Here is a 72,089-nt window from a genome sequence, read left to right as displayed (position 1 = left end):
AAAAATTAAGGTTTAACCATGGTAGGCTGGGCATTTTGCAAATGAACTTTTTTTTTTTTTTTTTCTGGGAGGTCAATGAGTATTTATTTTTATTGACATTATGTTATACTAATATTTATAGTTGTTTGTACTTGGAGAATAAAAAATATTATGGATCAAAAGTGCGCGAGCATTCAGAGTAAAACTTAATCCAAGAAATCTTTTTATGATTGATATTTTTTCCTGCTCTGAATCATATTTCAATCTTTAGATTGCTTGCGTCGATTGGACCTGCAAAATTTATTTCGATGCAACTTTTAGTAGATCAAGTGCTAGCACATCTTCGAGTGGAAAATATAGAAGATATTGTTGAGTTGTAGATGAACTGTAAATAGATTAGGAGATCAGTTGAAATCCCTTTAATTGAGGGATTCAGTTAGATAGATTGCATATATTAGGATTGAGTTAGTTTCCTGTTTTGAGTTAGTTTTCTATTTTTTCTCTTGTAATCTGTTATATAATATGGTGTATTGTCAATATGGAGAAGTATCCATTTTTCTCATTAATAATAATTCCTATTGTACTTCATGCTATCAGAGCCTTAGAATTTTTCCTAGGTTCCTTCTCTTTTTTTTCTAGCCTTCATCGTTGGGTTCCTTCTTTTACGTATTCCAACTTTCATTGCTGGCATTTCCCTTACTTTCCATGGATTTCTTTCCTTTACGATGGCAACTTTCATTTTTAGCAAACCTAACTCATCTGAAGAATCCAACTCGGTCCAGAAAATTGGAGAACTACAGAGGATCCAATGGAACCAACAATTAGGATCCAATCTTCGAAGCATGGGACGAGGAAGATTCTATGATTATGTCCTGGTTGTGGGACTCCATGGAACCAACAATTATTGACACTTGGATGTTTTTGACCACTGCAAAGGAAATTTGGGACTGCATTCATCGCACCTACTCAAAAGCTCGTAATGCCGCCTAAGTATATTAGATCAAAGTCAAAGCTAGATCCACTTAACAAGGAGACAAATCTATCACAGAATATGCAAATCTTTTGCAAAATCTGTGGTAAGAACTAGATTATTACCAAGTGATTAAGATGAAGCATCCTGAAGATGCTGTGATCTTAAATAACTTTATTGAAAAAGATCGTGTGTATGATTTTTTGGCTGGATTGAGCCTAAATTGGATCAGGTCAGGATTCAAATCATTGGCAAGAAATGTACACCATCTTTAGAAGAGAAAATTTCATTAATCCGAGCAGAAGAAAGTCGAAGAATTGCTATGCTCGAACCACAAACCATGGACGGGTCAACCCTAGCTGCAAAAACATATCAACAAGAGAAAGAAAAAAGTGATCTGCCTAAACACCAGGGTAGAGAGAACAAGGATAATCTCTGATTTAACAACTGCAAGAAACCGAGGTACACCAAGGAGATATGTTGGAATCTAAATGGTAAGTCAACAAGCCGAGAGTGGGGAAAAATGGTGGGGGTAGTAAAGATCTCAGGCACACATGACAGAACAGTCCAAAATTGAGGAAAATTCAGCAATAGGAGGGCTTAACAGTGAAGAAATTGACAAGCTGAGAGGCTTGCTGGGATCTCTTGACAAACCTTCTGGAGTGTTTTCATTGGCTCTCTCAGGTAAACCTTCACTTCTTTTTTGCATGAGTGCCTAAGACAAATTTTACAATAATTCATGGATAATAAACTTCGATGCCACAGACCGTATGACCCTCACATCTCAGTTTTTTCACACCTATAACCTAAGCCCAAGTAACAAGAAAATTGTAATGGCCAATGGCTTTTTAACTATTGTTGCAGGATTCGGAGACATACGCATAACACCTACCCTTATCCTTAAAAATGTCCTTTATGTACCAAAATTGTTAGCCAGCCTTGTTTCCATTCAAAAACATACTCATGACCTTCAATGTTATGCTATTTTTTTCTCATTCTTATATTGTTTTTCAGGATTAGGGCTCAGGGAGGAGGATTGGACTTGCTAAGGAAAGAAATGGCCTTTACTACCTTGATTCATCTCAGAAGATTAGGACGCCTTTATCTTTGTCTTTTCTCAACTCTTCAAATAAAGATACCATCTGGTTGTATCACCGACACCTTGGTCATCCATCTTTTAGGGTTTTAAAAGTCATGTTTCCTCATTTGTTCCAAGGATAAGATATTTTTGAGTTTCATTGTGATATTTGCGAATTGGCAAAGCATAACCATGTATCTTTTCCTATTAGTAATAAAAGAAGTTCTTATAATTCCATTTTATTCATAGTGACATATGGGGTCCTTCCACCATACCTAGTGTTTCTAGGGCTCATTGGTTTCTATCTTTAATTGATGATTACACTCGGGTTATATGGCTCTTTTTCTTTAAACAAAAATCTGATGTTAGCATTGTTATATCTAATTTCCATTCAATAATTAAAACCCAATTTGGGGTCAAAATGAAAAGCTTTCGAACAAACAATGCTAGAGATTACTTCAACCAAATTTTGTCCTCCTACTTTCAATCACAGGATATTATCCATGATTCATCATGTGTTAACATACCCCAACAAAATGGGGTAGCTGAAAGGAAAACTAGGCATTTACTCAATACCACTCGAGTTCTTCTTTTCCAAGGCAATGTTCCTAAGTCCTATTGCGGGGAAACTGTCCTTATTGCCACACACATGATAAATATACTTTCTTTACATGTATTAGACAACAAGAGTCCCATAGATCTTCTCAACAGTTTCTACCCTCGTTTCGGAACCTCAAATGGGCTCACTCCTAGAGTATTTTGGTGCATTGCCTTTGTCCATATCCACGGCCAACATAGGGGTAAGTTAGATCCTCGAGCCATCAAATGTGTTTTCCTATGCTACTCATCCACTTAAAAGGGGTACAAGTATTACAATCATTCATCCAGGAAGTTTTACATTTTTGTAGATGTCACCTTCTTTGAATATACACCATTTTTCTCCAAGTCTTCTCCTTCGAGAGAGATTTCAATGATGGAGGATAGCCTTTATGAGTCATTTGAACCACTTATAGCTCTTGACCTTCCTCATGTTCCAGTTCGTGCAGTTGAACCCGAATCACTTCTCATGTGTATTCAAGGAGAAAGGCCGTTCCAGAACTGATATAGGTCCAAGAATCTAACTTAGATCCTGGTAATAGGATTACGGTAAAATCTGACCCACCTTTACAATTAAGCGAAACATCCACTGACTCGATAGACAACCAAGATCTTCCCATTGCTGTTAAAAAAGGTACCAGGGAATATACAAAACGACCACTCTATCCACTATCTCAGTATGTCTCACTTAAACACTTATTACCAACCCACAAAAGATTCATTATAAGCCTAAACACCATCATTATCCCTAACACTGTGTCTGAGGCATTGTCAAAAAAAGAATGGAGGGATGCTATGAGGGAGGAAATGTATGTATTAGAAAAGAATAACATGTGGGAGATTGTTGATAAACCGAAGGGGAAGAACATTGTTGATTATAAGTGGATTTTCACACTGAAATAAAAAGCTAATGGATCTCTTGAGAGAAATAAAGGAAAATTGGTGCCAAAAGGATATACTCAGACTTATGGGGATGATTATCAGGAAACCTTTGCTCCAGTTGCAAAAATGAACACAGTGAGAGTCCTGCTGTCATTGGCTGCCCACTTAACTTGGCCACTCCTATAGTATGATGTTAAAAACGCATTTCTCCATGGGGATATAGATGAAGAAATTTACATGAACATTCCATCGGGATTTGTAGAGGACACAGGTAACAAAGTGTGTAAGTTAAGGAAGGCCCTTTATGGGTTAAAACAATCCCCTAGAGCATGGTTTGGAAGATTTACAAAAGTCATGAAGAAGTCTAGGTATAAACAAAGCCAGGGTGATCACACTCTCTTCAATAAGCATTCAACTGCAGGAAAGGTGATTGCTCTTCTAGTCTATGTAGATGACATCATAGTGACTGGAAATGATGAGAAAGAGAAGCATGAATTGAAGCAGAAACTAGTGGAGTTTGAAATAAAAGAACTAGGTAAACTGAAGTATTTCCTCGATACTGAGGAGCATATTCCACACAAGGAATCTTCATTTCTTCGCAAAAGTATGTGACTGATCTATTGATAAAAACATGGAAAATCGGTTATAAACCAGCATTTAACCCAATGGATCCAAATCACAAGCTAGGTGAAACTAAGGAAGAACCAGCTATTGACAAAAGAATGTACCAAAGGTTGGTTAGTAGACTCATATACCTTACTCATACTCGGGCAAACATAGCATACTCTGTGAGTGTGATCAGTCAATTCATGCATGATCCCAGAGAATCCCATCTTCAAGCTGTTTACAAGGTGCTACATTACTTGAAAGGCAATCCGGGAAAATGAATTCTATTCAGGAAGAACGATACTCTGGCTTTAGAAGCTTACACTGATTTTGACTATGTATGTTCCCTAGTGGATAGAAGATCAACTATAGGGTATTGTACTTTCCTTGGTGGAAATCTAGTGATGTGGAGGAGCAAGAAGCAAAATGTGGTGGCTAGGTCATCTACAGAATCAGAATTTAGGGCTATTGCTCAAGGATTATGTGAACTACTCTGGTTGAAGATTATTTTAGATGACTTAAAAGTCAAATGGGAATGTCCCATAAAGCTCTATTGTGACAACAAGTCAGCCATCAATATTGCTCATAATCCTATTCAACACAATAGGACAAAGCACATTGAAATTGATAGACATTTCATTAAAAAAAATTTGGAGGAAGGATTAGTGTGTATGTCCTATGCTCCTTTGAAACGTCAATTAGTTGATGTTTTAACAAAGGGGCTAACAGTTCAAGATTCCATGATCTCATATTCAAGCTGGGAATGGAAGACATCTATTCCTCAGCTTGAGAGGCAGTGTCGAGTTTTAGATGAGTTGTAAATAAATTAGGAGTTCAGTTGAAATCTCTTTAATTGAGGGATTCAGTTAGATAGATTTCATATATTTAGGATTGAGTTAGTTTCCTATTTTGAGTTAGTTTCCTATTTTTTCTCTTGTAATCTGTTATTAATATGGTGTATTGTCAATATGGAGAAGTATCCATTTTTCTCATTAATAATAATTCCTATTTTACTTCAGATATATATAAATTGCCAATAGTACTTGAGAAAACACATTACTAAAACAATTAAAAGGTATCATCATTTTTTGATTGTGTGAATGGTAGACTCATCTCTCTCTAAAAATTGGGGATCCCATTAAATTTTTGAGTAAGACTTTATATAATAAATTGGCACCATTTATTCAAAAAAATGCTTTATGGTTATAATTTCATTTTAATCATTCATATGATAGAATGCAATTTCATTGGTATATATTATCATTTTCTCTGTTATTATTATTATTGTTATTATGATATTTTGTTCTTGGACGGATTCTAAGTTGGTGCTCGTTAGTTTGAGTTGGCTTGGTGATTTAAGGAATAAATAACTTACATTGCAATATTCATGATAGATAAAAGCTAGGTGCATCTTAACAGGTATTGATAATTGCTAATTTTATATTTTATGAAATTTAAGATTTTGCAATTAATTGTCGTAGTAATTTTTTATTTTATTTTTATTGGTAGAGCAACAGAGGAATATATAAAAGTAGCATAAAATTTTGTCAAAATGGTTGAAAGTAATGCACCAAACCAAAAGAAGATGCTATGTCCTTGTAGGGATTGTTGAAACTTAAGTCATTATTATGGAGAGATTGTACATGAACATTTAGTTATTAAGAGAATGGATCCTACATATACTAATTGGTTTCACCATGGAGAAACAATTCATGATAGTGTTGAGGAAAAAAAAATGTTTGAAACATATAACTTATTTAAAGCTACACACATGAATGATAATGATTTTGCTGACCACATAGAAGATAAAATGGATGATAATCTCACTAAACTTTTGGAAGATGCAGAAACACCTTTATATCCAGGTTGTATAAAATATAATAAATTGTCTACCATTGTATCTTTCTTTAGGCTTTAAAGTTCAAATGGCTGGTCTAATAGGAGTTTCACCGGACTTCTAGAGATTTTACATAATATGTTACCAATTGATAATATAATTCCTAAGTCCACAAACTCAGCTAGGAAATTTCTTAAAACATTTGATTTCCAATATGAAAAAATTCATGCTTGCATCAATGATTGTTACTTATTTAGAAAGGATAAGAAACCTTCAAAACTGTCCAAAATGTGGCTTTTCAAGATGGATGATGGATAAACAAACAAAAAAATTTAAGAAAGGTGTGCCAGCTAAAGTTTTAAGATACTTTCATATAGAATTGAGGTTTGAGAGAATGTTTAAATTAGTAAAGAAGTCTGAACTTGTAAGATGACATTCAACTCATAAAAGTGTTGATGACAAAATGCGTCATCTAGTAAATTCTTTGTCTTGGGATCTAATTAATGAGAAATGACCAGATTTTGCAATGGATCCACGTAATTTGAGACTCAGTCTTACTACAGATGGTTTTAATCTTTTTAGTAATTTAAGCTCTATCTATAGATATTGACCAGTATTTCTTGTTACCTATAACTTGCCTCCATGATTATGTATGAAAAAAGAAAATATTTTGTTGACGCTATTAATTCTTGGACCTAAACAACTTGGTAATGATATTGATGTATATTTGCAACCTCTTGTAGAGGATTTGCGTGATTTGTTGAGCAATGGAGTTAGCATTTATGATGCATTCATTAATTCTACTTTTAATTTAAGAGACATTCTATTGTGGACAATTAATGATTTTCCTGCCTATGGAAATCTTGCTAGATGTACCATAAAAGGTAAAATAGCATATCCTATATGTGGTGAGAATACACATTCACAATGGTTAAAATTTAGTGAGAAGTTTGTATATATGGGTCATAGGCGCTTTTTGCCACCATTGCATTCTTTTCGAAAAAAGAAAACTTGGTTTAATGGAAATGAAGAAAAAAGGAGGAAACCTAGAATCCTTAGTGGTAGTAACATTGTATTGAGTCTTAAAGATTTGGCCAATAAATGGGAAAAATGTAACAAAAGGAAAAGGAAAGACGACAATGGAAGCATATAAATGTAGAAAAAAAGATTAATATTTTTTGCTTTATTATATTTGGAGGTAAATGCCACTAAACACTATTGTATTTAATATTTATTTATTTTTATTTATATTTTCTACAATAATAGCTTATATCATATTTTTGATACCATCATATATATATATATATATATGTATTTAGGTATCGCTGCTACGTTTGGATGCAATGCATGTTGAGAAAAAAGTTTGTGAAAGCATAATCAATATACTTTTGAATATTAATGGAAAATTAAAGGATGGACTAAATGCTCATATGGACTTAAAAGACATGAAAATTAGATCAGATTTATATCCTGAAGATCGAGGTAATAGAATATACATTCCTACAGCCCCCATACACTATTAAAGGTTGAAAAAAAGCATTTTACAAGAGGTTGTTTGACTTAAAGTTTCCAGACGGTTATAGTTCAAATGTTGGAAATTCTGTTTTTGTAGAGGAATGCAAAATTATAGGTCTTAAATCTCGTGATTACCATATCTTAATGCATATTTTAATGCAAAACAAGTGTTACATGTAGCATTGAATGGATTGTTACCTAAAAGTTTAAGGAATGCAATTTTTGGATTATGTTCATTCTTCAATAGATTATGTCAAAGAGTTATTGACAGAGAAAAATTGATTACTCTTGAAGATGAGATTGTTGAAATTTTATTTGTGTTTGAGAGATATTTCCCCCATCATTTTTTGAGATGTTCACTTCATAATTCATTTAGGAAGAGAAGCATGATTATGTGGACCAGTCCAATATCGATGGATGTATCCTTTTGAGAGGTGCATATTTATTTGTAACAATATTATTAACAATTTATCAAGTTTTTATTGAAGTTTCTAAGTTTTACAATTTATTAATTTGTTGATGCAGGTATATGAAAATTCTCAAATGGTATGTTAGAAATCATGCAAGACCTGAATGCTATATTGCAAAAGAATGCATGAATTTTTGTAATGAATTTGTGACACAAACACTTGAAATAAACCATCAAGAGTGTTGCAATCAAGATTATCTGAGTGATACGGTTATTGAAGGTTGGTCAATTTCAACAGGAACATCGATAATTTTCAATGATGAAATGTTAGAAACTGCACATTGTTTTGTGTTGTTCAATTCAGCCATAGTGGAATCTTTTCTTGAGTAAGTGATGTTATTATTAAAAATATATTTAATGACTTATGTTATGCAATTTCTTTTATTTTATTTTTCTCATTTATTTAGGATGCATGTGGAGGAGCTTAAAAAATCAGATCGATGTTTGGGAAAAAATTCAAGCCTACTTTCGACAAGGCATTCAAAAGAATTTGCTTCATGGTTAAAAGAAAATGTTAAATCTAATCATTTAACTTAGTTTATACTTTACACATGCAACATTTAATAGTTGCTAATTTATTTTTATTTGGACAAATTTGAATGGATTCTAGCAAAGAATCAAAAACATTATTTTGGCTTACAAATGGACCTAGAAAGAGTGCAATATCTTACAATGGATACATTATAGGTGGTCAACATTTCCATACGAAGGATGCTGAATAGTCCACACAAAGGAGTGGAGTTTTAGTCGAAGCATCAACATATGTAGATCAAGCGCAAAGGACAATACATAAGTTGTTGAGAAAATTACATATTATGGCGTTATTAAAAAGATAATTCTATTAGAATATTTTGCATTTCAACTTCTCGTGTTTAAGTGTGATTGGGCAAGTGTTCCAAATAGTATTAGGATTCAAGATGGTCTTACAAATGTTAATCTTCACCAAGGTCAAAATCAATTTGTGAGAGATCCTTTTATTTTGGCATCCCAAGCAAAATAGGTTTTTTATCCTAGAGAAAATGATACATTTAATTGGTATATTTTGTTAAAGGCTCCTCCGAGAGATTTCCATGATTTGGATATATATGATGAGAATATGAATACTCAGTTCATCCCATCAATCACTCTGAATGCAAATGATAATGACAATGAAATTGGTTTTCTAAAAGAGAATTGTGAAGAAGTTTTGGTGACAATGAAATTGGTTTTGTAAAAAAGAATTGTGAAGAAATTTTGGTATGATAGTTGATTGGTATGCTAATTTATTTACTGATTTTGTACTATTTGACTATCAAATTATTGTTGTGTTTAATAAAACAATATTTTGTTTTTAGTTTAAATTGTTTTCGTAAAGGTATATTCAAAATGTAATTAATAAAAACTGCTCTCAATTTGAATTTGAAAGCCATTTTAATAACATTTTTATTATAATGTCATTGATAATTTAAATTTAATACTATTTTTTATAAAATTACACCATATAATGACGTTATCTACAAGTGTCACTTAGTATTCCTATTACCTAAGTAAAATTCTAACATTATTTACAAATGTCACATATTTTTCTATTATATACGTAATTTAGTAAAACCTATCAAAAATGCCACTTAATTATTTTTAGCAATAGTGACATTAATTGTTTTAAAATAAAATATTACAAATCATTAACATATTTTAATATTATAATATCTCCAAATTAAATGTTGTTTATACAAGTGAAAAAGGTAATTTTATAATATCTACACATTAAATATTGACAACTGAATACACTTTAAAGAAGAAAAAACTATCAAATAGTTTTTCATTTTTATTGTTTATTCAAATTGCTAAGAATGACTCTTTAAAGAAAGGAAACAAAAATGGAGAGAGAGAGAGAGAGAGAGAGAGAGAGAGAGAGAATAATATATATTTGTAAATCATAATGTTATTATATAATAGATATTTAAATCTGTATATTTGAAATTTTAGTTATTAACAGAATTTATAATTATTTAATAGCATAATTACAAATAAAATATCTATATATATATAATATAATTCACAATTATTTGCATATAGCATCTTTTTTATTTGCTTATAATATAATCCATTATAACTTTACAATATATATTTTTTAGAAAATAAAAAAATAAAAAAAAACTTTCGAATAATATACATAAATCAATAAAGCAAATTAAAACCAAAATATAATTTCATAATCATAAAACCATATTTCCATTGTCAAATAATGTGAAACTTGTAAATAAAATGTTGGATCCTGCTCAACTACCATCATAAAGTAATCAAATATTAATAAGTACTTAATATATCTACTCAATTCTTGAAATGAAAATAACCTTAAACAATATTCAATTTTATATCAATAAACTAATATTTTCACATTACTTCACATATTCTTCAAGAACCTGCAACAAAACATAAAATGGTTATTTGAGTGAATATACATATACATGAATATTGTAAGTTTTGCTTTTTTATCTTTGGAACGGACATATATATTGCAAGTTATTTGAGTATATATTTAAACATAATATTTTTCTGATTGTATATTGCATTGAATTACTCATTTTAATTATATGAAAGTGGCTTTTTCATTTTCAAAGATACAAAGAACATTTTAAATGATATTAGCCTACAATATTAAAGTTAATGAAAATACAATTTCAGAAAATTAAATTTATAGGGCATTACCATTCTATTTACTCCATTATAGCTTTGTCCGCAGGCTAAGCTACTGTACTACCTATAGCATTTTCAATATTATTCATTTTTGATGTTGATCTCCATAAATATGGTTCAGGTTTCTTTGCCACATAAAGCTAAATTCTCATAACATTAGGGCCAAGAGAAATATGGTGAACAAAATCTGTAGGATTACTTGAAGATCAACGGCCTTCAGCAACAATTTCTTTTAAACCAACCCAATCTAGCAATTTGCATTTGTTCTTATTGGAGTTATTGTTCATACGCTTTAACCAACAAGGCACCAAAATAATGGAAATAAGTGCCACTTACAAAAACATATTATTAGCTATATATATATATATATATGTATATGTATACGAACAAAAAAAGAAAAAAAATTATCGAGGTAGAGGACATTTGAGCATTTAATGGTTCCTTAGTTGTTTGATTATGGCTTTACAAGTTTAATTATATATTCACAGAAACACTAACCACACAAATGGATTATTAAGAATAAAAAATATAGTTGACTTAATAGAATATGATATTACCTGATTTCTCATCAAATTATTAATTAAACTTTCCATATGAGCCACTTTCTCTTTTGGTGCTGCTTGCTTATCTTACATTTGATTGATATAATCATCTCTTTGTTGAAGTAATGATAACCTTGTAAGGGTAACTCCTTTACCAATCCCTCTTACTCTTCCTGGATTCTCTCGACCAAGACTTTTGTCAAAGCATCTTCTTGCAAATTTGATGGAGAACATTGTGATTTTTCCTCAACCTTTTTTAGCTTATCCTATAAAAAAAAATTAAAAAAAAAGATTTCATGAACATAAATATTTTTGCATTTGCTATATAATTACTTCTTAACACATTCACAAAATTAAATCTAATTCATGAGGAAAAAAATGCAAAACCAAAAAAGGAAATATATACATCTACTTCAACCTTATCCAAAATAGATATAAAATGGAAAAGACATAAAAATAAGTGTATGATACGAATCTAGGTCGATTCGTGCCTAAATCCGTATTATATTAGCCCGGATCTCAATTAAGTTCAAGTTCTTATGGAAAAACCTTAACCCTTAACCAACCTATGATTAGAAACTTTGGTATAATAAAGACGCCACAATAAGTTATGGAAGTCCTATTGATAAGTCAAAAATAAAACACTCAATCTCTAGTGGTGTTTTAGGTGTTCAAAGAGAATAAAGAGAATTCTACCTAACAATTAATTTTCTGAATAATATTGAAGGTGCATTCTCATTGAAAAATAACCTTTAATAGATTCAAGACATAAAACAATAAATCCTAGAAAGCTAGGACAAAACCGGCCATGCATGCTAGATTCCTAATGTGGCCGAAATTCCATTTATTTCCTAAACTAATTTTGATTAATTAATTTCTTTATTTTGAATTAGGAATTAATTAATTAACAAAGTGATAAAATAATAACTTTCCTAAGTTATTTTTTCTAGAAAAATAAAAAAATAAAAAATAAAATCAAAATAAAAGCTAGTTTCCTAAAACAAAAAGTCAAAATCAAATTAGAAAACTAGTTGACTAGTTTGACTACAAAGGTATCTTTGATCAATTTTCAACTTGTAAAGGCTCCAAATCAGCTCCCATATGCCATGTAGGATGAAAAATAGGATTAATGATGATTCCCACATGTTTTCCTTGATTGAAACAAAGAGAAAATGCCAAATCAGCAAAATACAGTAAAGCCAGCAACAAAAATAACAATTTCGGCCCAAAAATCCTTCCATGTGCAAATCACCATTTTAGTTGCTTTTGATTTTGCCTTGTCCTGATTCTATGACCTCTTAATGATACTAATTAAATTCAAGAAGTGTTGAACCCATTTCGTGCTGTCCAAAGTCCATAATTACACTAAAATAGTTACCTGGGTCCGTATCGGCCTTCACCACCTAGATGCATAAAACGGGTCGTGTATCTTTAGATATGGATAAATCCTTTTGAGAATTGATAAATCCCTATATGAATCCATCCAGGTTGTCTTTAAATCTCTTGTCATGTGCTCTAGTGATTGATGCAGTCTTCACCTATATTGGATCAGCACCCCAGCGAGTAGTTAATTGTGTGAGCACGGGCGGATTCTCATCAGTGTACAATATGATTTGTGCAAGAGATTAAAATAGAAGGGAAAGAAAGAATAAAAACATTATTTTGAGAGAGAGAGAGAGAGAGAGAGAGAGAGAGAGAGCAAAAAGAATAGTAATTGAATGACTAATTTGGTACTAGTAAAATGAATAAGACGATAAAGTAAAAAAACAATAGTAATAAATTATAAAAACAATAAAACTTACAATAACTTCGGCAGCTACAACATTTACAGGTTCTCGATTCTTAGTATATGCTTGTAACCAAACTGCAGTTCTACCAATTTTTTAGGGTTGTTTACTGCTTTTTCTGTACACAATTAAAAACATAACATATTGTTAAAATTTGCACAACATTGAATAAAAAACTAAACATAAATGAAATTAATTACCATATCATCAACTAATCGAGCAAATCCTTTGCGACTACAAGTGTGGGGGATCTATTTTTTTCTCATACCTCTGAATTTGTCACTTATAACCTAAAAAGATTTAAATATATAACATTTATATAATCATATGTCAAGGCTGATTCATAATTATTCAGCTAATTCTTTACTACATATCTTGAATTTCGCACTTGTTTTTTGTTTAATAAAGTTCTTCTAGTCATGGTCTGATGTGATATTATTGTGTTTCAACTTTAATCTTTCTTGTTCATTAGTTGCTTGCTTCAAATTGAGCAATAAATCTTGATTTTGATGCTCTCCATAGTTCACCCATTTGTTTGAAAAAATATTCCTTTTGCCACTGCTCATTGATCTTATACCTTTCCTAAAAGTTGAAATGTTAATGACATGTAAATAGAGTTTAAATGTTAAGTTGAAAAATAATATGTTTAAATAATAGTTATTATTGCTTTTAGAAAAGAAAGAGAAATATACCTGGATAGTTTCCCATAAAACTATTTCCATATTTTTGGGAACATTTCTCCAATCATTAACTGTAAAGGTACAATTTCACGCACTAAAGGTCCCAAAAATGAAGATAAGCCAACAAATTCAACACCAATAGCTTATTCATATTCATTAAATTTGACTTCAACTTTATAGTCCAAACTAATTTTCTTCGCTTTTGTTGGACCTCTCTTTTGTTTTACTTTACTTGGTTGTCCTGTTGAAGTTACAATATCATTTACTTGTTCTTGTGTGACTGAATGTACTTGATGAGCAATTTCAGTGTTCTCTTTAGGATTTTCGTCCATGTCTTCTTGCAGTGACATCATTTTCATGTTCATATGTTGAATCAACATTCGCTACATTAGTATCTTTGTGTGGCAAATTGCTTTTTAGATATTCATCACTTCCTACACATTTTGACCTTGACTTTCTTTTATAAGTAGTCGTTGAATCAATGAGTGATTGAGATTCTTTTACTGCATTCAATAGTGCTTCTTGTTGAGAAGCATTCCTTACACTTTTAGTTTGCGAGATGACTTTTGACTAGGCATTGATGAAAAAACAAATAAAACAACAATTAGTATGATTGTCATATTTTCAGAATCATTAAAACAAATACTAATATTGGTGTGCCTTGACTAAAGCTCTTAAATCCAAAATAAGCTCTAAATAAACTTTACCAAATGGGCACCTAAAAAAGTGAAGAGAAGTATATGAGGAGAGAGATATGTGCCATTACTTTTTTTTTTTTTTGGCTCTTTTGATAAACCGAGGTGGATTTTAACACCATGGAAGCAACTGACTACAGCAGCAAGCTAAAAAAAAATGACTCCACCAGACTTTGTTGAGAGAAAAGATTGACAGCAGAAAGTAAGCTTTCCCAACTAATGGTCATTTCCAATTGGCAAAAGAATAAAGAAAAAAAAAAAAAAGAGAGGATAATTGAATTCTTCGCTACTTAATATCAAAGTCCTCAACCTAAAGATAATATAATATAATACCTTAAAAGCCCCAATTAGAAGAATTAAAAAAAGAAAAAAGAAAAAAAAGAAGAAGTCAGATTTGAAGAAAACTAGTAACATGCATGTTTTTTTCTTTAACAAAAAAAAAAAAAAAATAGTGATATGTTTTTATTTGTTTTTATTGGAAAAGAACATAGTGTCTCACTTGTATCTGATCTACATTATGAAATACTGTTATCGTTTACAGGCCATATTGGACTCAATAGAGAATGGTACTATTTTATGTATTTATTTTATTGAAAAAATAAAACATATCATATAAAATTGTATTTTGATTAGTTTTTAATTTATGAATTTGTTAGATAATGATGTTCATAAAAAACTCATGGTCCCACACATATGCTTGATATTTGGAATGTGCATGATGGTGAAACATATGAAATTGTAAGTAATGAATATGGTCAACCAGATAATAAAATGGCAAACAAATTATCAAGTTTCATTGGGACAATAATAAGAGATGAAAAAAATGCTCCTCTTATATATAAGAATTGCCATGATGTACTAGGAACATACAAAAAAATATATATATATATATGGTACAAGATATAGGTAAATAAGGAGTACTTTATTTTAATTATATTCTTTCTTTCTTGTAATAGTTTTAAGTATTTAAAAAATTATTGGATACATAAAAAATTGTTTGTAATGTTATAAGAAAAGTTTATCATATCTGCTCATGCTAAAAGCTGGGTTATAAAGAAATATGGCAGAAAATTAAATACTTGGAAGGCTTATAATTAAGAAACAGTATTACAATGAGCACTTGAGCTTTGAACAATAAATGTTATATAAAAATAAAAAAGTATGTAATGATCAGTGGGAGCACTTAATCAAAGAATGGGCTAAGGAAAGCGCTAAGGTATTTATATATATATATATATATATGTATGTATGTATGTATGTTCCTTACACTAACCACAAGTTAGTAAATAATAATATGTTATAAAAAGATTGATATTAAATGTAGCTATTTTTTTTTTCTTTTTTTTTAAGGCAACAAGTGCTAGGAACAAATTGAGTTGTGGTAAGAAAAAATATAATCACACCATAGGAACAAAGAGCTTTGCACAATTTAGAGCATATAAGGTATGTATTATGTACAAATATGGTTTATAATTTATAAAACTTTTTATACACCCATTTATAAATTTGTAGAAGAAGGAGACAAGACGCTCCCTTGTGTGTTAATCTATTTCAAACTTGTTATACACGGAAGGATGGATCTTTTAACAATGATGGAACAAGAGAAATTTTGGTATGTTAACAAAATATGTTTTAATATAATTTGTGCTAACATTTGCAATGATGGAACTCTCTAAGTTGATATATAGATATCTCAAATTGTCATTTATTTTATTGCATGTAGCTGCAATTAAAAGATAAGGATGATCAAGATGCATTGCAAAAGACTACTCATAATGATGCATTTGCACAAGTTGTGAGATCCCACAAGGGTGTGGATACCTTTCCCTTTGATGGTAGAAAACCGTAAGAGATAGGATTGGGCTCACCACCTAGTTTTCAAAGCGGACAGTATCATAATTGGGCATGGGAGGACCGGGCCAGTGGGACTAGCAAGTGAAGGGGTGGGACCTCTAACCACTATGACGCATTTTAAACCCGTGCGGACGGGGCCCAAAGTGGACAATATCACATGCAGATAGACTGGACTGTTATAGTTGGTATCAGAGCCAGTATCCGGATCAGTGTGCCAGTGAGAATGCTGGGCCCCAGAGGGATGGATATTGAGATCCCACATCGGTTAGAAAGGGGAACGAAGCATGCCTTATAAGGGTGTGAATACCTTTCCCTTGTGACATGTAGAAAACCGTGAGGGGTAGGATTGGGCTCATCACCTAGCTTCCAAAGCAGACAGTATCATAGTTGGGCCTGGAAGGCCTGGGCCAATGGGACTGGCAGGTGAAGGGGTGGGATTTCTAACCACTGTGACACATTTTAAACCCATGCGGGCGGTGTCCAAAGCGGACAATATCACATGCGAGTGGATTGGGCTATTACACAAGTTATGGGAAAAGATAATAATGGTCGAGTTAGAATGTATGGGTTTGGTGTTTGCCTAACTGATGTATGGAAAGATACATCTAGCTCAAAATCATACCAAACTACCATTAGGGCATTACAAAATGAAGTAACTAATTTAAAATTTCAACTTCAAAATCTAAAGCGATTTGTTCACGTGGCGGTGCAAATGTTCCAAATGATTCTGCTAATAAATCTTTACCGATATTAATTTACTTTTATTTTATTTATGTAATAGTTTTTTATGTTTGATTCAAAAAATGTATATGTTAATTTGTATACTAAATTATTTAATTTTCATACAGGCTTCTAATGCTAAGATACTTCATACTTCATATGTCCTAACTATCACCATTAAATCATCTTTCTGCTGAGGTAATAATCAATATTATTTAAATTTGAGCAATAAATTTTCAATTGTTTTATGAAATTATATGATCTTTGATTGTAGATTGGTGATAAAGTATTGTTGAGAAATCTATTTAATGAAACAAAAAATGTTGCCATTAGAGTGCTAGCTAATAAGGATCCATCAACTTGCTACATTTCGTCTTTACATTCTATGACCATCCGATCTGCAATCTTCTTCATCTTCTTGCAATATGCATATGACAACTAGACCTGGCAATTTAGGTCATGACACGGTGACACGACTCGAAAATGACACGGAATAAATGGGTTTGGGTTTATTATAAATGGGTTCGGGTCATAATCGGGTCAACCCGTTTAACACGATTATTAATCGTGTCATTTTCGGGTTGACCTGTTCAACTCGAAATTGACCCGTTACGATCCATTTATTAAACGGGTCAGTTTCAACCCGACACGATTATACACCTATTACAACCCATTTAAATTTAATATTAAATTAATATTTTATTACTAATATAATATTTAATAATTAAAAAATATTAGAAATTAAAAATTTTATACAAATAATTTTCTACTATTAATTTTTTAAAAACAAAAAATATATTTTTAATAAAACAAAAAAAAAAAAAAATTCAGATCTAAAACTCAAAAGTCGAGAGTCAAGCCCTATTTTCAATTTTGCATCTTATTCTCCAGCACACAACGCAGCCACCACAGACCACACCAGCCAGCCCCATCTCCAATCTCCATCAGCCATCAAAGCCTCTTTCCTCTACCTCCTGCTTCTTCTCTAAGAACAAAGGAGAACAGTGAGTCGTTTGAGAGTTGAACTGTTGAAGCAACTGACAGTTGAAAGAACAAAGGAGAACGATTTGGGTTCGGCATTACAGGGTCTTTGAGAGTTCTCTGCAGATTCTTGACGAACGGTGAGTCGTGCTAAACTTTCAAATTTAGTTCTCTGCATATTCTCTTTTGTCACTTTCAATTCATTTTGTACTGATATATTTGGTTGTATCTGAATCTTGGTCGACGCTGCAACTGCTATCTCTTTTATTTGACAAAAATTCCATTCCTTCAGACATCCCCGGTATACAAGTTGTCAGAAACTTTATCTTTTCCCCACTAATGATTAAAAAGCATCTCAGCACATGACATTTAAAAGTAAAAATAACAAATTAAACATACATATATATATATATATATATAAATATATATATATATATATATATATATATATATATATATATATAAAAGAAAGAAAGACTCTTCCAATAGAATTTGCACATGCACCTGATGTGAAAAATAATGCCTAATACCACTACTACTCGTGCTACTCCATTCTTTATCTCTTTCTTTTCCCTCTTTCTTTTTGGGGTAGGAGATTAATTTGGTTTCTAGTTTTTCAAGAAATTATTTTACAGTGACCCACTTGGGGATGAAGAGTTTTAAGGATGTAAATTTTTTTTTGGCTGCTTTAACATGTGTATGAAAAGGGCAAAAAGAAAAGGGGTACCTATTTGGTTTGACCAATTACGTTCTTTTGGCTGAAAAAAAAAATGATTAATAAGAATTGGACAGCATGAAGCAATAATTAGATTGCCGCTAAAAAGGTAAATAATTACATCTTCTTCAATTAATTGGTATTAATCTTATAAATTTGCTCTATATATTTGTGGTTCTAAATGGACAGATATGGTTTTTAGATAATTTTCTTTTCCTTACTCTCCAATTAATTAATGTTACTTTTACATATTTATTCTTAATATTTGTGGTTATAAAATGAATGTAATATAATTTTTTTGGTCTTTTTATTTAATCTATCTCCTATATATGTAAATGCTTATGTTAGAGTTGGTATTTATCAAGAAACAATTTGTTAATGCTCTCGATCCTCTTCATTTTTGTGGTATTTCTCATTTTCTCTTGCTTCATTTTTATTTTGTAGTTTAGAATACATTTTATATTGTATTTTACTTCATATGCTTGAGTAGTGTATAGATTAAAAAGGAAAGAATTAGACAAATTTTAAATTTAAAAAATGTTGATGACTCAAATAAGAAATGACAATGCATATTAGCTAAATTGTCATTGTTGGAACTTGGAAGTACTAATTTGGAAGATTGCATAGATATTTAGCCATCTTGTACCTCTTATAGCTTGGGAAATGAAAAAAACTATATATGTGCATATGTGTGAATATATTTTGCTTTGTGATTTGGAAACAAAAAATTATATGCATGTTTATTATAAGGTTGTTATAATATTTTATTTTAATATATAATTTTTTTTGGTTTGAAAACATGTAGATAAACATGGATGGACTTCAAATAAATCTTGAATCAAGTAGCTTTGAAATGCCTATTAATTTAGAAGATGTTGCAAGTCCTATGGAGGGAGTCACAAGTGGGCATAAAGTGAAACCCAAGAGAAAACTCACTTCAAAGGTTTGGTCTTACTTTGATGTGCTTCCTTTGGATGTTGATGGTAAGCAAAAATGTAAATGTAAAGATTGTGGTACCATTTATCTTTGTGATAGTAAATATGGAACGGGAAATTTGGTGCGTCATTTGAAAAATTGTGTGAAAAGAGACACTCGTGATATTGGTCAATTATTGATATCTCAAGATAGAGGGACTATCTCATTGAATGCATCTAAATTTAACTTTGAGCATTTTCGAGAATTGGTAACTTCGGCCATAATCATGCATGATTTGCCTTTCCAATTTGTTGAGTATGAGGGAATTAGAACCATATTTCAATATTTACATCCTGATATACAACTTGTTTCTAGAAATACTGCTAAGTTGGATGTTCTTAAAATGCATTTGAAGGAAAAATGTAGGATAAAATGCATGTTGGATGCAACTCCTGGTAGAATTTGTTTGACTTCTGATTTATGGACTTCTGCAACTACTGATGGATATATATGTCTTACTTGCCATTTCATTGACAAAGAGTGGATCTTGCAAAAGAGAGTGTTAAATTTCTGTTATATGCCACCTCCACATACCGGTATAGCATTGGCAGAAAAACTATACTCTTTGTTGTGTGAATGGGGAATTGAGACAAAGTTATTTTCTTTAACTTTGGATAATGCTTCTGCCAATGATGTCTCTGTTGATATGTTAGTTACTCAATTGCAATTAAAGGGGGCTGTAGTTTGTGATGGTGATTTTTTTCATCTTAGATGTTGTGCTCATATCATTAATTTGGTAGTACAAGATGGGTTGAAAGATATTGATAATGTTGTTCATAAGATTCGGGAAAGTATTAAATATGTAAGAGGGTCACAAGTAAGAAAACAGAAGTTTTTAGAATGTGTTAAATTGTTGTCAATGGACTCTAAGAGAGGTTTGAGGCAAGATGTGCCTACTAGATGGAACTCTACATATTTAATGCTTGAAAGTGCATTGTACTATCGACGTGCCTTTTGTCATTTGGAGCTAACTGATTCAAATTATAAAAGTTGTCCTTCTAGTCATGAGTGGGAGAAGATTGAAAAGATAAGTAGATTCTTGGGTTTGTTTTATGATATCACTTGCATATTTTCGGGCACTAAATATCCTACTTCAAATTTGTACTTTTCCTCGGTTTTCTTTTGTTATGTTACATTGAAGGAAAATATTGAAAGTGAGGATGATTACTTGAGAACCATGGCTAATCAAATGCTTAAAAAATTTGAGAAGTATTGGTCATAATTTAGTTTGATATTAGCCATTGCAGTGGTTGTGGATCCTCGATATAAGCTTCAATTGGTAGATTGGTGTTATAGAAAAATTTATGGAGCAAGTGGTTCTAGTGAGTTTATACGTGTGAAGAGCAAATTATTTTCAATATTTAAGGAGTATGTTCAAAAAAGATCTTTGACATCTTCTACACATTCTTTGGAGAAAGAAAAGAGTAACACATCTTGTGGTGTTGGAGAAGATGTCATTTCTTTTAGAAAGACAGCTAGTTCCATTTTGAAAGTAAATAACTCTTAAATTTTTTATTAATTTTAATTGTTTGTATTTGTGTTATTTAGTGATTATTTATAATTTTTTGAAAAATAATCTTATTGAAATTTTTATTTTCTAACATTGTAGGAATTTAATATTTGTGAAATTGAAGAGTTAGGTGCCAATACACAAAAATCACAATTGGAGCTTTATTTAGAGGAGCCAAGGATGGCTACTGAAATTGAATTGAATGTGCTTGATTATTGGAAAGCAAATCAGTTTCGTTATCCTGAAGTTGCTTCAATGGCTCGTGATCTATTGAGTATCCTATATCCACCGTTGCTTCTGAATCTGCTTTTAGCATTGGTGGACGAGTATTAGATCAATTTCGTAGTTCATTAAAGCCTAGCACTGTTGAAGCGATAGTTTGTACAAGAGATTGGTTATTTGGGCAAAGAGGTAATTATTTTTATTAATGTTTTCTTTATTTCATTTGCATATATTAATAATTTTTTTGTTTCACTAATTTATTTTATTAATGATTTTTTTGTTTCACTAATTTATGGAATGCAAGAAAAATTTGAAGCACAACTTGAGGATCTTACTGAAGATGTTTTGAGCTGTGATATCAATAAAGAAGAATCTTCAAGTCAATGCTCTAATTATGCTAATACTCAAGCATAAGGTAATATCAATGTTAAAATTTATTTAATTTATTTTATTTTATTTTAACATTTTAACTTTTGTATTATATTTAATTGATTTTTTATTTATTTATTTTGATATTATGATCCCAGGCTGGATTGTTGAGCACCAAAAATCGACATATTTGGTTTGGAATTTGGACATCGATAAATAAATTTGGAGCATAATGATAGTTATGTCCTTTTTCCTTTGGTTTTATATGTATTATGATAACAATTTGATACCATTTATTTTATTTTGTATTGGTGTTTTACTATTATTAGGACATTAAATTTTATGTTGGTGTATTAAATTTGTCTTTTTTAGCACATATTAAGACTTATGTATTGTGAATTATAATTTTTGGCATTTTAAATAAGTTATTTTAATAAATAGGTTAGTTTTCGGGTTAATAGGTTAATTTTCGGGTTAACGGGTTAATCGATTAGTTTTCGGGTTAATAGGTCAATTTTCGAGTTAACGGGTTAATAGGTTAATTTTCGGGTTAATAGGTCAATTTCAGGTTAACGGGTTAATAGATCAACACGACCCGTTAAAATAATCGTGTTAAACGGGTCGTGTCGTGTTGACCTGTTTATAAACAGGTCGGGTTAGTGTTTTGGATACCTGACACGATTAATAAATGGGTCGTGTTCGGGTTAGGCATTTTTGACACGATTATTAAACGGGTTGACACGAACACGACCCACGAACCCGAATTGCCAGGTATAATGACAACCTCTCATTCTATTACTATTGTGAAGTAGCTAAGGATCCAATTTATAGGCTTACACGTTGAAATAAAAAATTGAAAATAATTGTATATCATGGTGAAACGTTATCATAACCATAATTAATACTTCAAGGGTAAATTTCACTTTAACCTTTTTTTCATTTAATTTAATTTTTTTTGCATAAATACATTTTTATTTTAGAGATTTTCATAATAACCCTTATTTTAATTTAACTCCTTTTGATAGTTAAATTTTAGTCGAGTGGTTCCAACTTTTTAATGATATTTTCATATGCCAATTTATCCATTAGTAAAAACTCAATAAAATTTTTAAATAAAATAAAAAAAAATTATACACTTCATTAGTAATGCCCTAATTTTGATAAAATTCAAGAAGGCGAAAAGCAAAGAAAAGCCTAATCAGAAAGGGAAAAGGAAACAAAACTTCAAATGGACTCTTAGCCCTTCTTCTACTGAATATATCATTATGTGCTCTTTTTATGCTCTTTCTATGGTGGATGTGATCGCTGACTACAAAATAATAATAATAATAATAAATAAATAAATAACTGTGCATGCCCTCCATATCCAACTTAAAAAAGTATCATTCATTAGGAATTTAGGATCATAAAGAAAAGAAAAAATAAATTTATAATAAAAAAAGAAACTAAAAGTAATTTTGGCTTTGGGACTAAAATTTGAAATACGATAGAAATAGTAAAAAGAAATTATATTTTTTGATCACCATGGCATGTAAATGCTTAGAGTTTGTAATTGTGATGCGAATTTTAATGAACATTGATGAATCCAACATCAAATCAAATGAACTTTCAGACGAATCATATGCGTTGATCCATAAGATCACCCATGATAAATGTGTAATTTATGCTGTAAATAATCTCAAAATCCCAAAACTCTGTAATTGGAATGAATCACATTCACTTGTCTTCCCATCCGCAATAAATCTGTGTATATAAATTTTTGGCTTATAATCTGCATGTAGAAAAATTGCTACAGATTGAGGAATCAGATCAAATCTACAATATATGCATATTATACAAATTGAAATATCATTCTATTACAATAATATTCTAATTTGATTAGAACCTATAACTTTAAAAATTCATCATCAATATAAATCAATGGATATGCTACTATAGAACAATACTACAGATATCAAATTTTTTTATTAAAATTTTAATAATTAATTATGTAGCAGTTTCTTAATTATATTAAATTGATATTATTCTATATTTATAAGAAGATAAACCACTTAAAATATATCAAATCATGAATAACAAAATTTGGTCGCTTCAGATTTATCCGCTAATATATGTATTTTACTACTAACATTTCTCTGCTTCATACATTAGGGAAATTGCATGTGCATGGAAGCCTATGTGCGACACCATGTACTGGAAGATTACTATTATCCTAAAAAATGCAGTGGAAGATTAGCAGCTATATAGTATTTCTTGGCCTTAAAAATGATGTTAGTACTTGATCTTGTAAAATGATATTGGCTAGGATTGTGATGGATTTGAACTCTCCATTAGGGTAATAGTCTCGAAGGATATATTTAACTTTAGCTCCTTCAGCAAATGGTAACAACCACGAATTAAAAAAAAAAAAGAAAAAAAAAAGAGTAGTTATGTCAATCGGTTCGGTTCTGTTGAAATTAAGTTTGCATAAGATTATGTGATTGCTATTTTTATTTTTATTTTGGGACGAAATGTGATTAATAATGTTGGATGAGATTGGTTTTTTCCTTTTTTTTTTTTCCCTCTAAAATGGTTGTGATCTATTAAATTGCATAAGAATATCTCCGTTTTATTGCAAATGTATATGTTGATTGGATGTAGAAGTATATTCTCAGCCCAAAAAAAGAAAAAAGGAAAAAAGATAAAGTATGTATAAAAAGATTAATTAGGATTTTACTAGATATATAAGAACCTGTTCTTTTTTTTATTATTATTATTTTATTTGGGATGAAAAAGATCCAAATGCATGATCATTTTGTGAGAAAATAGTAAGTTTGCTAAGTGTATATGGGATCCTGTTCGATTGATGGTAAAGTTTCGAAAGAAACGGTTTCCATATAAATTAGTTTTTCAAGATTTAATCGAAGAATCAATTTCCTTTTATACTGTATAGTTAGTGATTAAAAAAAAAATAACCAATTTAAATATAATTAAAAATATGTGTTAGAAATAAGGATAAAATTATTATAAAAAAAATAGATATATTAAAAATAATGCTGTATATATTAAAATATTTACTTTATCAAATAATAAGTATCAATATATTAATGGTTGATATATATATATATATAATCTTAATATTGATAAATAAATTATCAAATAAATAAAATAAATTAATTACTTAAATATTATTACTTTATCCACCGCATAAATTTAATAAATATTTTAATAATTTTGACCTTATTAATATATTAAACTAAATTTAATTTATAAATAGAAAATAGCTTTCTACTTCTAAAACCTGGTTTTGACTTTTGATTGCTGGTAAAATTTGATAAAAACCAAATAGACCCGGATCATATTCTATTTGAATAATATTTATCTTGAAAGATACGCCCTCTAGCTGTATAAATGTCCCCATAAATCACTGCTTCCAACGTATGTTTAATATGATAGGCCAAAACAGTACTATATATATGATTCTTTGTACGATATAAACGATTCCTATGTAAACGCATTTAAAATCGATATTTTTTGAATAAAAATATCGATTTTACTGTATACTGTACATATCAAAACTGACATTTTCATTCAAAAAATACCAATTTTAGTACGGACCATTCACACAATAAAATTCTCCCTATATATACATATACATATAATTGTATATATGAAACACTACCATCCAAAGCGGACCCTCAAAGCTTCCAAACTGAACCATAGTTTCGTTGATAAATCGCACCGTTTGAAGCTCCAAACAACGCTCATCATTCCTGTAAGTCCTTCAGGCTTTTTCCTTATTATTCACTCTGAACATGTTGAACACTTGTTTAAAATTGAATTTTTTTTATTTTTATTTTTATCATTTTAAATTTTTTTGTTGATAGAATGGTTTTAACTCATCCCTTGAATTGACAATCAACTATTGAGATTCAAAGTCGAGCGTAAACAAGTACGGAAAAGAAACAAGCAGAGGATTCATATTTTACAGTTCGAAGCTTCAAATAAAAAAAAATAAAAAAAAAATAATAATAAAAAAAGGAAAAGGTTGAAAGTCTTGCTAGATTAATCATCTAAAGTAAATAATATTACAAGGTTTTATCTAACTAACTTGAGACTGATAAAGGGGTAAGTTGGAAATTTTTCCTAAATAATGAGAGAAATTATCTTCTTTAACACCCCCAATCCCTATAATTGAGGAATTTTTTAAAGAGACCTTTTGCATATTTAAGTCCTGGGTTTCCATTCATACCAAGAATTAACACCATAGGACTTGATCAAAACAGCTGCCAAAAGCCAAGGACCTCTCAGCAGGCAGTTCTTACCAGAAAGCTTTGCCATTCACGCAAGTTACTAACAGGCACACTGTTTTGTTCCCTAATTAAAGGGTTTTGTTCCACAACCCTACCAAGATATATCAGCAGGTCATCAAATATAATTCAAATACCTCAATAAACTTCAGTTCTAAATCCATGTAAGATAGCTCCAACAAATGTTGCAGATTCTCTAGTAATTTTAACAAAATTTGTCAAGTACACCCCACAAAAGGAGGGAAGTTAAACATAAGATCATTGTTACAAACCAGCTTAACAGAGAAATCGGTGTCAAAAACCCATACCAAATGACTTGGATCGAGATTTGTTCTTGCTTTGCAACTTCATTAGGTTTGCATGTTCTTCCTCCTCTTCCAGCTTTTTCCTCCTTGCAGCCTCTTCTTTCTGTCTCTGGATCAACTCCAATTCTCGATGGCGTTCCTCCTCTTTCCTCTGCTGCTCTAAAGCTTCTCTTCTCTGAGCCTCTTCCACTCTCCTCCTATTCTCTTCTAGCATCTTATCAAGCTCTTCTCTCTCTTTTCGTGCTTGTTCCTAAGGACAATTATATGATTATATGAAATTTTAAGGGATGGGATGAGACGATATGCAGCCAAATAATAACCAAAAATTAATAATTGTGGCTAATTCAAATCACACATGAAAAGGGGGAGAAAATTTTTAAGAGAGATATCAATGACAAAGATAACCATGATGAAAGTGATAGTCCTTTACATGCTTGAGTCCTTGAAAGAGTCCTGCAAAAGTTTCATACAACAAACAATATTGGCATGCCTAATCACAAGTACTGCAGATTAGAAGGGTTTCAATTTAGTGATTGTCAACTTCAGTAGTCATAATATTTGACACCTTCCTGTCTTGATTGTGTTAGTTAATAAATTATTCACAAACTTTTTCTCTTTTAAGCAAGTCCAACGACCCCCCATAATAAGAACATAGGGCATGATAAACATGATTTTACCACGTTGAACCAATTTAATCTTTTATGTTACTCTTCCATCATAGGGCCCTGACACATTACCCATCAGATAGGTAGCCAACTAGCAACCAACAAATATTCCTTAAAACAGCACATTTTTTTCACTCATAGAGGAAAACCATTTCTTAATCAAAATGTTCCAAGTGCTGCAGCATATAGGAAAAGAGATAAAGAACTGGACTTATTTCAGGATGCTTACTTCTTTTTGTCTTGCTTCAATAAGGGCAGCTTCCTTTTCTTTCTCAAGTTGAGCAACAACATCATCAAACAATTTCTTTCTACCTTCTTCTATTCTCCTCTCTATTTCTATTTTAACTTCCTCAGAATTCAGCCTCTCCTCAACGTTTTTACGAATTGCTTCCTCTATTCTCATTGCAGTCTCTTCTTCTAGTCGTTTCAGTTCTGCCTCCTGTTGAGGCCTGATAGCAAGTGGAAAGTCAAGCAGGGGAATGACCATAGGGGATCAAGATTCTATAATTTCTCACATGTTTGTATACCGCGTTATATAGAACTTAAGCACATCATCACTTTCAAGACAAGTACTCTGATAGAACAAATACTTAATTGAAGTATGATAAAAATTACAACACTAATTGATTTCTTAATGGTCATAATAGCTGAAGTACAGGTCATGTCTTTGGCTAGTATAGCTATTTAATAATTCTCTCCAACTCCAATGCTTTACAGTCAGATACAACAATCTGTTGGGTTTTTAAAAAGGTTCTACTGAAAGGAAAGATACTTAAAAACACCAGAATTCAATATCTGCAAGAGACAATTTCTCAAAATAATAATCATTCATGAAGTGATGCACCATATGGGAACACAGGAGGCTCTTGCTTAAGGACCGAAATTTTATACATATGATTATGTTTCAATGTCCCAAAATTGTGATCCTCTACTTCTTTTTCTAGTTCCCTTATAACTCTAAGTTGTGGCTTCTATTTTTCTTATCATTGACATAAAAGAGTACTTTATTTTTCTTATATTCCCACGATTTTTTAATCATGTGTTCAGCTAGTGACTTCTTTTTTAGGTAGACTTGCATTTTAGTACTTGTTCAGTGATGTCCTCAGCTCTAAAGCTTTAGTGCTTCCAAATTCAGTGGACATATCCTATAAGAATAAGGATGTGGCTTTAAAAATCACTACTTTGCTTTCGGTTTTGGGATTTTCCAGTAAAGGGATTTAATTGAAAAGATAACGACCATCCAACCAGATACTATATATTGATTTTACCCCCAAACATGGAAAGAGGAAACTATATTATTGAAGCAGCTCAATTTCCATCTATAGTAAGTCGTGCAAAAGGCAAGAATACCTTGGATTACAACATATAACCAAAACAAATGCAAAAGTTAACATGTGAGATCTTAGGAAAACTTAGAAGTATTGATAAAGTCACCTCTTCTTCTCCTCCTCCTCCTCCTTCCGAACTTTATCGGTTGCATTTTTGCGTTCATTTAATGCTAGACTTGGACTACGTGATTTTGGTAATGAAGACTGTGAAGTACTCCTACTTCTTTGTCTTCTATGACGCCTAGGCGAGTGACTTCTACTTCGGCTTCGGCGCCGTCGTGGCGAACTAGAATGACTTCTTCGCCTGCATAATATACAAAGTTATTTTACATATAAGAAAATTCCTATTCCCAAATCTTTCAAAATGTGTTTCCTTCATGACCAGACTACTTACAAGGTATGTCACACATATCAACGCCTACTCATTTGTGAAATTGACATTCAAATAATTCTGCCAAATGGTAATGTTATGAGTAAAATAACTACAATATTTTAACCTTAAAAACCCAAAAAAATAGTAACATAAGTTGAAAAATCTAAGAAACCTATATATTTTGAATTGGGACAAAAGCAGGGAACACATTATAAGCAATCACAAGACACACCCAAAAGTCCAATCACCAAAACCATTTAAAAAAAGAAAACAAAAAATCAAAATGGACATTCAAAAACTACCCAGTAACACCCATATAAAGAAGCCAACTCAATAATAATATTCAAATTAAGTGAAAGCATGGAAATTCAAAGCTCCAATTAACAACCCAGAAAGCAATAATATCAAGGAAAATGGACAGAAAAACATAAATATAAAATATACATATATATATATATATATTGAAATTAGAAGCAAAAGGAAACCTGGAACGAGAAACAGTGTAGGGAGAGCGGCTTCGGCTCCGGTCCCTTCTGCTTCTTCTCCTACTTCTGCTGTAGGATGGCGAACGCGATACGCTTCGACCCATGTTTATGTTTCCCTTTCTGTAAATCAAAATAGAGAGAGAGAGAGAGAGAGAGAGAGAGCTCCAATTGATCTTAACCCATTTCAAAAATCCTATTATCTCCTCCGCCTAAACCATGCCATTAATTTCTTCTCCCTTCCTATTTCTGTTTCAGCTATGGAGAAGTGGGTTGGGTCTTGCTAGTTTTTTATTTTTATTTTTGATTCCATATATATCTATATGTATGAGAATTTTGATTGCCGTTCGCAATTTTTTTTTTAAGTGAAATTGTTGAGTCTTGAGCGTTTCAGAAACCCTATATCTTAGCGTGAGACTGACTAATAAAAAATTGAAATGGAGTTGGATACATTCTCAAATGTTTGATTAAAATTTAGGGTTAAATAAATTTCACTTTGGCCTCTTATATATTGAAATTTGTGCACAAATGCATTTCTATTTTTACAAAAAAAAATCAGCACAGTGTATTTATATTCCATTTTTGTTTTTTTAGCCTTTTACATTTCATTTTTATTCAACTCTAGTCTTTTTAATCGTCAATTTATTAGCCAACTAATAAATTTGAGTTTTTTTTTTTAATTTTTATTACAACTTATATATTTACTTTTTTATTTTTTATTTTTTTTTGGCAAAAGACTCACATATTTGAGTTGATATGACACTTTTAACATGTTTACTTATTTATATATACAAATAATCCTTTCATAATTCTATTATTCTATTTTTTTTTTATTTTAGTTTTCAAATAACAATTATAATTTTATTTTATAAGTTTTTTTAGACAAAATCAAAACATCTCATATAGCTACATCAAAACATAAACAAAATCTTAGAATATAAATGATATGTACAACACCAACCTTAAAATACAAATAATATGTACAAAACCAGTTAAGAGAAAGGTAGAAAAATGAAATAGGGATTTCATTCAACCCAATTGATATCCAAATGTTTTAATTTTGAGAGCCATTTTTGTGTATCTTGACATACATAAGGATTGGATTTGGTCCTACTTTTATCGTCTAGATCATGATGACTTGCTGCTAAATAATCGATTTTCTTCTCTCTGGACAGGTATGCTTGTCTATTTTGGCGCCTCAACTTGAGTGATAGAAGACGTGAAACTTCATGGAGGCCTCCCCATTTCTCCAATGCACGAGCAATGTCATACCGACCTGTAAAAGTTTCAAGTGAATTTTGCCGAGAAACTCAATACAAATCAAAGTCTTCATCATATTTAATGAAAAAGTTAGTTTCTCAGCTTACAAAGAACATATGCAAAAGCTTTCCACAATTATGGAAACAACGATAAGAAAAGTGGGAATGATGATGATATTCTTTACCTGCACGCTCAAATGACTTTCTACTGGGCATAAATGTTGGATCCATTCCCCAACTTCTTTGAAATCGACTTATCTATAACATAAAATGAAAATTTATTTAAGACAAAAAAAAATTAAACATATAAATAGAATAAGTAAATGCATAAGATAGATAACTTAGTCATTTGGCAATTTTTACTCTTGACTATTTGGGAGCTGAAAGAATGGAATGGGGATCTATATGAACTAACATTTAGCTACTTAATAATCTATTATTGGTGAACAAGGTCTTTAATGGTCCTTTTGCCCCATAAATGGGTACTGATTGGATTTGAACTCATGATAATGCCCCCGAGTTGCTTAAACCCACATCTAGAACCACTCTAGCAAGCAAACATACCTCTTCCTGCAAATTTTCAAGGCTGTCCCAGAATCCCTTTGGTTTACGGTGTTTATAAGCAAGGGAGAGGTTCATCAATGATGCAATCCTTCTGAATCCACCCATACGTGTAATTGCCTTCTCAATATCTACCCGTCCATGCAAACGGAGTTGCTTTCTCATGGGCATAAATCCTTCCTGTCCATGTTCTTCAATGAATTTCAAAAGCTCCGCTTTAAGAATTTCAATATCCCTTTGCAAGCCAGGCACCCTCGGCCTTTGTCTAAATGAACCTTTTCCATTAGTATCCGGAACCTGCTCAGCTGGTGTACCATAATCATCATCACACTCAATGTCAGATGAAGCAGTTTCTTGCTCTATGTATATTTTTTCATCATCTGCTCCCGAAGAGTGAGCTACCTCACTCTTTTCAACAAAGTCTCGAATTGCACACAAATTTGAAGGAAGATCTTCATATATAACCTGTAATCTCACAACGATATATCAATACTACTTAGGAGAATGCACCTTTTAGCAAACAAGAAAAAGAATTATGTTGTCGGCTTTATGGTAACCAAGGTAAAATCAACAAATGAATTTTACTTTGGTAACATAGGATTTAACTGCAAAATGAAGAATACAGAAACAATTTCCACCTATTACCAAAAAAGGAATAAAAAAAGAAAATTAAAAAAATAATAATAATAATAAAACCACATGGGAAATACATTTGAAAGATAGTCTAGAGGTTTGTTCAAAAATTGATGCATAAACCATGCTGACGACAAAAAACACTTTAGAAAAAGAACAGAAAGCTAGGGGTCCCAACAATTTTAGATACACCAACCTCTTCCATAATAGCTTCAGAGAGAAATGTATCCTTGTGCATTTTTGACTCTACAGTGTACTTTAACAGTGTGTGGTGACTTCCTAGCTGCTCTAGTATCCATTTTCCTTCAAAGGAGTCAAAGTCACCTTCAACCTGTTCAAAACTAATCTCCTGTTCAAGATGTTCACATAAGTCCAGGACAACACGAGCGTGTAGTACCATATAAAGCAGGCCCTTACATCCTTCCTGCAAGTAATTTAAAGACCAATAAAATTACATCCAATAAATAGAAATTATTGATGATCTTAACTTTTACATCATTCACCAGCATGGGCAGTTAAAAAAAGTGCATTAATTAGTGAAGGTTGCACATTGACTGGTGACTGTGGCAGAGCCTCAATAGTGCACATGTTACTTTTGATGGTTGTAGATGGTGATGCAGTTTAGTATAAACAGTGTCTCCCTCAAATGATGACATGAACCTCAAACATTCTATAACCATTTTTCTTAACTTCTACGGGAACCTTATTTCTTGTTCCCCGAATATAGATGTTTTCCTCCATTTTGATTAGTAATTTATAGAATGATTAATTTGATGCTCGTCCTGTACTCAATTATAACATTTTCAATTAAAAAGGCAGCATCACAGAGAAATATAATCAGAACCGAGAAAGTGCAACATAGTAATGATCTCAACTTATTTAAACTTCCACCTAGTGTGATGTTAAAGTCTATGAACTCAATAACCCAAATATTGCAGAAAAAAAATTTTGATGATACAAACTAGGCATTTTCATCATAATTTTCAGCTAGTAGCCCACAATATATAGCATTTGGCATATTTAAAAAAAATATAGAGGTTTAATTTAATTACAGCATTAAATTTGACATCATAACTGTTGTTAATACAGCCACTGATTCATTTATAGATTTAATGAACTTCTCTGCCACTGCTTACTAGTATTAGGCCTGCATGTCCGCAACAAAGTAATATTGATACATCTATCTCCTGATTGTTCTAGTAAATAAAATGGGTAAACCTTCCTGTTGCCATAAGGCCTTGGGAATACGGTTGGACGGAGATCATGAGAAGCTTATCGAATTACCATGCTTTATTTTAGAATTTCATGTTAATTTTATTTTTATTAGTTTTCCCTGTTGGTTTAAGTAGTTTTCTTGTTGTCATTGGTTAGTTATAATCTTACATTAAATTTAAAGGACCGTCGCCTAGAGTATGGTCAACGAGTATATCTAATGCATAAGGAAAGCAGATTTTGTTGATCTCAACTTACAGTTAGTGACATCGTGCTTGTACCTGAAGAATTCGAACTTTGTTGTTCTCCCTTGATAATACCCTACTGATTGCTAAGTTTGGAACTATCCTGCATAAGAAATTTTGCGAATTAACAAAAAAGTGAAAATAAATGAAGAGAGATAAAACTGATTTAAAAATTAACTAAAGCAAAACTTATTTTGTAGTCTTTCTTCTTTATGGTTTCAGTGGCGTGATGTGATTGACCATTATGCCGGTAAAACTTCTTATCTTTAAAGTTCTGCATGTTTCCATTAAGAAGTATCTAGGTGCTCTGCTTAACCAGCCTAAAAATCTACATGCCTTCTATCTTCCGGTTTCATATTTCACCAAGATGGACTTAAAGAATTTCAGTGAGTTTATATAAATAACAAGGAGTTGGCCAGTGTAGAGAATTGTGCAAGTAAGAAACATTTATAAAATGCTTTGAAAAAGAGTGCATATTACTTACTCAGGAAGACTTTCATAAGCAGTCAAAACGTTCCACACTTCACGGACAGGAGCTTTTACTGTTATGCTAGCTACAACACATCGATGAACACCTCCATTTTCCTTCAGTAAAATATATTACATCAATAATTGCTATGAAAATATTAGCTATCAGTGGAACTGGAAAGCTAGATTAGAACAGTTTAGGATCAATCTAGTTACCAATAAACCATCAAATCTACGAAGATGAACCTCATCCACCATGCATTGCTTATCAAGCCTGCAAACTTTGCCGTAAACTCCCCATTTACTGTTAAACCCACTAGAAGATGGGGTTAATGGACCAAAACTAGAGATAGCCGAACCCTCTTTGAACACTTCAGATGACACATCATCATGTTCGCTCAACGCTCCATCTGCATTTGTATGGACTGAATTATCAACAACCTTGGATCTTCTACCTAGGGAATTTTCTGTGAATTCTATTTCCTGTTTCCCTTCAAGAGACCTTTCGGCTCTACAAGCTACAGCTTGAAGATTCACAGGAAGATCTGATCTGATAATTCTTTCCAAGAAAATTGCAGGAAAGTTAAATCTCGGTATCACATTGACTTCGTATGATAAAATAGTTGATGATGACCTGCAATGACCAGAGATGAGAGAAATATTAGAAGATAAATTGAATTGCTTAAACTATGCAAGTTATGAGTGCATATTTTTATTGATATACATAGTTTTTGGTCCATTTCCTTAATTTTTTTGGGATTGACAGTTCTTTAGCATATATATTTACAACATTATTTGTGTCATAATAAAGTATTGACAACAAAAAGGGAAAACATATATAAAATGCATGCATGAGAATATTATCTTAACAATAAAAGTAACAGCTCTAATGTATTAGTTGAAGAATGAAATATAACTTAATTCACGTTTAACAGGTTATTGTGTTTTGCACACACAATTCAATATGACACTAAAGAATATTTAGCATTATTTCAAATTGCATTTTGCTCCTGCAGTACAAGACTAAAATGCCATATGTTTGTGGGGTTGTTCAGTATCAAGAAGGTCAAAGCTGAAGATAATTCACATGGAAACTAATACCAGACTACAAAATCTTTAATTATTCAAAAAGTTTGTAACATAACTTCCTGCAGTTTGAAGGGAGAGCCTATTATGCTATTCAATGAGTCTGCTTGATTGCAACCTTCAGATTCCTAGCATGTCCGAATTTGAGCTTAGATAATCATCTTGTAAGGAAAACCATATATAGCACGTCCCCATTTGAAAATTTACATTGCAAACAATTCAATCACAGTATATCCACTTTAAAGATAAATGAATTTGAAATTAAGCTCTCCAGAATCATGTAATCTGCGTTTAAAGCTCGAATAAACATCCTACCTTGTCCCGCATTTTGTGGACCATTTCCCTTCAAATTTTTTAAAGTCTCCATCAACCATTGAAAACCGGAGTTCACGATCATAAGCCTGAAAATATACATGAAAAATTAAAGCAAGAAAACCACAAAAAAAAAAAAAAAGAACAATTCACTTTGAAAGCTGAAATTCAAAGTGAGAAACTTGGATTTGCATATCATAAATGCCAAAAAGAAAAAAAGAAAAAAAAAACAACTTGGCTACAAGAAATTAATCCTGATTTGCATCAACAAGCGGAGCAAAACAATAAAAAATAGATAATAACTTGAAAAAAAAATAAAAAAATTCTAAGATGATTACAGAATTGATAAATTGATGAAGGTCCAACACAACCCGAGCTTCAATATGCCAATACAATGCCCTCTGGAACCCTCTCTGCTCCAACCATATCCTTCCAGGATGCGGACATGGAATTCTCTTACTATCAATTTCCACACCAAATTAAAAATAAATAAATAAATAAATAAATTTCACCATTAGCCAACCACTAAATATACAAATTACAACATATACATTACCATAGAAAATAGGCTTTTTTTATTTTTATTATTGTTTTTATTTTTTAATTACCTGGAAACAAGATTAGGAACGAAATCTGCAAGCCTCTCGTAATCCGTGAGAGCGTTCCAAACCGATTCGATATCGGCATCCACCAACATTTCGGCCCTGATTCTTCGTTCCCTCCACGAAATCACCTCCACTTCGCAATGTACTTTTCCATCATCATCTTCTCCTTCTTCTTCTTCTTCTTCTTCTTCTTCTTCATCTTCTACTCGCTCTCTCTCTTTCTGGAAGAAACCGCTTTTACTTTCATATCCATTCGGAGATAAATGCTTGTCGTCGCGGTTCCATTTGGGTCCATCCACAGACGAAGAAAACACCATGCATTTGTAGTTTCGCGAAGCATGGCCTGTTTTGGTAATTTCTAAACCTCCATTAGGGTTTCTTGTGGACGTGAAGTTGGGAAAGAGAGTTCCGAAGTTGAAGTTGGAAGGTTTGCAGGTGATCATGGTGGTTTTGGGGAGAGAGACAGAGAGTATGTGTGTGTATTTTTGATGACTCTGTGAAATGACTGAGTCGGATGTGTTTTAAAAGGCTCAGTGGAAAGCGAGTGGACTCGGTCGTTAATTGGTGACCACAGGTTTTGAAATTTTGTCGTTTTAGGAGTAAAACGGGGATGGGTTCCAACGTCCAAACTGTCGTTTTGGGAGTTTGGGGTGTTTTGGTCATTTTATTTCGACAAATTTATGGTGGTGAGTGAGGACTTGCTTATAGAGGCTGTCAAGTGCGAACTCCACCACATACAATGTCTTGTTTTTCTTTTTTTTTTGGGTCAGAAAACTTGTAAAATCACATAAAAATAAAAAATCTCATTCTTTTTTGTTTTTTTTTTTTGTTTAAATATCCTTCATGCAAATATATGCGATTGTGATTTGAGTTTTAGAAAAAGAAAACAATAATCAAATGTTTTATGCAAATGTTTCAATGAGAAGAAGAACAATTTCTTATTGTCCACTCTTAACATCTAAACATGGAATAATTTTATGCAAATATATTTTTATTTATTTTTTTATTTATTTATTTTTAACAGGTTCAATGATTCAAATTCAGGATCTTTTTATATCTTTTTTTGTTTTTTTCAATTAAATAGAAGTCAAAATCGTCGCCATACGAAAGAAAGCTACTAGGCTGTCTTCAGCAACTATAAGATTTAGTAAGTTGAACAAATGAGTTTTTTTTTTTTTTTTTAAAGGAAAAACAAAAGATATTTTTGAGTGTATTTTTATTTTTTTTGATGGAATATGTTTATCCAAGTTATCGTCCTTACGTGCTTCTTAAGGATAATGTTTATTTAGCCAAGGAGTGGCTGGTTATTAATTTAGTTAGGAATTACTCCCAATAGATTTTCTTTTTTTCATTGGGTGTTCGCTCCTCATGAAGAGTGGTTTGTGTGTTCTCTTCTCATAGTAGCTCAATATTATATATATATATATATATATATAGAAATTATATAATGAGGACCGTAGTATTAGTGATGGTTTTTTATAGTATTAATGATGATTTTTTAGAAAATTATCACCCATACTATAAAAAACTATCACCAATACTATGGTTCTCATGAGGACCATCCGCACTATAAATAAACTGTATATATATATATATATATATAATATTTTTAGACAATAATGTTATGTGCATATTGTTTAGCAATTGATATGGTATAATTTTTTCCAGGGAAAAAAAGAAGAAGATGTGGTACAATTTAAGTTAATATCATGTTATTTGTTTCTAATTGCATCGTGTTTATGATCATTTTAAACCTTTATATAAATATTAACAGAAAAAAAGTTCATTAATTTTAAAAAAAAAATTTAATTAATAAAATATTCTCACATCATTTTAACATATTAATTAGTGAATTGAACATCAATCTCAAACTTTTGGTCAAACTGTGAGAACATGTTATTCAGTCTACATGACAGTCTAGTAGCATTAAGTCTATTATTTTCTCTTTAGACTTCCAAGTTCTAGTAATTTTTTTTTTTTTCAAGATGTTCTAAGAAACACAATTAATAAAAAGAGATAGGTTATTTGGTATTTCTATTTCTTTTTTTTTTTATGTTAAAATTACAATATATATATATAGCTTAAGTTTTTTTTTTTTTTTTTTGGAATATATATAGCTTAAGTTTGCTCTCGGAAGATTTTTTTTTTTCTTTGTGTTTCTGGTCTATTTCAATTTTGTTAAAAATAATATTTCCATAAAAAAAAAAATTGTTATGGAATTCTTCCTTACAAATGAAAAAAAAAAAAACTCAAAGAATAGATTTTAAAAATAAAACAGGTGTCTTAAATTTTATTTTTTTATTTTTGGGTAAAAGGTGTCTATAAAAAAAAAAAAATTAAAAAACAGAAACAAAATCAAAAACAAAAAATCGCTGAATAATGTCAGGATTCAGAACTCGGAAGCAGCCAATCCATACTGATGGGAACGTAAACGAACACGGACACTCATAAAAATATTTCTCACACTGCAGCTACTAAATAAATCACCCTTCTCTCTCTCTCTCTCTCTCTCTCTCTCTCTCTCGTTCTATATATATATATATATATATATTCCCAAATTACTGTCTTTCTTTCCAGTCTCATCAGTCTTTCGGATCGTCCATCAGGTTCGTCTTCAAAGCTTTTTCCCCATTTGAATATGTTCTTGATTCCCCGTCCATTTTTCATTAAAAAATTTTAAAAAAAAAATACAGACCCAATTCAATATGCGGGTTGATTTATTAAATTTAATAATTAGGAAGAAGAAAAAGAATTATTGAAATGGGATTTGATTTAGGGTTGGAAAATGGGGACAGGATTGGAAAGAGAATCAAATTAGAATGGCAACGACGGCTTGTTTCATCATTGTCAGCAGGAATGATATCCCTATTTATGAAGCTGAAGTTGGATCTGCTGCCAAGGTACCAACTTTTCTTTCTTTCTAATTCGGTCTTTTTATTTATTTATTTATTTTTATATTTTTTATATTTTGCGATCTCAAGTAGTTTTAGGCTACTAATATTATGGATTAGAAGAAGCTTTTGTGATTACATTTAAGTCGATGGTTTTTAGATTTATGTTATTTGAGAGAAGGAAAAAAAAAAAAAAAAAAAAAATTCAAATTAATGCGACCCAACTCAAAAACAGTTTTTACTAAACAAGCTTAAGCTTTTGCTTCAGGAAACAATGAAAGATGAACGATGTTTTGAGAAAACTTATAGAAATGGTTTGTAGAAAACACTACCAGCACCACCTCATTGCAATGCTAAATGGAAAAAAAAGAATGAACTCTAATTGATATAATAACCAAAATCAGTAGACAATGTTCTTTTCTTTTCCTAAAACAGTCTAAATGAAGTTAAAATTTAATGGGTATCATGCTCGTATAACTTTTGTGTGCTGATTTTGCGAGTCGTTTTTGTTTGATTATTAACCTTCATTACCTTATTACAGAGAGAAGACGCTGCTCAACTGCATCAGTTTATATTACATGCTGCTCTTGATATCGTTCAGGACCATGCATGGACTACCAGTGCCATGTTTGTTCTCTACCCTTAGCATTATATTTTTAGTTACGCAAACAAACAATTTTACCTTTATTATACTCTTCTGGTTGCTCTAGAACCTCGTATTCTTCCTCCTAAATATGTCACATATTCATTCCTTGCAGGTACTTGAAGGCGATAGACCGGTTCAATGATTTGGTTGTTTCAGTATATGTTACAGCTGGTCATATCCTTAACATTTGTTAATTCAATTCTATATGCATGGCATTTTAGTGTCATTCTTCTTTTGTTTCTATATTGTTCTTTACTCTTTTTTATACATGTGATGTTGACAAACGGCATTCTCTCCACTAACTGGAAGCAACCATTAGATGGAAAAATAATGAGGTTTTCGATTCTTATATTATCATACTACACCAGTTCAGGGATATTGCATTGTGGCATCTTTGTTCTTCTCAATAGGGGTGTGAAAGTGATGTCTTTCCATTATGCTAATAGTTTTCAAATTGTCTTGGTATGTGTTTTCTTTGACAAATCATACATACACGTTTGATGCTACTTCATGATTCCCGTAATGATGATGGAATTAAGAGCTTTTTCCAAGAGGTCCATGAGCTTTATATAAAGGCAAGTATCGCTTTCAGTCTAGTTTATTAAGTTTCTCATCTTCCTTTCATGCTATGCTGTGTTACTTGTTCTTCAAATGTTCCATGGTTGGGTTTCTTGATTGGATTGTTTGTTAAACTTCTTTTTTCCCTCGAGTACTTTCCTTTCATTTAAGTGTTCTTTCTGGTAAATTGACTCCATTTAAGTTGTTCTTTGGATGATCCCTGGTTTATTGAGGAAATATCTTAAGATACTTTTAATATTGCTATGTTATCAAGCCACTATACTCCTCTGGTGCTATTTGTATTCTTGGGATGTTACAAAATGAACAAATATAGGTGGACTAGTAATTTCCTTCATTATGTTTTTGTTAGTGAATTCCCCTAGAACCATCCGGGAACTTAGATATAAGATTTTAAAGATGGTATGGAGTTGTTACATGCCATTCCTGAACCTTCTTCTTTAGAGAAAACTAAACCAGGAGCATATGGCATTTGAAAAGATTAAATGAGATTCCCTAACAACTTGTTGACAAATGAATCAAGTCAGACTGTCTTTGGCCTTTGAGTTTGCTCTTTCCTGGGCTTGTCACTCCGTACCTTGATTGGCAAACCACCCTTAGTCATAATTTCAATTTATGTGTTCCTCAGCCAGATAACCTCACATTCTCTTTTTCAGAATTTTTGAGGTGTCATATTTCCATATGTACTACTTTCCTCATGATATAGTGAGAAACTTCTGTTCTTAAGTTAGTACTTTGATTCAATTGATACAAGTTTAAATCATTACTAACTACACAGAGATTTTAAACTTTCTTTCTCCATATTCTCTACATGCTGGTTTTGTTGGATTTTGGTGCTCTTTTGAAACTGGCTGTTCTGCATTTGTAAGTCATCTTTTTGAGTTAGGCTTGTCTATTTTGTTAGAATTTTCTGCATGCATGAAGCAAGGTGTTACATAAACTCTGATAAATATTGACCACAATCCATCAACCTTCTTTATGCCGTTTCTCTAGTTTGGGATTTTTAATCAGTGTTGTTGCATTACATTGACTAGCATATAGTTGAAGGCTGCAATTTTAAGATTCAATTTTATTGTTATTTCCTTCGTAATTTGATATAAAATATCTTTGACTATTGACTTCTGTGGTGTTTGGTAATTCAGGTTCTTCTTAATCCCCTCTACTTGCCTGGTTCCCGCATTACATCATCACATTTTGATACAAAAGTTCGTGCCCTAGCAAGAAAATATCTGTAGGGGCCATTCACTATGTTCAGAGACAAGATCTTGATTCTGAAGTATGAGTTACCGTTTCTAGTCTTGCTTTAAGCCTTCCCATTTCCCAATCCCTCGATTTCGGCGTAAATGCTAAGGTTTTTTTCATGGTTGTAAGAGCATGTTTGCATGTCAGAGGCTCTCGTTTTGCATATTACAAGTAGTAAATAACAATTTTCATGTCAAGATTTGTTTTACAGAGTTTTGTGTCGAGAATAGCTATATCTGAGCAACTAGTCTTTCTGCTGAATCTGCTGATTGACAATTACTAGAAGCATGGAGTGGCTTAGATCTATCATGTTATGTAGAATTATCTAGCTTTCATGAATGGTACAGAATCTTATGACCCCTGTGAAATTTTGGGGCATTAGAAAAATTGTGAGGACATTTTCAATGGATCAGCTTTCAGTGCATCTTGAATTTTTGATAAGCTGCCTTCTTTTAATAATTAAATAAATTAATCATCTTTGGAGTTTATCACCCTGAAGTTTGTACCGGTTTCATTATAAACATTTGAATGATTGAATTTTTAAGTTAACCTTTATTACATCATTGAATTTAATTTATAATTGCAATAGTTGATTGAAAACCTTTTGAGTTAAAAGTCTACGTTGAGAAATATTTTCACTGGTAGAAAATTACAAACAAAATAAATCTTTGACAACTTATTAGTTATCATCAAACCAAATCTCAGTACCAATATATTTGAAAACTTTCCCATCTTTCACATGATACCCTGGTTTCATCTTGAAAGTAGGCCGTTTATTTTGCCTTCAAATTGTAACGAGATTTGGTTACACAGTGATAACAATGTTTTTTAATCTAGTTGAAAGAATCATATTAACCTCTTTTATTTCCAGGGAAGATACACAGTGATAATACATAATGTGGTAACAAGTACTTGATCAAACGCAGGGTAACCAAAATGCAGAAATAGGATCCAAATTCAGAAAACAGATCTTCATCTTTTTCCCACTTAATCTCATTAAATTACAAGTGATCATAAAATAATGGTAAAAAACAGGAGTAAATCTTCTTTCTTTGACAATGGAATCAAACCAAATTCATCAATATCCCTATCGGCATTTTGCCGAGACACTTATCTTTTCGGAAACCGAAGGTTGCAGAGCACGAATCTTTATGTCATAAATTCTACAATCAGATATTCCATCCCAGGTGATAGAGTATAATTTACCCAATGTGAGAGAACTGGAAGATGTATTCACCTTGTAAGAGTTGCCAATATGGTTTCCACATTTGCGGCAAAGAAGCTTGGTTCTCCGGCGGAACAAACCCCACGAACTCTTGGAGGTGAAGTAAGGTCTGCATTGGCGTTTTTCGGTCTGTTTGAATCTGCTTTCGTCGATACAGAAGAATGAGATTGTCCCTCTTTTTATCAACTTATGGTAGTTGGAAGAGATGGTTGGTGTGTTGCGGTTATCAGAGTTCAGATTCAATTCATACCCACAAGTTCCACAGCTGCAACATAAAAGGGTATTATAATTTTTAGACCATGACCACAAAAAGAAACAACCGCTTCAACTGATCAAATCCATCTAGTTCCAGACAAGCAGAGGAACTTCAATGCATAATATGAAAACAAGTTTTTGAATTCTAAGAACAATTGTGGTAAGCAAATATAATTGGAAAGCAAATTTCTTTCTTAATCTAAAACAATCTACCATTCTGACCACCAAGAATGAATCTTTTAAACAATTAAACAATTTTTTAACTTCTGAAATTGTTTTCACAATGTGGGTAATCTACAACTATGCGATTAGAAATAAGAATGAAATTCAAAGAGAAAATCCGATGGATGGATTAGACAAAAGTTCAGCTGTGGAATAAAGTAAAAGCAGAAAGAGCAGAGAGAGAGAGAGAGAGAGAGAGACAGACCTGTAGCTGACATGTGTGATCTGGGAGGAAGACAAGGGAAGATGTGCAATATTTTGGTGGAGACAACTGTCATCGCCGTCGCCGTCGCCGGCACCGATCATGGTTGCTGTCTCTGGGTTGTTCGTCTGGGTTACAACCGTTAGTGACAGAGAGTTTAAATAAAGCAAGGTTCCCTAGCATTCATGATTATTTACAGCAAAGAGTTGCAGATGGAGAGCCTCGCTGCTTTTTTGTACTCTTCCCCAACGGTAACATTGATTTTTATTATTATTTTATTTTTTTTAAATGAAATGTGGACCTATTAGAGAACAGCTATTTTCTTTATTAAAAATTTAAAATTAAATTTTACATTACCAAACATATGTTTCAAAAATTGCATGGAGTAACGTTTCTTAGCGAAAATAAACAAATAAATTTTACGGACTATTATTTTTTTTTTGGGGTAAAAATCTAAGGGACTACCATGATATATAAACTGTATCTTTTCTTTTCTTTTCTTTTCTTTTTTTTTTTTTAAATAGTGAATAAGTTGTATGAGAAAAAAATTGTATCTCTTTTTTTTTTTTTTTAAATAGTTTCTTAAGAGCCTCTGGCTCCGTCTCCTGATCAAGGAAAAAGAAAATTATATGAAAACAATTTTCAAATTATGAACCCAATGCGCCCAAGTTTCTTCTTTAAAGCTTTGACATTTTCGTTATTATTATTATTTTTTTCCGTTTTTGTGGATGCATCAAGACATGAACAAGATGGTATATTACCAATTGGGATCTTTAGGACATTTTCTTGGTCAAAGAATTAAGATAATTTTCGATTTCAAATGTGCTCTATATATAGAAGATGGCCACTTTCTATCTCCATTGTCAGTAACCTCTTTCTTCTCTCTATTATGCAAACAAACTCAAATTCAAACCCTTTGACAATCCACCTCTTCTGCAACTCATCTATGTCATTAAGAAAGGGAAAAGTCAGGGAAACACTTGAAGTGACAGGATTGTTCCCGAATCCTTCCCGAACATCCGAAATGGTCCCATTTAGGGAAGTCTTACCGGATTTTCTATTAAAAATCCAATAAATCGTCTCCATAATTGAATATAATCCAACAGTATAAATAAAATAACACAAACATTTGTTATGAAATTCTTCAAAAAATTATTAATAAAAAATAATATAGAAGTTATACAAACTAGGTTAATCCATTAGAGCAATCTAAGAAGTAAAATGAAATAACACAATATATTGAAAATGTTCAATATAAAGTCTACATTAGAATTCAGCGAAAAAATAATATTTATTATCATTTGAGTCAAAGAAAAAGAACGATACATCAACAATGAAAAACTATACAAAAACGAATATGCTTGGACGTAATGGGCATAACCTATCAACTAATGCCTTGGAAAACAGTTTAAAAACAAAGTTATAAGACAAACTCAGTGAGTAAAATAAAATAATAATATGAAAATAGTTATTAAACTTCAAAACTTTTCACTTAAGACCTCACTCACTCTTTTGAATTTTTTTTTTTTTTAAAAAACTTTTTTCATCAAGCCCAATTTATATCTCAAATCAATATCATAAAATAAGCATTTCATAATTAAGAAATTTAAACTATCAATAAAAAAATTAAAATATAAATATAATATTGAACAATAAACAATATAATCATAATCATAAAGCTATAATGAAAATGTAATAAAACCACATTTGTATGTATGTCTGTCAAAAAATTTTGCAATATACCATACGATATATCTAATACTGCCAATTGGTTTAAAGCGTCGTAAAACACCATTAAATAGTAAATAGATACAAAGAAACCTATGTCATGAAAGAGTGGCACATATCTCATCATCACTCGGAGAGAATAATACACAACTCAATCATCATTCTTTCATATCATGACAATTCGTCATTCTATGGTCACGAGTAAGTGGCATGCAACTCATCATCGTTCCAAGAGAATGACATACAACTTATTATTATTTTCTCATATCGTGAACACACATAGTATCACTAAGCTTGTGCGCAACTAATAACATATAACATAACCGAGAAGTACTATATGGTACACTCTTTAAAAACAATAATACAATATTCATAACAATCCTTTCAAAGTCATACTTTTTATTTTTCCCAAACAAATGCAATACCATAATTTAGAAATTAATATTCAAACCCGATCTTTTATTTAAATATTCTAAATTATCATTTCATGCCAAAACATAAATACTAACAATGAAAAATATAACAGCATAAGTCACTTTAACCAATTTGAAATACAAAACACTTATATATCTATATATTTATATATATATATATATATATACAAATATATATATATATATATAGAAGGAGGTTATGGTACAATTCATCCACAAGTGGATCCGCATCAAAGCCGATGTTTTTTAAAAAAAATATCGGCTTTGCTATATATGTATACACAGCTTTGATGCGGATCTATATGAGGACGGACCACACCGAAGCCTCTCTCTATCTATCTATCTATCTATATATATATATATATTAAAATATACAATTTTCAATTTTCTTCCTTAAAACCAAATATTTTCCAAAAATATTAAAAAATCAATGCCAATACTACAATATTTTAAATATTAAGATCTCCAAGTTTACCATGAATTTATTAGAATTTAAAATTATTTAAAAACTTATCAAAAATCACATAAAATGATAACATATATATATATATATAAGTATGTATTCATATAGGTATACGATAAGCATGTAAACTAAACTGTATATATAAAATATTCAAACCATATATATTTTTGTACTAATATGATCAAAATGATTTAAAAACATGAACTACTCATAAATACAGTTGACATCCTTTCCTACTCCTTCGTGGGATCACCTCTAGTTTCAATATAGGTGTCTATAATATAATAAAAATATTCCTTAGGCTTCAAAAATCAAACTTAAAACATTAGTGCATACCAAATATCTTAAAATACTTTATACAGATTTAAAATTACATAATCAGTTATAAAGCGAACCCTAAGGATCCGATATCCAAAATTGGACCCTTTCATCCAAAGACCAAATTTATAAAATTAAACATTCTCATGGGTCCTATTAATATTTAATTATACTAATGCAACTTCAACTTTGTTTAATTGCATCCAAATATAGTCCAATTTTATCCGGTATTAAACTAATTGATCCAAAAATTAAAAAATTATCAAACGATATTCAAAATTTATAAACTTTATATCAATGGAAAGCTTATGAAATAGGTAACAAGAATCTAAGCTCATCTTGGTTCAAATATATTGCCGACGGTAAAAAAAACACATCAAAAAATTTATCTAAAATTGATGTTGATAGATCTCTCAAACCGTGAAAATTTCGGTAAATAAAGGCCAAAGTCAAGCTCAGAAGGTTAATTTTTAATTTTTTTTTTTTTGGGGTTTGTGGCACAATTTGGGATGACCAAAAATTTAATCAACTTGCTAACGACCTGTGAAGGGGCTGTTTGGCTTCCAGGTGCCGATTTGTGTTGGTCGACAGTCCAATTGTAGCGAAATTTTGCTAGCCGACCCATCTTGGTATGGGCAATGGTGTGGTTCGGAGCATGGTGTTTAGATAGCATGAATTCAATCAATTCTAGTGAACTTGAACCGTTGATATGTGGGTTTGCAAGTCAACCCGGTTTCAAACCGGTTCTATAGATGTTCACACGAGTTTTAGATTTTTCAAGGGCAACATGCTCTAGGTATATATAGACCCTTGGATCACTAATAGATAAAAGTTTAGGATTGATAAATCAAAATATATCTCCAAAAAAAGAAAAAATCAAACTTATTCCCATTTAAAAAGTTTAACTTGGTTATACTTGGTCAAATTTGGTTAAACCGCTTAAAAATTTTAAATTTTTAAGTATTTTCTCAGGATAGGTCATTATGTGGAGATAATGTGTACACTTTTTTGCTGGCCTAAGATTGAAAACTACTTCTTCCCCATGCTAATATGGATCAATTTATTAAATAATGCTTCCATGGGAAATTTGGCAAATGCCTCTAACTTTGAGTTCCAAACAATGCATTCTTATTTCTTCTATTTAGCAATATACTTCCCTCCCATGAAATAATGTGAAGTTCAGAATTTCAACTCAACAAAAATTCTGGGCTTTGGCTAAAGCTTTGCAATTTTCTCTAGGTCTTCATGCCAGTGACATCATCGATCACTGGGGAGCAAAAACTTTAGAGCCATTACAGCAAGAAGACCCGCTTCCAAGTTTTGTTTGTAGGGGTTTTAAGTTTTTTTAATAGCTATCTACTATGGTTTTATCTAACAAATTAGAACTAAAATAAAAATTTTAACAAATTTTAGGGGTTATAAAATAATTTGTTTAAACTTTTAGGATTTCTAACAACTTTTTTATTTTAATTCAATAAAATTGGAAGAAAAAACAAAAATCAATTTTTGGAGGGGTCACTTGAGTTGCACATGATCCTTTTTTCACAGTTTTCATAAAAAATTTAACAGAATTTGATTTAAGTGTTACTTTTTGAAAAAAAAAAATTACAAGCCTTTAAGTGAAAACTTGACAAAAATAGAGAGAGTACTAAAATGTAACTTGACCAATCATTTAATTTCTAAATGTCTAGTTCAATAGATGATACCTCTAAGCATTTGATAGTCAACTACGATTTAAAAAAAAATATTGGAACTAGATTCCTACATAATTAAAATTATATATATATATATATATATAACCAAACTTAAATAAGATTTTTAATATAAAGACTATTATAAAATCTTTCTTTTTTATGAATCACATCTAAAGTTAAAATTTAAAATTACATTTATTAACTATCGACTTTTTATAAAATTTACTTTTCTTAAATAATATTTTAATATGTCAATAAACTAATATTTGATCATTTTTAAAATTTTAAATTTTAACTTTAATATTATTTAATGGTTATTAATTATGAACCTTAGTTTAATAAAATAAGATGGATATTATTTGAGATTAACTCTCTCTATATATATATACACTATATAGACATACGTAAGCATAAAATGTACAGTAAACCAAGTGATGGTTTTAATTCACACGGGATTTTGACACAAATTTCTAATCCCATACTATGAGCCATGTAAGTCTTGAAAATAAAAAATAAAAAAATAGATAAAATTTTTTTATTGAATTTAAAAATAACTCTAAGCATTTGATAGTCAACTACGATTTAAAAAAATATTGCTACTAGATTCCTAACCAAACTTAAATAAGATTTTTAATACGAGGACTATTATGAAATTTTTCTTTTTCAACTTATGAATAACATCTAAAGTTGAAATTTAAAATTACATTTATTTATTATTGGTTTTTTATAAGATTTATTTTTTTTAAATAAGGTTTAAATATGTCAATAAATTAATATTTGATCACTTTTTAAATTTTAAATCTTAAACTTTAAGGTTATTTAATGATTATTAATTATGAACCTTAGTTTAATAGAGTAAGATAGATATTATTTGAGATTAATTCTACATATATATATATATATATATATATACACACACACACACTATATAGACATACATAAGCATAAAAAGTACTGTAAACCAAGTGAGGGTTTTAATTCACACGGGATTTTGACACAAATTTCTAATCCCATAATGATCCATGTAGGTCTTGAAAATAAAAAAATAAAAAAATAGATAAAAAATTTTATAGATAAATTTTTTTTATCGAATTTAAAAAACTGTATTTTTTTTAACATGAAATGATAAAAAAAACCACTGTAATTCATGGAAAAACTATGCCCACTAAGGAACACAATAGAGGATAAAGTGTCGAAAGTTGTCAATGATTTTATGCTGGGTACTAATTAGGGGTATGGTGTTGTTTTAGTTGGTTTGATTTTTTACGTTTTTTCTTTGCAAATTGAATCGAATCAAACAATGAGAATAAAACCAATCCAAACCGACCATCTATGATTTGATTTAATTTGGTCAACTTTATTATTTTATTATTTTTTACTATTTCATGATTTTTAATAATAGTTTTAGTTTTTTCATTTTTTTAAAATTATTATTATTTTTTAATCATTTGAATTTTATGTTATTAATATATTTAACTAAATAATTTAAAAACATAAAGTATATTAAAAATATAATCAATTATAATAAAATATTAAAACATTATGTACAATATATATGGTCAGAAATGAATTGATTTGGTTTGATCTGTTTGTGGACACCTCTAAGTACCAATCACCCTACTTTTTCAAGTAAGATTTGATTGTTGATCCTGCAGATGAGAAATCATGTACATTTGACCGGTTTCCATGCTTTATGTCACGTAAAGAGGCACGGTTTCTGACCATATACTAATTTTATCTAGTAATAATTTTTGAAGCCCAGAGGGATATATAATTTTGTCACTTGTATTGTCCTAAACAGTACATTATAGATTTTTTTTTTTGATATATTAAAGATTTATTTAATTAGTCATATTATTAAAAAAAAAAAAAAGTAAATGGATTGAAACTGGGTGGCATGTGATGGAACAATTTGTAGGCCAACCAAAATATTTTTCATTAATTAGCTATCTAGGTCTTTTTTTTTTTTTTTTTTCTTTTTTTGTTTGTTGGTGAATATTAGCTATCTAGGTCCTTGTGAAAGGAAAAACCCCACTCAGCCACAATATGAGGTCTAAAATGAGAAAAATCTAAAGCATACTAGTCAACCTAACATGCCAAACAGGCTGTTCTACCTGATTAAACCAACCTATTCAAATAAGCCGGAATATTGTAGATCTATCAATGTATCTCCAAAGTAATTATTCATCATGATAGCCCTTTTGATAAACATATAACACCATAAGAGTGGGTCTCCCAAAAGTCTTCCATAAGGACAAGGATCAAAACCTAGAAAACTCTATATACAAATTTGATTTTTAGGGAATTTTCTTCCAACTTATAATTAAAAACATAATAAGTATTTAAAGTTATTACATTTCAAGTTAAAACATTTAATTTTAAATTATCAATTAAAATATTATTTTTACGACTATAATGTCTTCTATAAATTGAGAGGTAGTTCTATAAAAACAGGTATAGCTTCAAAGTGGTGTTGAGAATCTTTGCAGGTGGCAATGTACTTCCAATCAAAGTGTTGCAGGAATATTTTGCTCTTAATGTGCATGAAAGACTCATTGACCCTTTCGGTTGAAGGATTCGTCAACGCCACTTAATAAGTTTGAAATATTCTCCAAATCAACCACATACATGGAATTAGATATATATTGATTGACATCCAGAACCACTGGAACCATTGGGTCTGACCGACCATTCCTAACATCCAAACCAATCCATATCACACGGATCATTCATTCATTCCCATCTATATATATATATATATTATATACCTTCCATGCTGCGTTTTTCCTTAAGATTTTCGTTTGCTTCTTTATTTTTTGACTTGTGAAGGGAAAGTAATAATATCTCTGAAAAAAGTATACATTGAATATATAATTGTCAAATATATGAATGATCATCCTGAATATACCTTCCAAAAGCTTTATGTTTCTTTTCATGCCTTTTAGGTACTTCTGTTATGTTTGCGAGAAAATTTTGATCAGTTTTAGAATGTTCCCAACTTAACCTGCCCACAGTGGAAAACAGAATGGAGGAAATTATATATAAAGGAGGAGATGGAAACTCATCTTTAGCTGGAAAAATAATACATGCCTAACTTATGCATATGTAAGAAGATAATAATGAATAAGATTCTTGACAAATTATATAGAAATGGTCACAATCGGATTTATAAGTCCGCATAACAATTTAATTGATTCCATTGTTTCTTAATACTTTTTAATATAGGTTTCTAATTTGAAGAACTTAAAATGAATTTTAATGAAATCAATTTATTATTGTTATGTCAACAGTGAAAAATAACAATACTCAATTATAAATATCAATTATATATTTATGAACAAATATTTTTTCAAAAAAGGAAAAAAAAAAGAATTTTATTCTTTTTTAACCTTGCCCTTTCTTTTTTTTTTCCTTTAAATTTTCTTTTTAATTTTTCCTTTTACTATGAGAAATTAATTTAGTTTAATTAGTAGCCTAGTATTGGGCCATGTATTAGGTATAAATTAAGTATCCATATGACAGAAAATTGTACCTATAAGAGATAACCATTATTTTCTCACATAAATATAATCCTTCCACCAAAAAAAAAAGAAAAAAAAAAAGTGTGCGATTTTCATTTCATATTCAAAGGAAATCTTTAATTTATATCATATATATTGCCATAAATTTTAATTCTCTTCCAAAGGTAAAATAAAATAAAAGTACAAGCACTACCTGACTTAATTATTCTTTTCTTATATATGGAGCTTATAATAGACGTCATTATGACTTAACAAGTACAAATGACTTCTCAATTAATGATCTTAAAACTAAAATCCTATTTGCGAATATGACATTATTTCTAGAGATCAAATATGATTTTATATAGATATAGATTCATGTTCACTTGAAGTAGACTTATTTTTTCATGGTTGAGATTTTAAAAATGCTTTAATGATCTAAAAAATATATGAGTTCAGTGAAATAGTTAAATTTTATTGTGCAAAATAAATTTTTTTCTATACCCATCAAAGTATTAATGCATTTTTAAATGAACTGCATGTCAAAAAAATCTCTAATGTTAAAACCATCAAACATGATATCAATTTTATAATATATACAAAAATGATGTACTAAGAGATTTATTAAAAAGAATTGTGAAAGACAGCATCCACAATCGTCAGATCTATATAATTTTTATAATTTGATGACTATAAATTACTATTTTTTACAATTTATCTCTATAAATCATTTACTCTATAAAAATCCATTATATATATATATATATGGTTTTGCTATAAAATGAATACAAATATTTGCTACATATATATATATATATAGTTATTTTTTTATTTTAAAAATATATTACAAGATATTGTCTTGGACCATCCTGATAGATTTTTCCCAATAAGAGAAAAATTATGTACATATATATATATATGATATATAATATATCAAGCCCGCTATTGTAAATGAAGCGGTCATCCACAGTTATCAAATCTGTACGATCTATGCGATTTGACAGCTACAGATGGTTGTCTCTTCTTATGTGGTGGGCGACTTTCCAATCCTAATATTTTCATATAATATATATATATATAGTAGTCTTCAATAAAGTTTACTTAGTTAATCTGAAGTCCACACTTTATATTACCATTGCATTTTATCGATATCCTGTGTCTCATTTAAAAATCTAATCTTGATCAAGAATGAACCTCATTAATCTTAATTATATATATATATATATATATATATATACACATGTTCCACCACTCTACTGGCTTTAACACCCCACGTGACCAAAATTAGCCATTTTTGTAATCTAACAGAAAATTTTCATTTTTTTTTTTTAATTGCTTATTTTTATACTTTCTGATTTGATTTCCAACAATTAACATATTTGAATTAAGATCAACATGACAAATTTGAATTGCAATCGGAATCCCTTGATAGTAACCCTTGAAGAAGGGCGTGAAATATTTTACCACTAGTGGTCCGGTCCTTCTAGAGAAGAAAGAAAGAATTGATGAGAGTGACAACAAAGGTTCGGCACCGACCTAATGCAGAAGATAGAATGAGAGAGCCTATCTTTTCAAACATGTTAAAAAAAGATGCTACATTTCTGTACCCTGAGATATTCTGAACCCAGCAACCAAACCCACAATCATTGGTACACACAAAAGGGCAAAAAGAGAGAAGACCACGTCTCAAATCGAATAGATGACAAAGGGAATTTTTACAAGCAGTGTATTATTCTAACACGTAATTGTTTTAATTACCAGAAAATTTTCTGCCATCCGTATTGGCAATGAAACTATCACTGACTTGACCATCTGTATATGATATAAACAAACTATTTAAGCGAAATGTCATAAATGTTATATAGTGATAAATATATAGGTTTTTCATTTCTTGGAAATAAAAAGTGTTAAAGGGTTGTTTTTTTTTTTTTTTTTTCCTTGCCACCTTGCCATGTGAATTTCTTTTAAAAGTTGATTGGATAAAAAAAAATTGTAGTAGCTGATAGGATATATCTTTGTCCAAAAAATTTCTCCTAAAATCCTTGTCATATTAAAATTATATATATAAATAATATATAAATAGAATCAATCTCAAATAAGATTTATTTTATTTTATTAAATTAAAATTCATCATTATTACCATTGAATTACATTAAAAATTAAAATTTAAAATTTAAAAAATAGTCGAATATGAATTTAATAACATATTAAAATTCTATTTAAGTAAAATAAACTTTATCAGGATCCGATAATTAACAAATATAATTTTAAATTACGATCATTGACATGATTTAAGGATTTAAAAAAAAAACTTATATTAATCCCCATATCAAATATTTTATTTGAATCTTGCTATATATATATATATATATATATATATATATATATAAACAAATACATTAAAATTTTGAAATTTGACCCAAAAAAATGGAGGTGAAAGTGCGCTACCACCGGCCCATAAAGGGTAAGTCAGGCGCTGATATTTGTGTGTGTGTGTGTGTTGTGTGTGTGTGTGTGTGTGTGTGGGGTGAAAGTGCGCTGCGCTACCACCGGCCCATAACGGGTAAGTCAGGCGCTGATATGTTTGTGTGTGTGTGTGTGTGTGTGTGTGTGTGTGTAATGTATATACAACATGGAGACTCGACAGCAACATAAAGAAAAGCAATATGTAGGTTATATATGGTCCCCATAAATATTGTTTTCAAATAAAAAACCGGTGTCCACCACTTTAATTCATCAAACTCCATTCCTTCAAAATGCTTTTGGAAATCTCTCAAAATCTCTTTTGGGTTTGATGACTATGACTGTACGCCACCAAGCTATAGCTCCACTTGTTGCCTTCTTTTTCTCAAGATAAGCATCATATAATAATTCTTATATATTAATATATATATTTATATCACTCAATTTTTTCTGCCTTTGCTCCCTGTTAGCTGGCTAATTTTTTCATCTGTACCTTTCATGTACCTTCTGTAATACTTTAATTAAAATCACCATAATCTCTTGTCATTTTATAATAATTAATTAACACAAGAGGGTCCAATTTATTAACACTTCTTTGACTTGTCACTATAATTAGGACTAGAATTCTACAAGTAGTTAGCTTGTTTGAGGGTCAAATCCACCCAATACGGTTTCAATAATTTGATATGCATAATGATCATAATAAACTATAATATCACTGCAAAAATAAAATAAAATAAAAAAGTTATTGCTTGGTGTATAGAAGTAAATTTGGAAGGAAGAAAGAAAGGTGTTGAGGTTGGAAGAGAATATGGTACATATGAACTCCTAATAAACGCATAGCTCTTAAGGAGATCATCAATATCATAGATCATGAGGATGCAATGAGAAAATTAAATAGAAAGAGTCTAATAAGTGATAGAAGACCCAGAAAAACAAAAGAACCAACTAAAGCAAGTTAATGTTTCAAATAATAGAGCTATATATTGCTAGGTAAAAGGGTGTAGAAGGGGGCCAGAACAAGGTCATATTATTGTAACATGAGTAACTTAAACTTATGTTTCACTCATGAAATATTTTCATGTGCAAATAAATTACTTTACTAAAAAAGAAAATATCTCAATTTAATCATATAAACTAACATTTTGTTTTTAGTTAAAATAAAATAAAAATAAAATTGAACTTACAATTTAAGATTGGAAAAAACTACTTAATTTTATTTAAAAGAAAAGATACAGTCTTTTTTTTTCTATTAATCCATTAATAAATAATATTATTGTCGTATTGTCTCTCAAACAACTCAATAGCAAAATCTCTGTTTCCGTACAATTTTAAAATTCGAATCTCCCAATTAAGATCCCAAAATAAAATAATGCAAAACAAAACGTGTTGTTCATTAATTAGTATCAACTTGAAAAGGTAGTGAAGAAAACATTTTTACCTACCTCAAATAAAATGCCATGCCGCTGTTAAGATTTTAGCGGTGAATTGATGGATGATATTTTCGTTGATTAGACAAATTTATATATCTACCTAACAATAGTACCACTTTCTAGTACTGCAATGCAACTTTTTGATAACAAAAACCGCTACAATCTTTTCTTCTTAATTAAATCACCATCGACACTAAAAAAGTAACAATTAATTACCCAATTGTGCCAAACATATCTCCTTATCTCAAAATGACAACTTGGTTTCGATAGTAATAATAATAATAATAATAAATTGACAGATAGAAAAATCCAATAAAAAAAAAAAGTACATATAGGATTCATGCCCGGATATCCGTACACTGATGACTAAGAAATACAACTTTTGACAATTAATTTCTCTGCTTTAACCTTTATGGTGAATCAAAAGTGTTTTGATCCAGCGGTTGAGATTCCAATCCAATTCACTCTTTTTGGGGCAAAGTACTAAAAAGATTGGCAACCGTGTAATCCAACAATATAAACACTTTATATTATATATAATGTGCACTAGATATCAAAGTGGGTATGAAAAACATAGCATTAATTTGTCTGTAAGGGTGACGGGTTTTTATTAGTTTAATGAGAAAAACTAAGCCACTTCTGAATATACAAGCAAATTTGGTAGACACCAAAAATAATAAAAATATTAAAGGGGAAAATAGAATACATGGAAAAAAAGAGGAAAAAGGTAAGGATAAAAAGCGGTGATAGTTGCACAAAATGAAGACCATTTCAGTACCATACAAATTTTTTTTTTTTTTTAAATGCCGTTTATGAAAGGTAAGAGATTAGAGGGTCCCTTTCATTCCCAAGTTTAGTGCTATGTAGGCCCTTATTATACCCTTTGTGATCCTCTTTGTGATTTCGTTGACCACGAGCTTTTTTAGCCTCACTCTAGACAGCACCAATACATACTGACTCCCTTAGATGGGTAAATTAATTAAATTGTGAATAGTTAAGCTCAAGTTCATAAACAAGCCGAAATTGTTTACTTATTAATCAACTAAATGTTATAAGGACTTTTTTCTTTCTAGCCCTACGATTATCTTTGAGTTTAAAATTGTAAGCAAAAATATATATATATATATATATATATATATATATATCTATGTCAATTATTGATAATGACATTTGATGTTAATTAAATTTTATATTTAGATTTTCAATGAGGCTAAGAGTTAAAAAATCTAAGTATGCATGTATAAAAGAAAAGGTTAATAAGCCAAAAAAATTTGAGAGACAGATTAATCTCTCTCTTATATTTGTAGACTAGGAAAAACTTAAATTTATTGATCTTATTAGTAAAACAACTTAATCTATTTGGGGTTTTATATTGTATGTAATCTTTTCATTTTTTTCAAAATCTTCAAGAATGTTTCTTATAAAAAACTTAATCACATTTACACTTGATTATTTAAGTTAACCACCATTTAATTAATTATTAATAAAACCTTAAGCTCATATATTAGTGAATATATATATATATATATTTGTGGGGTTACTTTGACAACATGGAATTTCCATGTCTCCATTCCACACCAAGAGACAACGTCCCTTCAATATCAATCCAAAGGGACGGCAATAGAAAGAATCAGAACCATTTGTTTTAGTTTTTTTTTTTTCTTTTCTATGGTGGAAAAAAAAAATATGTATTTTAGTTTTAAAAGAAAAAGCGAAGAGACACCTCCAAAGGTTCTTCCATTTTATTCCGTATGAAGTACGAACATTGCCACACGTACCCTCACTACTATTTTATTAATTGAACAACCAAACAAAGCACAAAACCCACTAACAATCTCTATCTCTTTCTCTCTCTCATTTTCCTTCCTATATATTTGACCATTGATTCCCCTCACCTCTCAAACTCTCCCTACAAACTAGCAAAAGTCTTCTCTCTTTTCCAAATCCCACCAAAACCCTTTTCTTTAATCTTTTTTTTATTCAATTATTATTTCTAAGACAAAGATATGCAGCACGAAGACAGGAAGATGAAGGTGAAGAAAGGATGGCTTGCGGTTCAAGTAGGGCTAGAGGATGAAGATGGAGGTTTTCAACGTTTTACCATACCTATTTCTTATCTTTACCATCCTCTCTTCAAGAAGCTTTTGGAAAAAGCTCATGAGGTTTATGGCTACCATACCACAGGACCACTTCGCCTTCCTTGCTCCGTTGACGATTTCCTTCATCTCCGGTGGCGGATCGAGAAAGAGTCTAATCATCATCACCACCATAATCACCATCATAACTACCATCACCTTCCTAGTACTTTGTCTTTCCACTCTTGCTGACAATATTCATACATACACTTGGTGTGCTAGCTTTTTTGCTTAATTCAAATGCAAAAATGCTTATCTCGTTTAGTCTTTTTGCCTTTTGTTTTTGTATTTAACTACGGTTTTCTAGAGGAGCTGTTAATCTGTAATATTAAAAGGAAAATGAAGAAGTAAAGTTTTAGCCAATTACTAAATACTATTTAGTTCTTCATTAATTATTATATATATATATATATATATGTATATCTCCCTCTATACATATATTATATGCATGCACATATATATTGCTATGAAATTCAAAACTTTTACTTATTGTTTGTGTTGTATATGGACAACCAAGGCAGAGAATAAGAAAAAGTAATTTAATTAAATTTAGATTTCCAAATTAATATGTATGTATCAACCTGATAATATAGGAGAAAACCAAAAGTGAAAAATAAAAAAAATAAAAAATTGATAATATGCCCCTATATATTATCTGGCAGAATATAAGAAAAAAGGTGGTGTGGAATTAATGATGAAAGTTTTTAAAAAGGAACACTGTGTACCAGCACAAAAATTAGAAAAAGATAAAGTGGGTGTCTGTTCAGGCCATTTTAAGTTCTCCATAGTTCTTTCACCATCATATGGCCCTACTTGGTGAACAATCCATTATTATTCTATATTATCTTCTACCGTTGTTATTTTATTTTTCAAACTATATATGAATCGCCTGCCCCTTTTGAAATTCTTAAAAGGCATAGTTAGACCCGGATGGATACCAGTCATTTTTTATTTTTATTTTTATTTCTAATTATGTATAGCTTGCTTATTTTAATAGTTTGTTAATGTTAGTTAATAAAAATTAGAGTTTGTTTGTGTTATCAATTAACTACAGATGTTATGGAAATAAAAAAAAAAGAAAAGAAATAAAAGCTATAAATAACACAGTTCTGAATTGTGTTTTATTTTCGTTGATGTTTTTTTTTTTTTTTCCCCCGCTTTTTACATTTATATTTAACTAATAACTTAGTAAAGATGTCTAACTATTTGCAACTAATATTAACAAACCATTGAAATAGGTAAGCTACATAAAATTTTAAAAAAATGAAAAATAAAAAATATTTTTTTTAATCAAACGGGGCCTAAGTTATCAATTATAAATTAATTTAAAATTAGAAATTATATTGCACGCTTTTTGTGTTCTGTCCTTGCAGATTATTTATGGGTTAATGCACTAATTTGTTATAACTTGCAATTTTAAAGTTTTTTCAATAAAGTAATATTATTTATTGTATTAAACATTAAATTTATATATATATATATATATATATATATATATATATATATATATGTTAAAAGTAGGATTAAGAACTATTTTAAAATGGTACTTATAGAAGAAGAGTTACATGCATGATTATATCTATATATATGACTATATAATACTAACAATCAGCAGTAATATAGATATATGACTATACAATACTGATAAAATTTAGACGAGTTCGTTATATATATTAGAGGTGGAGGTTTTGAAATTAGACTCTCTATCTAGAAAACAATACAACTGGTTTGCTTCCGAGCAGATAAAATTTAGAAGTGTTAAACGTACTATATAATCACCTTTATAATTTTGATTTATATATTTTTCCTTCCTGTCTGTTTTTCTAATAAAAGAATAAGAATAGAAATGCACAACATATTATCCAAATTATCTGTAATATTTCTTGAAAATGGAAGAAATACGTTATCTAGTTTTGACTACAAAAATAATTGAGCATTTTTAATAATTAAGCACATAAATTTCTAACTTAAATTAAAGTATAAAGTTCTATGACAAAATCCATAATTTTTTTTTTTTTATAAAAAAACAAAAGTTGTGTCCATATTTTGAGAAGATTTGTCCCCAAGAGGACAGCCAATTCCCAATGGCAAATATTAATATGTTATGATTATATTTGAGAGAACATTTTTTTTTTTTTTTTTTTCCTGTTGGAAGTTGTGAGAGCCCAAATTTAGCTAAGCTTATAGTTTATTTTTGTTAAATAAGCCCTTTACCTTTTCCTGAAAACTTTTCAGCCCATGATTATCAACAGGGACATTGATATGCAAGGCAGACGTCTCTTTTCGGCTAAAATTTCTGGGTTTTATAAACCAAAAGATAGCAAGAAATGTTGCAACAAAAACAGGAGTTGGCTTAAGAGCCACTCTCCTGAGCAATAAGAGCGCCAGAACAAGAGGGGAGGAAATTCATATCAAGGACACTTGACATAGATTTCCTTAAGCACCAATTACAAATAAAGTGAATCAAAAAGTTTGCCTTCCTAGGAACACAAACAGAAGAGATCTCAGCAAATGACGAACTTAAGTTCAAAATGCTTATGATAGTTCCTTTAGCAGCTCAATGAAGAAGAGACCTCTTTGGATCAGCCAAGCTTTGAGCAACAACTTTGTAATCAGTTTCACAGCAGATCCTATGCCAACCTTCGTTCTTAGCCAACAACACAGCCTCTTTAATAGCCATAGCCTCAGCCACCTAAGGGATTTAAAAAGGGAGAGAGGAAGCTTTTATTTTTAGGAGTGTTCCATTCCAATCTCTAGCAACCACCACCGTAGTACAAACACCATCTTGAGTAGACACATCTAAATTGATTTTGATAAGGTTCTAAGGAGGACAACACCAGACAAGGTGGGGGTGACCAAGATCATTAGCACTCAAATTATCAGTATCCAAGGCTGTTAGAATAACAGATAGCTATTTTCCTAAGGTTTACGTACCGTTGAGGTGCTAAGGTTTATCCAAGTTATTGTTATTGGTCATGCTTATCTTTATCTCTGTATATATCTCTATCTCTCTTTACAGTTTGTTAGCATTAGTTTATTCAACCTCATGTAACTGGTTGTAACTTGTATAAATATGTGTTGTATGTTATTTGTTTTTTCATGGTATCAAAGCCTCTGACAAACGTCATGGCAATTACTCCAATCAATTCTTCTGAAATCCCTCAACTAAGTACTGTCATTTTGCCAAATTACACTCTTCCCTTTAAAGTTGAGAAGAATAAATATCTGCTTTGGAAATCTCAAATTTTACCAGCTATTATTGGAAGTAATATGGAAGGTTTTGTAATATCCATGTGCGGAAAGTAGAGAAAATAGGTTCAAAACAGGTTCTATTAAAGAAAACATCAAAAGAAAAAGGAGGGAGTTCAAAACCCAATCCTGATTATCAACTCTGGTGGAGACTAGACCAAGCCTTGCTTGGGTGGATCTGTTCATCCATATCCAAGGATGTTCTAATTCAACTTACCAAATCTGATACTTGTTTAAAGCTATGGAATTCAAGAAGCTGGTTGTTTGGAAGCCACTCACGAGCAAGAATAATGCAATTAAAGCAACAACTTCAGTCTACCAAAAAGGAGGGGCTCACAATGACCGATTACTACACAAAAATGAAAGAGATATCTGACAACCTATCCATGGCCGAATATGAAGTAAGTCCTGAAGATTTTATATAATGCATCTGTTACAGGGACTTCCACTAGAGAATGATGCAATAGTGGCAAATACAAACTCACACAGTCAGCCACTAGAAATTGAAGAAGTACAAGCACTTCTTCTAAGCCAAGAGTTAAGAATTTAGAGGTCAGTCATTCCTACTCAAACATCGGCTCATGTTGCAGAACGATTCAATAGAAAATGAGATCAAATGGTACCTAATCACAGTGGTACAATCTCTAGTCGTGGTGGCCGTGGTAAAGGAAGAGGCTGAAATTCAGGAAGCTCGAACCGAGGAGCTGTGTTCTACCAACTTTGTCAAAATAGGGGTCACGTTGTGGCTGATTGCTGGTATAGATTTGACCAAGATTTTCAACCTCCTACAAGCCACAATAACAGATCAACAGCTTATTACTCGTCTGATGATGTTGCATCAAGTCCAAAGTTGCTAATGAATAGTGGGGCTACAAATCATATTACTGCTAATCCAACGAACCTGCACAACAAATTCGAATATGGTGGCAATGAAAAACTCATGGTTGGAAATGGTCAAGGTTTGAATATTAATCACACAGGTTCTCTATTATCAAAACTATTCCTACAAACATCATATTAAAGCAAATACTTCATGATCCACGTATAAAAAGAAACTTACTAAGCATAGCTCGACTGACTAAAGATAATAATGTTATTGTTGAGTTTAATTCTCATTCTGTAAGTGTGAAGGATCAGGATACGAAGAAGCTTCTACTGCAAGGAACCCTTAAAAATGGACTTTATCAAATTTCTTTGCCTAGAGTCAATAAATCATCAGATCCTTCAATTTTTTCTGAGTCAAATGTCGAGTCTAAATCTCCTAGTTGTTTTTATTATGATTTCTCTAATAATAAATTATGGCACTTACACCTTGGTCATTCGTCTGTTCCCATTATGAGAATTATTTCCACTAGATGTAAATAGATCTATGCGACAAATAAAAAAGAATTTTTGTTCTACTTGTCCTCTTGGAAAATCACAGACTTTTTACTCCACATTCTAATACAAAAAGCAGTAAGCCATTAGAGTTAATTTTTTCAGATATTTAGGGTCCTACTCCTGTAATTTCAATAGAATGATATAGACATTATGTATTATTTGAAGATGATGTCTCCTGATTTTTTTGGATTTATCCTTTAAAATTAAATAAAAAATACCAAATATTTTTTTGCAATTTAAAAAATTGGTGGAGAATCATTTTCAAACAACCATTAAAACTTTTAAGTCAAATTGGGAAGGAGAGTTTAGATCACTTCTATCCATTCTCATTGAATTCGGAATTGCTTTTCAACACCCTTGTCCGCACACACACATAACCAAAATGGGAAAGTTGAACGAAAACATTGACACATCATTGAAACTGCTTTATCCTTATTGGCTCATAGTTCTATGCCTCTAAAAGAATGGTGGCACGCTTGCCCTATAGCAACTTTTCTCTTAAATTGTTTACCTTTAAAAGTTTTACATAATAAATCTCCTATCCAAAAACTGTTCAATAAAAATTTTGATTTTTCCTACTTTAAATGTTTTCGATGTGAGTGTTTTCTATACTTAAGGCCATATCAATCAAAAAAATTCTCATATCGCTTTCAAAGGGTGTTTTCTTAGGATACTGTAATAACCCATACCAAAATATACATGTTTTAGCAAATTTGACCAAGTGAACAATATGTGGGTCCAAGTTGACTTTTTTCAATGGTCAATATTTTTTGTTTGACTGAGATATTATTGTGTAGACCTTGTTGATACGAGTTCATAGACTGGTAGCATGCCAAATTCTGAGTTATGGATAAAAAGTTATGGTTCTAAGAAGTTTTAAGTATAAATTTTATATCAATGTCAAAACTAGTCCCTAATTTTTTTCTAGTTAGTGACTCAAGGCTATATATAAGCCTCGATAAGTGTGCCAAATAGGAACTACCCTAAAATACCCATTTCACCCCCAAAAACTGAGAAATTCTCTCTCCGGATCTGTGGGTCCAAACTGGATCGTTTCGACCCGTTTAACGTCGAACCGGATCATGCCGTTTTTGCCTATTCCGGCCAACCACCACTTACACGTGCCAGCCAGGAAGGAATCCCACGTGGAGGTGAGCTCAGCCGTGAAATTTCATGGCAAACGGCGGCCGAATGGGCCTGGATCTAGCCAGCGAATTTGGCCACGGCTGGCGAGGTGGGTCGCCAGATTTTTATATTTTCTAACTCTTTCATACCAACCCATACACCTATCCTACCATTTTTGGGTCTCTGAACTCATTTCCATGGTTCTTTTGTCCAAATTCCTCACCGTTTCAGAGATATGATAATGGGAAGTTCGACCAAAACTTCAACCAAGTTTTCTGATCACCGGAGGAACTTTTGAAATGAGGTGAGTATACCACTGTGTACCTTGTCTCTTAAGCTTTCTGTGGATATAAATTTTATGAATATTGGAGGTCGTTTTATAATTTTTTCCATTTTTGGATCAATTAGTTAATTATCGGATAAATTGGGACTGTGTTTGGACAATTGGTCAAATTGGTTAAAATTAGAGTTGGATTAGTGAACTTGGATATTATTAGGACCCATTAGGAGGTTCATTTTCAAAAGATTAGTCTTCGGGTGAAAATCCCCAATTTTGGGTACCGGGTCTTAAGGTATGCTATATAATTGGACTGTTCAGTATCTAAATTTATGTAATCTTATGGTGGTATAAATCATTTTAAGACATTTGCGTCATACAAGTATCTTTGGTTTAGTCATTGGAGCCTAAGAAATATTTTATTATATTACAGACACTCGTGTTGAGTCTGGAGGTGGTCTTGCAGCGGAGCAGGAGTGAGCATTTGCAGTGCTATGAGTGGTTATATCTTTTTAAAATATTTTTCATATATAGTATTGTTGAAAAAGTATATATGATCTTACAATATTGTTTTAAGGATACTGTATTGATTATTTGTAATTGATGTACTATCTAATACCAGAGTTTCGGTTTAGTATTATATTATAGCGTGCTGAATTTGCACGGTACCGTGAGGTTGGTTTCACCTAATGGTTTATTATTGCCATGGATTGTGAGGTCGGGTTTAACAGACGGTTTAGTATTGCTACGGTGCTGTGAGGTTGGTTTTATCCAACGGTTTATTATTGCCACAGACTATGAGGTCGAGTTTAATTGATACTTAAATAGTATTGCCACGGTACCGTGAGGTTGGTTTCATCCAACGGTTTATTATTACCATAGACCGTGATGTCGGATTTATCCGACGGTTTATTATTGCAATGGTGACATGAGGTTGGGTTCATCCCACAGGTTATGTATTGCCACGGATCGTGAGGTTGGCTACATCTCGACAGTTTATTATTTTCCACGATGCCTTCGTATCTTAAGGATCATGAGGTGGGTATATCCCATGGTTTACAATTTGGTACATCGAATAATACATTGTATATGTTTGAGTATATTGTTAGTTTTCAAATATTGTGGTTATTACTGCGCTTTCATATTTAATTTTGTGTAACTGCATTTATAATATTTATGCTCAATTTTATACCTTTTAAGCATCCATTTCATGATATTGAATTGGGGGTACAAGTTTGGGTTTTGCGAAGTGATTTTTAAACAGGAAACTTTTCAAATGAGTGGAACAAGAGGTCTTGAAAGAAAGATTTTACGAAAATAAATTATTATTTTTCTATTATACTATGTCACTCACTGAGATTTCTTTACCTCACATTTTATTATTTTAAATTTGTTCCCCAATGCCCAGGCAGTTAGTAGCAATCTACCTCGCGCACAACCTGTCACTTTGTTCCTTCCACGACAGTAGTCGTATTATCTTTTTTTTATTTTGCCTTTATCTTTGCTGACATTATTTATTTCTTATTTGTACTTTTAAACTATGTTAACACTCTTAGGATGCTCTAATTTAAATATTGGACTCAGTAGAAATCATATTACTTATGTGTATAGTTATGGCCTATGGTACAATAGGTCGGTTGTGAACTTTGTGCTATTGTGGATTTATTTATATTTGTATATTAAGTTATTATTAATAATGCATGTGTTCGTTGTTCACATTTTAAGGTGAGATTCCATTGGATATTCTTTAGGGATTGTCCGATAGAACTTCACTAGACGGAACCATCCGGGAGATCCCTAAAGGGTTCCCGGGGCGGATCCTGCCAATACGGCTCCACACACAAGGGTTATAAAAAGTTTTCAAACTGGAAAAGTTTTTTATTACTCCAAATGTAATTTTGTGTTGTTGTGGATTTATTTATATTTGTATATTGAGGTATTATTAGTAATGCATGTGTTCGTTATCTATGTTTTAAGATGAGGTTCCATTGATATTCTCGAGGAAAGACCATGCGGGAGATCCTGAGAGGGTTCCTGGGGTAGGTCCTGCCAATACACACAAGGGTTATAAAAAGTCTTCAAACTGGAAAAGTTTTTTATTACTCCAAATGTAATTTTTCATCTTGTTTTCCTAATGAAAAATTACAAGGATCTCCTTAAATATCTAATAAAATTAATTCGCATTTACCTATTAATGCATTTATTGGGCCTCTAGTTCCTCATTATTCTTCCACAAGTAATTCTTCAAGTCCATTTCAAGGGTCCAATAATGAAGCCCAGCCTATCCATCCTACATTTACACATGAGGAAACAACATTCAACAATTCATTATCATCTAAGCCTAATGAGCCTACTAGTGACACCCCTTGGCCCAATGACCTCCCTGCTGTATCAGACAATATTTTCTTACATTTTACACCAGCTACAACTTGGGATCCATCTCCACCTAGCTATCAGTCTCCTCTCCACGCAGAAATCTAAAACCCTCCATCTGGTATTCACGGGCATCAAAAGAACAAAACTCCCACTCAACTTCCATCTTCCTCTTCTGATGTTCCTTCTTCAGATGTTGTTCCTCATATGCTGGTATATTCAAGAAGAAAATCTTCCATGCTCGAATTATGTCTAATCTTGATTATAAGGAGCCTACATCAGCAAAGAGCTTTATCTCATCCTCAATGAACTAAGGCCATGCAAGAAGAATATTCTGCTTTGAACCACAACCAGCTTGGTCTTTTATTCCCTACTCTTTGGATATGAATGTGATAGGCAATTTTTCAAACTGAAACGGAATGCTGATGGAACAATTAAAAGATATAAAGCTCATCTGATGGTTCAAGGTTTTCATCAAAATCCGAGTATTAATTACAAAGAAACCTACAGTCTAGTTGTTAAACCTTGAACCATTTGTATCATCTTGACCATTGCCATCTCTTGAATTGGATAATTCGACAAGTTGACGTCAAAAATGCATTTCTAAATGGGAAACTGAATGAATTCAATGAATTCATTTACATGGCTCAACCGAATGGTTTTGCTAATCCTTCCAAACCAAATCATTTATTTTAGTTACAAAAATCAATCTATGGTTTAAAGCAAGCCCCTTATGCATCGTATGAACGGCTATATACCACCTTGACTCAATGGGGTTTTTATAAGTCTAATCTAGATCCTTCTTTATTATCTAGCACACTGATAAGTTTGTTCTTTGGATTCTTATTTACGTTGATGATATCATTTTCACTAACAGTAACTCCACTTATGTTTGTTGGTTCATTCAGATACGTAACACCTCTTTCTCTTTCAAAGATCTGGGTAACCTATCATTTTTCTTACGCATAGAAGTTCACAGAAGTCTGAATGGCTTACATCTCTCTCAAGCTAGATACATCCGAGACTTACTAGCCAAAACTAACATGCTAGACTGCAAAACTAGCCCAACCCTGGCATCCACATCTGTTCAATTAAGTAAAAATGTTGATAAGGCCCTCTTAAATTCAACAAATTTTCTATTCAACGCTCGAATAGAATCACCAAGAATATTGTGGACCACTTCATTCCTAATTTTCCAAAGATGGTTAAAAGTGACAGCAGAAAACATAATAAAATCATCCTTACCTTCTTGGGTATAGAAAGCAAGGTTAAACGATCACATAAGGCCTTCAACTAGTAAGCAAAGCTAGACTGAGAAAACCGTTCCCATATAACACACCAAGGCGAAGTAAACCAAACCGTCCTAGCCACCGAACAATGAAAAGAGAGATGGCATTCATCTTCTACACAACCATAACCATAGGGGCAAAGGGGGTTTTCCAACTGCAACATTACAATCCAGCAAGGAAGAGCTAAGAGGGAGGCCAGAATAGGCAAGCTTCGAAATAGAGAATTTCAAACTGTCATGGAGTTTAAAAGACCAATGGATATTCCATCAAGATGACGGATTGAAATTCTTCAAGAAATTTAGAGAGAAATCCAATTTAATATAGAACTAGCCCAAATTGCTACAAACCCAAATTAGTCTATCATCTGAGTCATTATCAATCAAAGGCATCTTTCTAATATTTAGAATCTTCCTTGAATCAAATAAATCTCTCTGGATGACAAGATTCCAAGAACCATTAGGGTTCCTTAAGGAACTAACCTTTCCAAACCAGTTAGCTCTATCAGGAGTAACAGGACAAAGCTTAAAACCTGGATTATTAAGGATCCAGGTGTCTTCCTAAAAGTTAATTTTGTTGCCTTTACCAACTATATAACATAACCCCTTTAGAATAAGCTTCCTTGCACTAAGGATGCCATTCCATGAACATAAACAAGACTTCCTTTTGCCGCATTTAAGGAAAGAATCACCTGGAATATGCTTCATTTTAAAAGCTTTTACCTAAAATTTCTAACTCAGGCAAGCTTGTTAAGCAAGGCAATGTTCATATCTCTAAGCCTCTGAATCCTTAAACACCCATAAATTTTAGTACAGCAGACCTTATTCCAAGAGATAGGACTAAGGAATTTGCCACCTTTACCACCACTCTAGAGAAAACTACGAAACATCTTCTCAATGCCACGGCACTAGCCTTTAGGCAATAGAAATGAGGACATAGCATACAATGACATAGCACAGGCAACTAATTTAACCAAAGTATACCTCCTTGCATTCGATAAAAGCTTAGCTTTCCATCCATAAATTTTAGCTTCCATCTTACTTCTGAATTCTTCATTGGCTATAGTACAATTTCAACCAACAAACAAGGGATTTCTCAAATGATTGGCAAGCTCCTTCATACCGAGCAACTTATTAACAATCCCTTTCAATTTCCCTCGAGTGTTAGGAGAGAAAAAGCAGCTTGATTTAAAGTAATTAACGTGCTGGCCGATCCACTTAAAATAATAGCAATATAACAAAGTAGATTAGCCACATTCCCAAGGTTGACTAGACAAAAGGGCATGATATCATCAACAAAAAAGACATGAAAAATAACTGGGCTGGACTTGCTTATTTTCACCCCATGAATTTTACCTTTTCACTCTAAGCTATGGAGCATCCAGGACAGAAGTTTTGGAAAAAGGATGAAAAGATGAGGGGAAATGGGGTTCTCGGTCCCCTTGCCTTAACCATCCTTCCATAGACACAATCCTATTGCTATTCCCATTAAGCAGGATAGTCATATGATCCACATAAAAATACCAACTGATTAAACTGATCACTTTTGCTGAGAAACCATAAGCAATAAACATATTATTGAGAAAACTCTAATAAAGTTTGTCATAACCTTTCATCATATCAATTTTCATTCCAGCTAACATTTTACCATATTTTTTCTTCTTCATGGTGTGGATAACTTTTCATTAACAATAATTGAATTCTCGCCAATCCAACGACCTAACAAAACCAGCTTATCCAAGAAGGGGCAGATTCTGCTTGCCAAGAGTTTAGAAAAAATATTGTATGCTGCATTACACAAGTTGATTGGCCGAATATGATTGAAGGAGGAGTTTTGCTTAACCTTAGGCTCAAGGACTAAGATGGTGCGATTCATAGTGCATGGAGAAAACCCCATTCTAAAGATGTTCCAATCATTTTTTGGTAATCACTACGCGAAAATTAAGCTCTAGCAACACACTATTAGCGACGCTACGAGATAAATGCGTCTAAAAAAATAAAACCGCGACTCTTAGGTTAATGCGTCAGTAAAAATTCGACCAATAGACGATGCATAAGAAAAATGTTGACGTCGAGAAGTCGCGAGAAACAACAACACACGATGCATCCGTTAAAAGTCGCTAAATATTCAGCCCAACAAAGTCGCCTTTAATAGAGTGCGTATATTTTATATCAATTGTATTGTTTAAATGCTACACTAAAGATAATTGTTAATCAATATGATTTTCTTTCAACTTTCCAAATAGGTGAAAATATTTAAGAAAACTTACAGAGCTGTATTTTAATTTTTTTTTCATTCCATCTTATAAATATCTGGCGACACATAACAAACTCTATGAGTCGCCTATTAAATTATTAATTTTTTTTTTGGATTTTGGAAAATATTAATCAATTGATTTTCTTTCAACTTTAAATAACAAGTGAAAATATTTAAGCACCATGAGAAAGATATTTTTTTCCCCCAAAAACATATACATTCAGCAACACATAGGCGTATTGTGAGTCGCCTGATGCCCTTATATTTATTTATTTTCATTTTTCATAAAATATTAATCAATCTGGTTTTCTTTCAACTTTAAAAACTAGTGAAAATATATAAGAAAAATAACAGTGCTGGATTTTTAATTTTTTGGAAGACATCTTATTGATATCAGGCGACGCAGAATCAAGCATTATGCGTCGCCTATTAGTGTATTATCTTTTTCTTTTTGGTGTTTTTTGTAAGTATTAAACAGTTGATTTTCTTTCAACTTTAAATAACAAGTGAAAATGTTTAAGCAGCATCACAGTGCTTTTTTTTTTTTTCCAAAAAAAATTTTGGAAGACATATTATTGATATCAGGCGACGCAGAAGCATTATTACGGGTCGCCTACTAGTATATTATTATTTTTTTTTTTTTGGGTTTTTTGTAAGTATTAAACAGTTGATTTTCTTTTAACTTTTAAATAACAAGTGAAAAAGCTTAAATAGTTGTAAGAATGAATGAAACTTCGACCTTCGATCGGAATACGGAATGGATCAAAGAATTGAACACGTTTCCAATACCGACAGCAGCCCCCGCTGAAGCAATTGTAGTAGCCTTTTGGCGAAATACAATTCTTCCTCATACGAGGACATAGAATTCGCCTATATTCAAGCCGAAGACCTCTTCGAGGTCAAGGTTGAGATTATAAGGGTAATGGGGGGTCTTGATCGCATCACAGTGCTTTTTTTTTTTTTTCCAAAAAATTTTTTGGAAGACATATTATTGATATCAGGCGACGCAGAAGCAAGCATTATGCGTCGTCTATTAGTGTATTATTTGTTTTTTTGGGTTTTTTATAAGTATTAAACAGTTGATTTTCTTTCAATTTTAAATAACAAGTGAAAATATTTAAGCAGCATCACAGTGCTTTTTTTTTTTTTTTTCCAAAATAATTTTTGGAAAAAATATTATTGATATCAGGCGACACAGAAACATAATTAAACAGTTGATTTTCTTTCAACTTTAAATAACAAGTGAAAATGTTTAAGCAGCATTATAATGCTTTTTTTTTTTTGTTTTTTCCAAAAATTTTTTTGGAAGACATATTATTGATATCAGGCAACTCATAAGCACCATTATGGTCGCCTATTAGTGTATTATTATTTTTTTTTGGTTTTTTGTAAGTATTAAACAGTTGATTTTCTTTCAACTTTAAATAACAAGTGAAAATATTTAAGCAGCATCACACTGCTTTTTTTTTTTTGTTTTTTCCAAAAAATGTTTTGGAAGACATATTATTGATATAAGGCGACGCATAATCACTATTATGCGTCGCCTATTAGTGTATTATTTTTTTCTTTTGGTTTTTTGTAAGTATTAAACAGTTGCTTTTCTTTCAACTTTAAATAACAAGTGAAAATGTTTAAGTAGCATCACAGTGCTTTTTTTTTTTCCAAAAAATTTTTTGGAAAACATTTTATTGATATAAGGCGACGCAGAATCACTATTATGCGTCGCCTATTATTGTATTAATTTTTTTTTTGGTTTTTTGTAAGTATTAAACAGTTGATTTTCTTTCAACTTTAAATAACAAGTGAAAATGTTTAAGCAGTATCACAGTGCTTTTTTTTTTTTGTTTTTTCCAAAAAAATTTTTTGAAAAAATATTATTGATATCAAGCAACGCAGAAGCATTATTATGCGTCGCCTATTAGTGCATTATTTTGTTTTTTGGGTTTTTAGTAAGTATTAAACAGTTGATTTTCTTTCAACTTTAAATAACAAGTGAAAATGTTTAAGCAGCATCACAGTGCTTTTTTTTTTTTTTCCAAAAAATTTTTTGGAAGACATTTTATTGATATAAGGTGATGCAGAATCACTATTATGCGTCACCTATTAGTGTATTAATCTTTTTTTTTGGGTTTTTTGTAAGTATTAAACAATTGATTTTCTTTCAACTTTAAATAACAAGTGAAAATGTTTAAGCAGCATCACAGTGCTTTTTTTTTTTTTTTTGTTTTTTCCAAAAAATTTTTTGGAAGACATATTGTTGATATCAGGCGACACAGAAGCGCCATTATGCATCGCCTATGAGTGTATTATTTTTTTTTTTTTGGATTTTTTGTAAGTAATAAACAGTTGATTTTCTTTCAACTTTAAATAACAAGTGAAAATGTTTAAACAGCATCACAGTGCTTTTTTTTGTTTTTTCCAAAAAATTTTTTGGAAGGCATATTTTTTATATCAGGCGACGCAGAAGCACTATTATGCGTCGCCTATTAGTTATTATTATTTTTTTTTTGGGTTTTTTGTAAGTATTAAACAGTTGATTTTCTTTCAACTTTAAATAACAAGTGAAAATCTTTAAGCAGCATCACAGTGCTTTTTTGTTTGTTTTTTCCAAAAAATTTTTTGGAAGACATATTGTTGATATCAGGCGACGCAGAAGCATTATGCGTCGCCTATTAGTGTTTTTTTTTTTTTTGGTTTTTAGTAAGTATTAAATAGTTAATTTTCTTTCAACTTTAAGTAACAAGTGAAAATGTTTAAGCAGCACCACAGAGCTTTTTTTTTTGTTTTTTTTTTCTTATTTGTATTAGGTGACCCTCAAGCATTTTGTGCGTCGCCTGTTCACCTTTTATTTAAATATTTTTTTTTCTTTTGGTTTTGTAAAAGTATTTATCAATCTGTTTTACTTTTGGCATCAAATAATCTGTTAAAATATTGAAGCACATAACTGTGATGGTTTTTGTTTTTTTTGCATTATTTGTATCAGGCGACTCTCAAGCATATTGTGCGTCGCCTTTTCACCGTTTATTTTAATTATTTTTAATATTGTTTGAAATTTTGTAAAATTGGTATGTTTAAAACCAAAATTCATGCAAAACAAATACTACCTTATGAGCGATTTTCACAAATTTGTCTACGATATTTTATATGTACAAACAAAAGCTATTAACAAAAGCTAGCTATTTCACTACCGTGCATATATATTCATTGGTTTGAGATACTTGTGATCATCGT

General features: G+C 31.1%; 6 protein-coding genes and 1 long non-coding RNA gene across 10 annotated transcripts in view; 4 read left to right on the top strand and 3 right to left on the bottom strand.

Moving 5' to 3' along the window:
* The window catches only part of LOC132804429 (uncharacterized), a 5,289-nt gene extending 3,027 nt beyond the window's left edge, over positions 1-2,262 (top strand). The window contains exons 1-2 of the long non-coding RNA XR_009639569.1: positions 1-1,633; positions 1,964-2,262. The exon at positions 1-1,633 is cut by the window's left edge and continues 3,027 nt beyond it. This is a non-coding gene — a long non-coding RNA (uncharacterized LOC132804429). The remainder of the gene's footprint in view (positions 1,634-1,963) is intronic.
* A 15,594-nt stretch (positions 2,263-17,856) lies between these two features.
* Positions 17,857-21,482, top strand: LOC125423754 (uncharacterized). Its single transcript, XM_060819108.1, has 3 exons — positions 17,857-18,011; positions 19,392-19,529; positions 21,171-21,482. The coding sequence occupies exons 2-3, from the start codon at positions 19,398-19,400 to the stop codon at positions 21,402-21,404; spliced, it is 366 nt and encodes a 121-aa protein (XP_060675091.1). The 5' UTR covers positions 17,857-18,011; positions 19,392-19,397; the 3' UTR covers positions 21,405-21,482.
* Positions 21,483-25,678: 4,196 nt separating this feature from the next.
* LOC125423664 (uncharacterized protein At1g10890) lies at positions 25,679-29,577 on the bottom strand. Its single transcript, XM_048478453.2, has 5 exons — positions 29,108-29,577; positions 28,356-28,553; positions 27,151-27,370; positions 26,260-26,506; positions 25,679-26,045 (listed from the first exon to the last, which is right to left on the bottom strand). The coding sequence occupies exons 1-5, from the start codon at positions 29,209-29,211 to the stop codon at positions 26,023-26,025; spliced, it is 792 nt and encodes a 263-aa protein (XP_048334410.2). The 5' UTR covers positions 29,212-29,577; the 3' UTR covers positions 25,679-26,022.
* A 440-nt stretch (positions 29,578-30,017) lies between these two features.
* Positions 30,018-35,992, bottom strand: LOC107425344 (uncharacterized). The gene is made up of 10 exons (XM_060818959.1): positions 35,489-35,992; positions 35,219-35,339; positions 34,884-34,969; positions 33,699-34,116; positions 33,499-33,599; positions 33,051-33,117; positions 31,754-31,981; positions 30,928-31,389; positions 30,549-30,621; positions 30,018-30,380 (listed from the first exon to the last, which is right to left on the bottom strand). The coding sequence occupies exons 1-10, from the start codon at positions 35,926-35,928 to the stop codon at positions 30,130-30,132; spliced, it is 2,247 nt and encodes a 748-aa protein (XP_060674942.1). The 5' UTR covers positions 35,929-35,992; the 3' UTR covers positions 30,018-30,129.
* Positions 35,993-37,858: 1,866 nt separating this feature from the next.
* On the top strand, positions 37,859-41,281 carry LOC107425347 (uncharacterized). Of its 4 annotated transcripts, none has more exons than XM_060819210.1 (7): positions 37,859-38,091; positions 38,262-38,385; positions 38,918-39,003; positions 39,135-39,199; positions 39,515-39,597; positions 40,741-40,874; positions 41,052-41,281. In XM_060819210.1, exons 2-6 carry the CDS (start codon positions 38,305-38,307, stop codon positions 40,831-40,833), a joined length of 408 nt encoding a protein of 135 aa, XP_060675193.1. In that variant the 5' UTR covers positions 37,859-38,091; positions 38,262-38,304; the 3' UTR covers positions 40,834-40,874; positions 41,052-41,281. The 4 variants fall into 4 exon arrangements, with proteins under 4 accessions (XP_060675193.1, XP_060675192.1, XP_060675191.1 ...); XM_060819209.1 differs by having other exon boundaries at positions 41,039-41,281; XM_060819208.1 differs by having other exon boundaries at positions 37,862-38,091; positions 38,281-38,385; positions 40,741-41,281.
* A 396-nt stretch (positions 41,282-41,677) lies between these two features.
* On the bottom strand, positions 41,678-42,951 carry LOC107425354 (uncharacterized protein At4g08330, chloroplastic). Its single transcript, XM_016035350.4, has 2 exons — positions 42,748-42,951; positions 41,678-42,330 (listed from the first exon to the last, which is right to left on the bottom strand). The coding sequence occupies exons 1-2, from the start codon at positions 42,846-42,848 to the stop codon at positions 41,928-41,930; spliced, it is 504 nt and encodes a 167-aa protein (XP_015890836.3). The 5' UTR covers positions 42,849-42,951; the 3' UTR covers positions 41,678-41,927.
* A 13,832-nt stretch (positions 42,952-56,783) lies between these two features.
* Positions 56,784-57,104, top strand: LOC125423753 (auxin-responsive protein SAUR32). Its single transcript, XM_048478897.1, has one exon. It carries the CDS (start codon positions 56,784-56,786, stop codon positions 57,102-57,104), a length of 321 nt encoding a protein of 106 aa, XP_048334854.1.
* Positions 57,105-72,089: the final 14,985 nt, after the last annotated feature.

Source organism: Ziziphus jujuba, chromosome 7, assembly GCF_031755915.1.
Source record: "Ziziphus jujuba cultivar Dongzao chromosome 7, ASM3175591v1".
In the NCBI taxonomy this organism is placed as follows: Eukaryota; Viridiplantae; Streptophyta; class Magnoliopsida; order Rosales; family Rhamnaceae; genus Ziziphus; species Ziziphus jujuba.
The sequence above is the reverse complement of the archived record's forward strand: the minus strand, read 5'-3'. Positions and strand labels throughout refer to the sequence as shown.

Bases quoted from the DNA above. Each gene is read 5' to 3' on its own strand.
- LOC125423754 (XM_060819108.1), top strand. From the start codon at position 19,398: ATGGATGGACTTCAAATAAATCTTGAATCAAGTAGCTTTGAAATGCCT. The intron at 19,530-21,170 runs GTTTGGTCTTAC...CTAACATTGTAG, and splicing joins AGAGAAAACTCACTTCAAAG to GAATTTAATATTTGTGAAAT.
- LOC125423664 (XM_048478453.2), bottom strand. From the start codon at position 29,211: ATGGGTCGAAGCGTATCGCGTTCGCCATCCTACAGCAGAAGTAGGAGA. The intron at 28,554-29,107 runs GTTTCCTTTTGC...TATATTATGCAG, and splicing joins TACACTGTTTCTCGTTCCAG to GCGAAGAAGTCATTCTAGTT. The intron at 26,046-26,259 runs GTATGGGTTTTT...ATATCTTGGTAG, and splicing joins ATCTCGATCCAAGTCATTTG to GGTTGTGGAACAAAACCCTT.
- LOC107425344 (XM_060818959.1), bottom strand. From the start codon at position 35,928: ATGATCACCTGCAAACCTTCCAACTTCAACTTCGGAACTCTCTTTCCC. The intron at 35,340-35,488 runs GTAATTAAAAAA...GGAAATTGATAG, and splicing joins GTTCCTAATCTTGTTTCCAG to TAAGAGAATTCCATGTCCGC. The intron at 31,982-33,050 runs GTACAAGCACGA...AATTACTTGCAG, and splicing joins ACAAAGTTCGAATTCTTCAG to GAAGGATGTAAGGGCCTGCT.
- LOC107425347 (XM_060819210.1), top strand. From the start codon at position 38,305: ATGGCAACGACGGCTTGTTTCATCATTGTCAGCAGGAATGATATCCCT. The intron at 39,200-39,514 runs TCCTTAACATTT...AAATCATACATA, and splicing joins ATATGTTACAGCTGGTCATA to CACGTTTGATGCTACTTCAT. The intron at 39,598-40,740 runs GCAAGTATCGCT...TTGGTAATTCAG, and splicing joins TCCATGAGCTTTATATAAAG to GTTCTTCTTAATCCCCTCTA.
- LOC107425354 (XM_016035350.4), bottom strand. From the start codon at position 42,848: ATGATCGGTGCCGGCGACGGCGACGGCGATGACAGTTGTCTCCACCAA. The intron at 42,331-42,747 runs GTCTGTCTCTCT...TTTATGTTGCAG, and splicing joins ATCACACATGTCAGCTACAG to CTGTGGAACTTGTGGGTATG.
- LOC125423753 (XM_048478897.1), top strand. From the start codon at position 56,784: ATGCAGCACGAAGACAGGAAGATGAAGGTGAAGAAAGGATGGCTTGCG.